Raw genomic sequence first — 52,189 nt, forward strand, 5'->3', positions numbered from 1 at the left:
CCCTCCCTCCCTCCCTTTCTTCCTGTTTTTCAACAGTGTATCTCTGCATAACCCAGGATTTTTTGAATATATGATCCTCCTGCCTTACACTCTTGAGTGACAGGATTGTAGGCTGGTGCCATCACTCGAGATTTTCCTCATTTCTGCCCCTGTTTTGATAGCAGTTGGACCTCCTATTCACAGAAGATGCCCATCTTCATCATTTGGGGATACTGACACCACTCACAACTCATCTTTCATTAAGTCCCAAATGTCCTGCTAGGTACTGAAAAGAGAACCATGGCTCATTTCTTTTGATAAAAGTCATCTGCCCAGTATGAACACCTTTCCTAATTTTATTCTCTGGGGTGAGAGGTGACTGAGGAGTGAAAATTGGCTGAAATCCCTGGTGGGTAATCTAAACAGAGGCAAATAGACCCAGGGAACTCTGGGAGCACCTGCCCTCTGACACCTCAAGGGGGTTTTAGTGGGGGTTTTGATGGAATAAGACAAAATAAGTAAATCAAGGTGGCCATGGGATTAATAGATTCCTAGTACTTGAGAGGTAGAAGCAGGAGACTCAGGAGCTGAAGTCCTTGGCTAGATAACTGGTTTAAGGTCAGTCTGGTCTACAAGAGACTGTCTCAAATCCCCATCCCTTCTAAAAAAGAGTTCTACATCTTGTAGTCACAGAACTCAAACCCTGGACTGAAAGTTCAAGGCCAGACTGGAATACAGAGCAAGCTCCGAGTTCGCCTAAGTTATGTGAAGAGCTCTTGCCTCAAATTTTATTTTTGAAAAACAAAACACATAAATGCCCATCAAGGGCTCATGAAGAGCAACTGATGAAACATCCACCCTTACTTCAACAACAGACGTTGTGTCTCTAAGGCTGCTGTCTGCTCTGTCCCCAACCCTTGGATTCCCTCTGTCTGGCCCTTGATGTCTTCCATGAATGATCTCTCAGAGTGCAGATTTGATCATGTCCTTGTTCTATTTAAAAGAGGGAAAAAAGCTTTGCCATTTCCTTGTGGATGAAGGTCTATCTCCCTGGCCTGGTATATGAGAGCCTCTGTTAGCAGCTTTGCAGATCGCCTCAGGGGCCGCTGGGCTGCAAGCATGCTAAGCTCTCTTCCATCTCTGTGCCTCTACCTGCTGCCTCACATGTGCATCAACCGATATTTGAGAGCTCACAAACTCTCTTCTGGACTGCTGGCTCCCTCCCATTTCTTCTTGAAGGTTCTGTTCTGAAACAAGGAGTTATGGTGTTCCCATGGACTAGTGGTTCCTGAATCTCCTCTCTGTGACAGTTTTTGTGGGAAGGGCACTGACTTCGTATCTCTTGCAATCTCTCTTAATCTCTGATAGACACTGGTTAGATGGATGGAAGGCAGGATGAAGGGATGGCGGTATAGCAGTGGAAGAGTGAATCAAACTGCCTCACTGTTTTCTGTCTGCCTCAGTCACTCTTCTTGAGGACGCTTTCCCATTCTACAGGTGCCATTTATGTAGGTGGTACCCGGGAGAGAATCGACATCAGCTCTTTTGCTTCTTGGGAAGGAGGACGCTGTGGTGTATTAAGTGTTGTCATGATTCAAAACTGAAGTATTCCTTATAGACTCATGTTTGGGGTGGCAGTTTCCCAGATGGCACTATTTGGGGAGGCTGTGAAGCCTTTAGTTGGTAGGACCTATATGGTGGAAGTAAGTCATTAGGTTGGAAGTTTGAAGGTGATGCCTGGCCTCTAGTTCTTGACTGTGTGAACCACCACATTCTCTTAGTAATACTGCATCTGCTGCTGTGGTGCGCTGAAACCATGGGCTGAAGTGAATGCTTCCTCCTTCTAGTTGTTTCTGCCAGGCATTGTAGTCATGGTGACACAAAAGTCATCAATGTAGATGTGGACCACTGGCGTAGTTAATGGGGAATCATGTCTCGAGAACTCTGAAGAAGGGCTAGCTCCTGCGGTGGAAAATACCAAAGGAGATAGCTATTAGGCTGCTCCTTGCACGTACAGCAGGTGGAGACATAGGGTGTCTGTGGTCTTGACTGGATGAAACAGGATGTGGGACACTGAGACATGCAGTGTGCTTGGACCAGACAGAGGGAGGAGTTGTGGAGATCTGGATGTCACCCAGATGGGGTCAGGAGCCTGAGGTGATACATTTGGCAGCTCTTAAATGGGTGTTTCCTCCTTTACATAGTTTTTCTCCTTGCCCAGACACTATCTTGCAAGCCTCGGAAGGCAAATTTTGGAAACATACAGGACTGAGAGAGTCCAGAAAAGGACATAAGGACATAGACTATAGTACCTCATGCTTTGAAACCCCTCTGCTGCTGGGGGTCAGCAGGGAAAAGCATCAGTGTAAGGCAGAGTCTGGTTCCCGCTTGCCTAAGTACACACTGAGAAGACGTTGGTATCTCCAACAGAGCAGGTAACATCACTCTCCTTCCATGTGCCCCTCCACATGGGGCTCATTTAGGAGCTAAGCATTAATGTGCATTTCCTACTAGTGAGGCTGGAAGGAAGACATGCAGGGATCCTTCATACCACCTGTCCCTTGGAAAGCAAATGAAAGGCTTCTAATATATGTCAGGAGATGAGCCTTAGGGACTGTGTCTTCCAGTCCTCAATAGATACAGAAAAGCCAGGCAGTGGTGGTGCGCACCTTTAATCCCAGCATTTGGGAGGCAGAGACAGGGAGATCTCTGTAAGCTTGAGGCCAGCCTGATCTACAGAGTGAGATCCAGAATGATCAAGGCTATACAGAGAAACCCTGACTCAAAAGAGTGACACACACACACACACACACACACACCAAACCAAAAACAACAAAACAAAGCAAAAACAAAACAGAAAAGCAGAGCCAAATGCAGTTCAGAGCCTAAGTTAGAAAACCTAAATTCAAAGAACAGATACTAGGACATAAGCATATTTAAACTGAAATTAAGAATAAGGGCTGAGGATGTTCCTGAGTTTGTCTAGCATGCATGAGGCCCTGGGTTGGATTCCCAGTACTGCACAAACCATGTACTTGGAAGGTAAAGACAGGAGGACTACAAGTTCAAGGTCATCGTTGGCTACACAGTGAGTCTGAGGTCAGCCTGAGCTACCCCAAACTCTGGTGTTTTATAACTACTTCCTCTGAATTGAAACATTTCCTCCTGCAGGGAGGGGCCATAAGGTTGAGGAACCTGACAACGCTTTCAAGGTCCAGGAAGCTGAGAAAGTGTCAAGCATCACAAAGTTATAAAAACAATGAACAACTGCTGGGAAGAGGAGACCTGTTGGTGCAAGAGCCCTCCCGTTGAGCAGGGAGTTGCAGGAATGCAGCTTTTGTGGGCCATCATCCATGCAGGGGTGTGCTTTTCAGTGATGCAGCTCCATTTAAGTCACTCCTGTTCCTGTAAAGAACCCCAACAAATCTGTTGTTCTCCTGAAGCCAGACTTAGATGAAATAATTCTTTGGTCTGTCATCAGTGCCCCATTGGGTGTATTGGCATTTTTTTCACATCTCCTTATGAAAAGCCACAGGACTTTATTAATTAATTATATTAGCAGCAGCAGCAGCAGCAGCAGCAGCAGCAGCAGCAGCAGCAGCAGCAGCAGCAGCAGCAGCAGCAGTAGCAGTAGCAGTAGCAGTTTTCTGGTTCTATGAGCCAAAAGATTTTTCTGGGAAAGTCCAGCACCACAGCCCAGCACCATGGCCCAGCACCATGGAGAGCTCCATGGAGCACACAGCCCTTGACTGACTTCTGGATGCAATGAGTTCTTGTTTTGGGGTCAGCAGCTTTGCAGCAAGTTTCAGAGGTGTTGGTGTCTCCTCACCATGCAGCTCTTTCCCCGCCTCAACACCACTCTATCAAACTCCACCAGCTTGAACCCTTCTTGCCTGTTGCTTTCAGCCTTAGCTTTCAGGGCTTTGATAGGTGCCATGGTGTGGTAGGTTTTCAATATCCAGTCAAGATAAGGAAGAGCCTCTGCTGTTGCCCAGGAAGGTTCTGAGCGGAACCACATTCTTAGGTGGGGTTGGGCAGAGGGTGAGAGCAAGGCTCCTCCTTAAATGGGAAGCATTTAGTAATTAGCCTTAATGAGGAGGGAAGGGTGGCCCATTTCATTGCAGGGAAATGGGATTTTTAAATCATTTCAAGGGCTGTGTCAGTTCTAAATGGCCTGTAGCTGGGCCTCTGAGGGGTGGTAATTAGCTCTCTTGTCTCTAATGAAAGAAGAGGGCAGAGGAGGGGGGTCACATAATGAACACAAGGATTAGTTCCCACATAGGCCCTAAGAAGACAGGTGCAGAGAAGGCAGAGGCTGGAAAAGCCCTAGGAGAGGGACAGCCAGCCTTAGAGAACCAAGGGTCTTGGTGCTCCTGAACCCCAAGGAACTAGTGGTTACTCCTACTCTCCTTTGTACAAAGACAGCCTCACTCCTTCACTCTGGGGAGGGAGGTTGCAGGGGGGCTATGCATAGAAGGAGGTCTGGTGTCCATGGACCAGAAGCTACTGTCACCTTGACTGGAGTTTGGAAACCCACAGCCCTGAATGAAACCCCAGCTGAAGCAAGATGTGAAGTCAACAGGAGCCAGCCAGCTAGGGGGCACTGTCAGCGGCAGAAAAAAAGCCTGTGGACATCCCTACTCCCCACTGCCACCTGTGAGTCACAGCTAAGGGGAACCCAGCAACCTCAAGCTATTTCTGTTCCAGTAGCTAGGAGGGTACAGAACGAGTGCCAAGGCTTAGCCTCAGCCCATAGCCTTTCCCATCACAGAAAATCAGGCAGATTAAGATGGGACAGGGAAAGAAAGAACAGTGGCGTTAGTCTGCCAGCTCCTGATGTCCTGCGGCCCTTTGGGCATTGCTAATTCCCACTTTTATAGCAAACTGTCTTTTCCCCTAGAAAACCAGTCATGCAGAGTATAGAGATGCTTTCTAGATGCATCTTTTGCTCAGGGTAGTAATTTTAAGTGTTCAGAACATTCTCTCACCAGGACCCCAAGAGAATCTCCAGAAGCCATAGATCCAGCCAATGTGTCCCTAGCTGGTAACACAATGGGACAGGAATATGGGTGATGGCAGCCCTGAACCCAAAACCTCAATTTCTTTATATTTTAGGGGAAATATTTTTAACTAGCCTGGAAAACAAAGGGAGACATGCACTGAGGAGGGGGTGCGACATGGAACTTCCTGCCCTCTACCCACTGTGTGCAGGCAGAGTCTCAGGCATGGCAGGCAGGAGGCAAAGACCTAGGGCATAAGGATACCAGGCCCTCAAGCTATATGGATCTGGTATGCACTTGCCTGTCATTTCCTTGGACCTCAGTGTCCGCAGAGTGAGCCCTTTGGGTAAGGTAGTCTCTAAGGGTGGGTGAACAGAGGTCATTCCATTCTATCTATCTATCTATCTATCTATCTATCTATCTATCTATCTATCTATCTATCTATCTATATATCTATATATCTATCTATCTATCTATCTCATTTATCTGTCTAAGTGTGTGTATGCTTCAGTCTGCTTGTGAGGGTCAGAGGACAACATGTAGGGCTAGACCTCTCCATCTCCAGCTAGGGATAAAACTGAGGTCATCAGACTTAATGGCAGATGCCTTTACTCACTGAGCCCTCCTGTCTACCCCGAGGCCTCTTGGTCTAAATAAGCTTCTCTCTGCTGCCCCATGTCTTGAAATGTTTAGCTCCTTATCTGCCCACGTTTCCCGTCTCCTCAACCTCTACACCCTTGCCTTGCACCTTCTCCGCTCTCAGCAGCAAACCTGGCATGTGGCCAGTTGCTTGAATAGGCTTGCTTCCCAACTGAAGACTGCTGCCCTGGGATCTGCCTCCCCGATAGGCACCAAGCAGAGGAGTAGATGAAGAGTCTGCCCTAGCTATCCTATCTAGCATCCAGTGCAGAACAGGCTTGGTTAAGACATGTAGTGAAGGACAAATATGTCTGGGTCCCGCCTTCACCCAAGAACAATCCCTCAGTAGGTTTAAATGTGCATGTGCTCGTTGGTGTGAAAATCAGAGGACAACATCAGGTACCTTTCCTTAGGAATCATCCACTCTTATTTTTTTTTGACACATGGTCTCTCATTGGCCTGGAACTTATCAGATGTCCCCAGGGATCCACCTGGCCTCTGTGGCCCCAGTGTTTGGATTACAAGTAGCACATGCTCACTTTTTTAAAAAATTATTTATTATTTTATGTATATGAGTACACTGTTGCTGTCTTCAGACACACCAGAAGAGGGCATTGGATCTCATTATGGATGGTTGTGAGCCACCATGTGGTTGCTAGGATTTGAACTCGGGACCTTCGGAAGAGCAGTCAGTGCTCTTACCCACTGAGCCATCTCTCCAGCCCACACATGCTCACTTTTTAATGTCGCTTCTGGAACTCATATGCTGGTCCTCTTCTTGGAAGGAAAGCAGATAAACCAACTGAGTCCCCACCCCAGGCCCACGGCTCTGTTGGAAGTAAAATTTACTTCTGGATTCCAAGACCCTTCTCCTGTCCAGGTCTTTGCTTTTGAGATTTTCATCCCTCAGTGACTTGCATGGAATGTAGAGTCTGACCAGGTTCAAGTTCAAATCCAGATTTCATAACTCACAAAGTTTTGTGGGCCTCTGAGTGTTTTTAAACTGCCAAATAGTGGACACAGTGCAAAGAGGCTGAAATGGGTCAGGTATAACTTTATCTGTGAAAGCCTGCTTGGCTAGTGTCAGCTGAGCATCCACCTGTTCTCCCCTGCTCCGGGTGTAATGTTCTCTCTAGAGAGCATGCAGGTACCAGAAATGCCCTTCAATGATGAGGCCAAGACTATGAAAGTGAGCCAGGCCTTTGCACAGCAGGGGCTCAGGAACTGTCCTGGAGATAGACCGAGGCTAGACCAGTGGACATGATACAGTCTGTGGAATGTGAAGTGTCCTACAAGGAGTGCTGGTATGGTGTTTGTCTGGGCTCATGGTCATGTCTGCATCCATGAGAGCTCTCCGTGGGACCATCTTCTAAATCTCAGGACAACTTTGAAAAATAGGCATTGTTAATGTTCTTCTTTAAAGAAAGGGATGGCTCTCTGTAAACATAGATTCAAGTAACCAACCCCAGACTGTTCAGCTGCTGGGTGGGGAGGCTATGATTCTAACCATGTCACCCACTGGGCCTCTGAGCCAGCATTTAAATGCACATCAGACTGCCCTTTCTATTAGGCTCATCCCTACAATTAGAAACCCTTTTCTGGACACTTCTCCCATGCCTGCTCTCTTCACCTTGTTTCTTCCCCTACCTCCCAGTGTTCTCCCCTCCCCCACCCTCTCTTTTGTGTTTATGAGACAGAAAAGTTCTGGCTGGCTTTGAACTCACTATGTAGCTAAGGATGACAATGAACTTTGGATCCATCCGCCTCTATTTCCTATGTGCTGGGATGACAGATGTGTGCCCCCATGCCAGACCTCTCATATTCTTTCTCATCTCTTTGTTTTGTTCTATCTGTGTCTGACCCCAGATATCACCTATGGCATGGGATGGCAGATGAACAGAGAAGTGGAGACAAAAGAGGTACCTTGAGATTCTTTGGTGCCCTCTTACTCCTCCATAGGAAGAATCTTTATGGTTCCCAAATGCAGCGAGGAGACCCACTACATCAGAAGATAGAACCCAGTGTCTGCCTTAGCAGTCACCCCCCACCCCACCCCATCAAACATCTTTCAGCTTGGAGAGACAAAATTGAGTTTGTCCAAACCCTGGATATTTCCGTCCCCCAACAGAGCCCTATCAAAGAGCAGACTCAACCCAAAATATGTAACTAACATTCAGGCAAGACCTCCTCTCTGGAATCTGTCTGTATGCCAATGATGGAAGGGGTAGGAGAAAAACTATCCCCAGCACAAAGGGATCCAAGGGGTCTTGGATTCTCTGTCAAGCCAAGGCTCAGGAAGGATAACTGGGTACTTGCTTTTGCTGGGCTCGAAATGCATGAACTCAGAAAATCAGAGTCTTGACAGCATCCGCTGGGAGCCTTAAGTAGGTGTGCAGCCTGATGAGAAGGGGAAATGGGTGTTTTGAGGAGGCTCAGCAGCACAGAGGGCTTCCACCAGCTCTCATGGATGAGTGGTGCCCAGAACAAAATCCACCTGGGAGAGTCCACACTGAATGCAGGCTTGTTTGGCACAGCCCCATTGGGAACAGGGTTTAAAGACTACTTCTTTCCCAAGTGCCTGGCCCCCGCCTCCCTAAGCCATCCTAGAATAGGAACCAGACCTTCTTCTACAGCTGTGAACAGCAACTGCCTTCTTTCTGGTCTGCCCCAAACCCAGGAGTGTCAAGCAGGTCGAACCCCAGGTACAAGGAGCTCCATTAAGGGATGTCTCAAGCTCTAATAAGAGGATGCAAGTGGCTAAAGCGCTAGAAAGAAGTTTCACATGAAGCTTACTCTTTGAACTCTGGGCACAGTTAGGAGTCCATGTTGGACATACAAGAGCTTAAAAGAATCTAAATAGGGTAGCACGGCCAAGAGTTCTATGAAGCTGAAGACAAGGCCATGGGAAGGATGGGCCGGCTCTTGGTGGGTGACAAGAAGGATGTCAAGAGCTCAAAAGTAATTTACTTTGGTGGCACCAATAGTCTGAGAAGATCTGGGACATCCTTTTGTCTCCTTGACCCAGGGACAAGAAACTGAGACCTTAAATGGGCAAATGCAATACAAGTGCCTGCACCCAGGATCTCATGCAGAGATAAAAGTGGCTGTGGCTTCTGATTAAAGTAATTCTTTGTGTGTGTGCGTGTGCGTGTGTGATCTGGTTGTGTATCTGTCTGTCATCTGGTTGTGTCTGTCTGTCATCTGTTTTGTGTGTGTGTGTGTGTGTCTGTCATCTGGTTATGTGTGTCTGTCTGCCATCTGTTTTGTGTGTGTGTGTGTGTGTATACATATATGTGTATGTGATTTTTTTCCTATTATTATTCCCTCATGATAAACCAGGCTTGACCAAAAATTTTCCTGAGCCTACCTATCTTCATATCAGCTCATCTATATTCATTCATTTTCAGGAAATTCAAGCTTTCAAGGTAAAAGATAGCTAAATATTGACTCACCACCACCACCCTCTCTGAGGCATTTTCTCCAAGGGCAATGAACAGTTGCAGCTAGGAAGGATCTTTTCTGGGCCTGCCCTCACTTGGTATGCCAGGTAGGTGGTTCTGGGGATCACTCAGTGCCAGATTCAGTTAGCCTGGTCATGAATGATCTCCGATGGCAGAACTGAGAAAAGCCATTCATGATCCCTTCATAGTGATGAGCTCTCCAAGACAGGACTGTCATGTGGGTTTTGTCAGTACTTCCTGCATACAAGGTCACTGTGATCAGATCCAGGAGATAAGACCCAAGTGAGACATCAAGATAGGCAGCATCAACATTGGAATCAGGCTTCTTTCTCAGCCCTTCCCTGTCACTCAGCTTCAGATCAAGGACTGGAGATAGGAATAGGTTCTACCATGCATGGGGCCCAGGAGCTCTGTGATGGTATTTCTGACATCAAGTAAGACAAGGATTGAAGATGGATCCCCCCCCCTTACACACCTGGGGCTGTCTATGGAAGGGTTTTGTGTGTAGTTCAAATTCAGTCCATAGTTCAAGGACTACATGCCCCAGGCTAGACCTGATACAGCCTCCAATGCTTCTGCTCAGCTCTCTCTGTCCCTGACCCTCAATCATCAGTGAGCTGCAGTCTCCAAGGAGAACCAGCCTAGGACAAATTATACCCTGCACTTAGTAGCTAGAGTGGGGGAGGCTAGACTTTTCCTAAATCACCCCTAGAGACCATAAATGCCCTACAAATACTTAATCCCTAGACTTCAGTAGCCACTGAAGCCCTTCTCCAGTTGTCCCATGAACAATGCCCCTCCCCTCCTACTGGCCTCACGTGGCCAAAGACAGGCCAGTATAGTTTGTCTTCAGAGCATTTGTGGACTGACAGGGAGCTTCCTGGTGAGGTGCATCCTCCTCAGGCCCTCACAACAGCCAGCATGGCGATGCCAGCTCATGTCAGTCAGCACAGCACTTCACAGTGTGGATCTGGGTCTCTTGGCTCACCTAGAAATTGGATCATTCTTACTTCCTGGGCAGGGTGGTAAGAGAGCAGTAAGTTGGGTCTGTGACTCTGGACTTGGCAAGTTCTGGGACATATGGAGCTGGGAAACCCCCTGATAAGGTCTGAGATGGATAGAGTAGGTTTGGGGTCTTCTTAGAAGGCCAGCTCCTCTACTGGGGGCTTTCAAATGCAGCCTGTTTGATTTTGAGTCTATCTTATTGTGAGTGAATTAATTGTTGTGCAACCTAGAGTAGTGAGACAAGTTAATTACATAATTACCGCAGAATGACATGCTATTTCATGGCTGCAATATGGTAACTCTGTTGGAAACAATTGTAATTGCCCAGAAACTGCATTTCAGTGCCTCCGTTATCTCTCCATAACCATGTAATTAACTTGTGTTACAACTTTATCTGCAGCAAACTCTGAAGTTAGGAGGCAGGCCTTTGGGGCAGGCATCCTAGGCCTTAAGAGCCCACAGAGCGTCTGGCATTGACAACAGTGCTACCATCCAGGAAAGACATCTGCTTTCTCATGTTGAGAGAAAAAAACTGTTCACTGTAGACTGCCATTCTCCCATCTCTGCATACACTCAATCTCATTCCCAGTCTACTGTCAATCACACTGCCGGTACCCCAACCTAGCGCATCACACACACACAAACACCCCTGCAGGTCCACTGGCCCTTTCTCCATATATTCTCACACATACATGGGTATAGCTCCTTCAGAGAATTTCTACACCATGATCCTTGGTCCTACCTATTCCTTCCTCTGGCCACAAAACCAGGACTTATAGAAGCAGTCTCTTCCAGGCACCTGAGAGACTTGTCTCCACACTTGAGAATGGAGAAGTGAGCCTGGTGCATAGATATGGGAGGGGCAGCCATAGCTGGAGGCCATAGTCAGGCTCCTCCTTTAGCACTGGGCTCCTGGCTGTGGCCAGGTGGAAAATAGGCCCCGAGGAAGAGAGGCAAAGGGTCTGGGTGGAGCGTCTGTCCACACGGCCTTCCCTGGCCAGGCTTCTCACTGATGCTCATTACCTACACTGCTCCCTTCCAGGCTCCGTGCCCAGTACTGTGGCATTATCCTTGCTACCCCGGGTGAGCCTAGCTCAGCCAGGCAGACAGAAATGCCTGTCTGTCTGCCTGCCACAGGTCTGGCTGTCTCCTGGCTTGGGCTGACTGCCTGCTGGCTTGCCTGCCTGTCTCTGCTGCCTGTCCACACATGTGTCTGTTTGAGAGTATGTCCACTGGCTCCTCTGTCCCTGACTCTTGAGAGTCAGTCATCATGGCCCATGTCTGCTGCGGGGAATGGGCTCAGCTCTCCCCAGAAGCAGTCTGCCTCCCCTGATGTGCCCTGTTAGTGTTTCTGGTTTTCTTCTCTCTCCCCCTACCTAGGCTTCAGACCTCCAGGTCCCCAGCAGACTTCTCAAGAGCAGAGACTGTGTCTCACCAATGACTCAACCCCATGCCTGATTCCCTTGGTGTTAGCTCCAATAGAGGCATAAGGCTAAGACTTGGAGTAGATCGAGGTTTGCTGAGTGACTGACTGACTGTCTCGAGCCTGCATAGACAAGCTCAAGGGAAACAGAATGTTTTGATTGATAAACAAGATGCTAGGATCCAGGTCAGTCCCAACAAACACTATCTGTCACTGTGAAAGGGAAGGGGGTTAGGAGGGTACTGTCATGATATGAGGCTTGGGATTTGAGGTTCTACTGTGGAGCAGGGCAGAACTGGGTCCCCATCTTGCTACTTTGCTAGGGGTTCCAGTGACTTTTAGGGTTGGTCTAAAAGTACACAAAGTGTCACAGCGCCGCTCTTCTCAGGGCTTTGCATAGGGCTAGGATGTATGCTTTGCAGGAAGGGAGGCATACCCCACTTCTCATGTGTGGCTGGGGCACTTTGAATGATGCCCTTCTTCTGGTCCCTAAAGCCATGCTTGTTTGCGTCTGCATGGCAAGAGCATAGGCTGGAGGTTGCTTCTCCATGCCCTGCCCACCAGAGGCAGAAGGTAGGGAGGTGCAGTTCTGTGTCAGTAATGTGAACAATGCAGTCATGTCCCCGGAAACATTCATAAGTTTAATCCACGCCAGTAATAAAATCGCATTACATTTCTCATAAAATAAATGTTCCCATTTATATACAGAAGACAGACTGTACAGGCTGAGCCTGGCCCCAGGAGGGGTCCCACAGAGATGGGCGGTGGTGGAGAACAGCCACCTTCCCATCGAGGATGAAGTTCTAACTTGTAGGACAGCGGCTGGCCAGCCCGCGCAGGCAGAGTGGCTGGCCGGCCTGCCAGGCAGGTGGACAGGTGGGCAGACGGACAGATGGACCTGGAGGTCAGATGGTGGGCGTTACTGAACCTGGGATTCAAAGGTGCCATTGAGATGCCCCTCCTCATAGTCCACCTGGCACAAGATCATGTTGTTCTTCAGGAAGAATTTGTCTCCCACGCAAAATCTAGAAAAAAAAAAATCAAGAGAAAAGAGGGCTATAGGTGAGGTTCCAGTGAGAGGAGGTCCCAGCCTGGCCCAGGAGGTAGGGCATGCATGGGTGACGGTGGTGCTGATGATCCGGCTGGAACCTCCCAGGGAGTGTAGAGGAAATGCCACTGCACTTCGAGCCTGGTCAATTACTCTCAGCAGACCCCTGGCGTGGTGAGAGAGATAGACGGTCAAGCCACAGGCCTCCCCCACCAGCAGATCATGTGAGAAGGTGCAGGGCGAGTGCAGGTGCCTTACCCCAGTCCCAGAGATGGTGCAGCTCCGGAGAGCATAGGGGACCAGAACGAGAGAGTGGAGGGATGGAGACCAAGAGATGAGGGGAGGTAGGGAGAAGGAGAACATGGCTGCTTCCATCCCTCTGCCCTCTCAGCTTAGGGCTCACAGCCTCTTACGAGTGAGACCACAGTCCACAATTTATTCTTTAGCCCAGGAAGATCACTTTTGGGTCTCTTAGTCTGCTGGAAGTATTGAAGAATTTTCAAGCTTCCCCTTAAAGACATTGTCCCCTGGTGGCCAAGACTTTAAGCCCCTGGGTCACTGACACAGTCCCAGTAGTGGATCTCAGTTCAACCACCAGGTGGCGATGGAACTTCACAGAGCCCTGCTGGTAGGCCATCTAGCCAGAGCTCTCTGCCAGTCTAGTGTTCCCTGCAGGTCCCTCTAGACCTCAACCTGAAAATATCTGTATGGATTCCTACCTGACCTGAGGACTTCCAAGAAGAGTTCCTGCTTTTTGATGGTAAATTCCTAGCCTTAAACCCCTCAAGTCTTCCCCCAGGACTGGGATAATGAATAGGGCCCAGAAATCCACAAAAGAGAGAGGGGGCCAGAACCAGATTCATGAGTAGAGTTGGGGGAGGGGGGAAGTGATATTCCCTAAAGATATCTCTTACCCTATGGGCCTGGGAACCCCTTCTCACAAGATAGGACACAAAACCCCATGCACACAGATACAGTATACTCACTACACACATTTAAAAACGTGCATACAATTCTCACCTCACCAGGTACATACAGTATTCACAAACTCTTATGCATGAATAATTATAGTTGCATGCACATCTAAACACCTATCTCATGTACTAGTATTCGTGTGCACACAAACATTTACAATACAAACACAAGCACATATATACTGGACCTGTGGCACACTCTATAATCCCAGCAACCATGGCTTCATAGCAAGTTTAAGGGTGGCCTTGGATACTTGAGACTCTGGAACAAACAACTCCTCCCTCAAAGGTGCAAATACTTTACGCTATGTACAATCTATATACATAGTGAGAACACACACACACATACCCCATCATTCAATTCATGTAGAAACTTACCACCCATATAGTGCACTAATACTGTAGTGTACACATCTGACCATAAGATGTAGATACACAGACATGCACATGTATGATAAGGAAAGCATGCATATTCAGCTATATACATAAACAAAGTCACACTTGTCTGCATGCCTCCTCAGTGCTCCTGGCTCAGCCAGCAGGCCTCAGGCTCAGGTCTGGGTAGTGTGTGGGGCTGGCTGAGGCTCTGGCACTCACCTCTGATTGCAGAGCTGGCAGGCGAAGCAGTCAAGGTGATACACATTGTCTCGGGCCCGCATCACCATCTCAAAAGCTGGGATCAGCTTGCTGCAGGCAGCACAGTTTCCTGTGGTGCCAAAAAGCCTGCCAGGGGAAGAGCACAGAGGATGTAAGGGCCTGCCAGGGAGCTGCCTCCACCCAGAGGCTAGCCCATTCCCTAGCTCTTGGGACAGCAAGCGGGCCTAGTCAAGAACCCTGACATCTTACTCCCCATGGGGGGCTATGTAACCTACAGTCAGGTATAGACATCATCACCCTACACCCATTTCAAGTTCCCACCAGAGTCCCTAGAGCACCAGGATGGGCCCTTAACAAAGTCTACAGACCCACACAAGCCTAAATTTCAGAAGCCCTGATGAGGCTTCTTGAATTCTGCTTGTCATGGGCTGTGTATCCTCACACAGTCACTTGGAACCGCCCAGAGTCCCTGTTATCTCAATGTCAAAGGCCAAACTGCATCCCTTACTGGACAATGCACTTGGCAATGCCTAACCTTAACCCTAACTGAACCTGTGGCTCAGGGACAGGCTAAGAGCTTACAAAAATCACCTCATCTGATCCCAAGGCAGCCCTGTGAGGTCAACACTTATATCATCCCCATTCAAGAAGAGAATGAGTCACAGAGAGATAAACAACTCACCAGGGCACATGCCTGGCTCATTTGGGAGAGTGATATATGCTCCTGATGAGGCTTCTTGCTTTTAAAATTACAGTGCTTTACTGGGCTGCAGCTCAGTTGGTAGTGTGCTTGCCTAGCACGCAAGGAGCTCTGGGTACATGAGTACCCATGCGGTTGTCCATGTCAATAACCCTAGCACCCGGGAGGCAGTCAGGAGGAATAGGAATTGAAGGTATCCATGTCTACATGGGGAGTTCCAGGCCAGCCTAGCTGACATGTCTCAAAAATAGATAAAAAAGACAGTGTTTTATGAAATTGTATTCTGCCATAATCTCACTGTACCACTCGCCTATGCCTCCATGGCCGTCTTGGAATCTCAGCTTATCTTTTTGTAGAAATGAAGCTGCCAGGACAACCCAGCCTGCCTAAAGCTGCTTCTCACCCAGAACTGATCCCCCAAAACAAGTTCCAAGGGGACCTGACACAATGGTCTCTTTGAGAGGGCATCCCTCCTCTCAGCTGCTGGCTACAAAGCTCTAGGGACAGGAGGACAGGAAGTTCACTCCCTCCCCATTCATGGCAATTCTTGGCTGGGTGCTCTAATGGTCTGAGCTGACCAAGCTCCTCCTTGCTTCCTTTCTGCTGAGCAAGCTCCAAAAGATGCAAGTGGGCTGAGAGGCGGGTGGTGGGGCGCTCTAATCCCCGATTTGTCCGATTTGTCTGATGCAGGCTCAGACACCTGCAGACCAGCTTGGCTCCATTATTCATTGGCCTGAGCTGCCTGGTGACTCAGATAAAGGCAGACAAAGGCTGGGCCACAGCATCTGCCTGCCAATGGGGGCCTTTTCTGCCACCAGCAGTTGTAAAGGCCCAGGCTCTGGGCTGCCACTCCTCCCTAACCTACTAGCCTACCTGGCTCCAGAAGCCATTCATTACCTCTACCAGAGCATAGGGGGAAAGCTTCCAGCCCCCATGGCTTGGCAGGGCCCTGAAGTGAGTGCCTGGAAGTTCCCGACAAGCCCACACTGAACCACAGTGCTCCTTCCCATCATGATGGCGGGCCATCATTTAGATAGTCACCTCTTCCTAGCCTGCTAATTCAATTACCCAGGTAGATGTCCCAAACCTCCAGGCACAAAAGCCCCTTTCTATGTCCTTGAGGGTTGACTTCCCAAGAGTATCCTTAACCCTTCCTCCCAGCCTCAGTTTCTCATTCCACCCTAGAAGCACTAAATACCATCACTTTAAAAAAATATATCTGTTGCTAAAGCTAAAGGCAACAGTTGAAGGGAACGGTCCAGACAGGTAAATCTCAGGGTCTCTGGAGAAGGGAGCAGTTTCCAGATAACCCTGCCCCCCTCCAACTTGTCCTGACTTGAGCAGAAGTCCCACCAGCTCTCACCCCCATCCTGCTAATTAATGCAATAGGCCTTTCTTCCCCACAAGGCTGCCCAGCCACCATCCAGCAGCTAGTGACAGAGCCAAATGCAGGTGCTGGGTCTCAGCCAAGGCCCCTGCTTCATGGCTCCCTTCCAGCCTTGCTGATGTCATAAATGGCCTAAGGGAGGGTTAATTGGGGAAGGCAGCCCCAGGGAATGAGATCCAGGTTATGGGGGAGAGGCAGAGCTCTGAAGAATGCAAGGTGGGCTATAGGGGGTTTAAATGGAGAAAGGTTCAAAACCAAAGGCTCGGGGCTGGTTCAAACCCAGATCTTTAAAAAGCATTGGCAGTCCTCGTCCTAGGGTATGGCTCCCTGCCAACCAAGGCAAATGAGAGCCTAATCCCAGTGCACCTGGAGAGGAGGACTCCAGGGAGAGGTGGGCAGGAGACTCCACTGGGAGGAAGGCCCAGGCAAGTCTAGGCTACCTCATCTGCTCCTCCAGGCCCCTCTGAGATGCCCATAGGAGATGGGTGAGGCTGAAGCCAGGCTGGTACCCATGGGAAGATTATCTTTGAGTCCAATACTTTACTAGTGCCTAAGTAGATACTGTGGGGCCAAGTTCGAGGAGGTGAAGACATAACCCTGCTCTCAGGTAGCTCACAGGGCCGACACGAGGCAGTGAAGAAGGAGCAGTCGCACAGCTGTGCACCCAAGTTGCCTGGTTTAGAGCTCGGGCCGAGTTGCACCAGGCTAGAAGGATGGGGGCTGTTCAAGTAGGGCAGGGCAGCAGGACCCACCTCAGGTAGTCACGCCGGCACAAGATGAGGTTGGCCTTGGTGTAGAGAGTGGAGCCCACCTCGCCCAGGCGACAGTCACAGCAGGCACACTTGAGGCAGTCCTCATGCCAGTACTTGTCCAGTGCCTTCAGCAGGTACCGGTCCTTGATCTTGCGGTTGCAGCCTGCACAGCCCTTCTGCTTCCCCTTAGGTTGGACGGAGAGCATCGGCACACCTGTGACGGGAAAATCAGACAGATGGGCCTGGGACTGCCCTGGAGCTCTGGGGCACCACCCCCTTCCAGGGAAGGGGTCAAGTATGTCTTTCTCTTGACTGTTTCCTCTAAGAAAAGGCTCCCAGAGCCCTCATTTTCTATTTCTTCCTCAGGCCTCAAGCCTGGCCTATTGGGCAGCATGCCATAGCCTATACCTTGGTCCTGTCAAGACCCATCCAGAAGCTGCTGGCCTTGCTGGGCTCTTCTCCTTCCTATTCACTGTCCCCTGTGTGATCTGATCCTCGCAGGCCCATGTCCTCCTAACACAGCTACAGCTGGCCACCACAGGTCTAAGAACAAGGTTCACTGAGATTCCTAGATCGTTCTCATTCTCTTCACTCTTTCTTGAAGGGAACAGGCACTGTGCATTAAACCACCCACTATGTACAGAACGGTGGCACTGGGAAGAGAGTGGGAGGCTCAGGGTGGCGGCTGGGAAGGCATGGGAGAACTCCCCTCAGGAATGATTTGGTCAAAGGCAAACTTCCATGTGGCCTGGCCTGAGAGAAAGAGGGAGGTTCCAGAGCCTCGGAAGTCTGAGCCAATCCCCCAGTTTAGGAATCCCCCTGCACCAGCTCCCTTCCAGCGTGTATAAGCTTCTCAGCATATAGGAAGCAACAAGTACCAGGCAAGACTCGGTGGGTAGTTATTGAAGGCAGAGCCTGCTTGCTGGTAGGTAATCTCTCCTCAAAAACACCCTTGTAGACAGCATGATGTGCAAGTGTGGGCATGGGCGACCACTCAGTCACACATGCCTGGTCCCTTCCCCTGGAACCACTGGGAAGAGCAGCTGGGGAGGAATTGGTGGCACACTGTATCTAGGAGGAGGAAGATAAAAATGCTGGGCGGAAGGCACAGAAACCAAGCCTGTGGTTGTACAAGGAGGGCTGCAAGAGAAAAAGCCTCATAAGAAAAGACGGGGTGGGTTAGAGGCAATCTTTACCCAAACCCAGACACAGCCAGCAAAGCCCACCCTTCCTAAATTGCCAGCTCAGCTTCCAACATGCCTCGAGTCTCTGTTTCCACTGGCCCTATCCTGACCCAAAGACTTATCCATGTTCTTTCCAGGCACAGCATTCAGTTCCAGCCCGAGGTATCTTTCCCATCCGCAGCTCCAACTCTGTGTCTATCTGCAGACCCAGCTTCTTATCCAGATCCCTCCCTTTCCTTTCCCTCCTCAGGACGGAATATGTCCTCTGGCTTCAGGGGAGATCCTGCCACCTAGTGACCTTAGATTCACAGATATCGGGTCAGAATATCCCTCCGTTTTCCAGGCAAATGCTCTGCTCCTATAGATGCAGAAACTAAAGTTCAGGTAGAGGGATGGCTAAACCACTAAACTGCCGATGGGGATCTGTTCCTGTTCTTTCTCAACCCAGTCACCCCCTCTGACCTCTGCTGGAGAGGAGGACAGACCCGAGGACAGGGAAGTCCCCTCTAGAGAAGAGAGCTCAGACCTACTGCAGCACAAGACCAAGGGACAGGTGAGGGCACAGAGGAGGAGGCCACATAGATGCCCCTGTCAGGCAGAGGTCGGCTTCCTTTTCCCTCCCTCCTTCTATCACCATAGGACCATCTGTTAGCTGGGAAGTTCACTGCCTAATTTCCTTAATGCAGCTCTAAAGGTTAATTGGTCTGAGTAAGAGAGAGTGTTCAGGATGACGGCTGTCCCAGGGTCAGCCCGTGTCTCTTCTGACAAAGCCCAGATCTGCCCATGAAGCCAACCTCAGGAGAAGTTCCGTCTAAGGCCTGGCCTATAGAGAGGGATAGAGTGTAGGAAAATAAAGGGAGACCCGGATGGGAAGACTGCCCCCTGGGGCCTGTGGAAGGGCACCCATCCAGGACTGCTGTTCATATAAACACTAACTCAGACCTCAAGCCTTATAGTCTCAGACTATAGAGACTATAGAGACAGACTGCCTCCTTCTCATTCACCTGGTATGCAGGAGTGGGGGTGGGGGGTGAGGGGGGGGTGAGGGGGTTGGGGGGTTGGTCCCTCTAGGGCTCTGTACTTGGGCTCTCAACTCCTGTCTCCCCAGGCCCCTCTAGCCTACCAGCCAGCCAGCCCCCTGCAGACCTCCCTGCCCCTCCTCTTCTGGCTCTGGGAGCTGAGCCTGAGGCCATGCACTTTCCATTAGGGAGATAGCAGCCCTCTGCTGAAGTCCATTTGGGATCCATTTTAGCGTTATCTAAAAATCAAATCTACATGGTAATCCTTTTAACGTACTCCCGACTTCAGGGGGGAAAAAAAACAGCTTTGCACTCCTTCAGGAAAGGTTTTAAGCATTACCCAATAATTACTACTCACGAATGAAAACGCCCATCTTTAACAATGGAGACCACTTGTGGCCACACACATGCCCAGGCACATGCTCAGGGACACAGACTAGGCCTGGCAAATAGTCAGTTCACTTAGCCCATGTGCCACCCTCAATCCCAGGGAATATAGGAATGAGATTTGAAGTGAAACAGGCTGAATTCCTGTCTCTCTGTTGCACGAAGGCAGGTAGCAGGCCTGATGAGGAAGTGGCCAGGCGGTAAAGTCTCCAGGTCCAATTCATCAGCATCCAGTTACGTAAGGGGTCTGTGAGAGGCTCCAGGACGGTGCAAACTCTGATTCCTGGGCTCTGTAGAACTCAGACATTTACACTCAGCTCTGTAGTGTGGGGCAAAGCCAGACACCTCAGTAAGGTCTGAGTGAGTCTTCACAGAGATCATTGGTCCTTCCCCTTACATCTCCCTAGAGAGACCCTCTGCACAAGAAGCTGCCTGCCAACCAGACCCACAACCTCAGCCAACTCCTACCTATGCAGCCCAACCTAGGCTGCTACTTCCAATGGGATGCAGGTTTCTCCAAACAGCAAAGCATGTGGGCTCCATCTGGACAGGCCTGAGTCACAGGAGAACACCCTGCCCACCCCAGCTACCCTCAGCAAGGTCAGTTTTCCATCCTAGTGCATCTCCTATACCCTGCGGCAGGTCGCTGGAGGCCATACCTCAGGAATGCCCCCCTACTGGTCTGCACTATTGCCAGTGATAGAGACTGCGCCTGGGAATAGACAGACTGCACCAGCTCCTGGCAGAATCCTGGTGTCTTTCTCCTTAGAGCCTACAAGAGAACCTTCCTTAATTCTACCCTAAGGGAGGTACTCACCACTGCTCTGGGAGAAATACCATTGTCCAGGCTATGCTTTAGGGGACAGAGTCAACAGTGGGCTGAGAGCTAGGAGTGCAGACCTTGGGGAAGCAGGCCCCTCCTTTCTGACCTGCATCTGTGGCACAGGGCCATGAGGTCTTGTTCAAAGACTGTGGTGGGTCAAGATGAAGCTATGAATCTAAGGCCTTGGCATAGAAGCTGGGATAGAGCAAAGGACAGCATCCACCCCATCAGGTGCTATTCCTTTGGGTACTCATTTCATTTAAACTTTTTGTCATTTTGAGCTTTACATTAAAAAAAAAAAAGTCAACCTCAATCTTGTACTGTGTGTCGGTATGTGGTTATATGCATATGAGGACTGACTGGTGCCTATGGAGGCCAGAAGCATTGGATCCTCTGGAGCTGGAGTTAGAAGCAGTTGTGAGCCATCAGACATGGGTGCTAGGATGTGATCTGAGGTCCTCTGTAAGAGCATGTGTGTTCATAACTGCTGAGCCATTTATGTATGTGTCTGTGTATGGGTATATACATGGAAGTGCAGTACCTGTGGAAGTCAGAAGGGGGCATTGGGGCCCCTGGAGCTAGAGTTACAGGCTGTTATGAGCTACCCAACACAGGCACAGGGAACTGAGTTCAGGTCATCTGCAAAAACAGTACCCATTCATAACCACTGAGCCATCCATCACTCTAGACCCTTGTTGGCTTTCTATGTAGCCCACACTGACCTCAATCTCATTATGTCATTGAGGACAGCCTTGTTCCTCCTGCCTTTGCCTCCCAAGTGCTTGGCTGGCAGACAGGCTTGTGCTACCATGCCCAGCTTTCTTTCCAACTTAAAATAATCTTTTTGGCTCCCAGAAAAAAAAATGCAATAATAGGAATAATTCCCAAGTGTCTATTTCCTGTATCCTCCTCCTTTATTTATACTTAATACTTTTTCCCCATAAATCATCTAAGAGTTGATTTCAGACATTAAGTCCCTAAACCCTAGATGCTTTTGGTGTACAAAATACCAATTGCTAAAATCAAGGGTAAAACCAGCCACAGTGCTAGGAAATGATCACTGGAATCCTGTTTCCCAAACTACACATCTTATTGAGATTTCACCAGCACTCCCAACAACATCGTTTATAACAATGTTACTAGGCAGTAGCAGTGTACACCTTTAATCCCAGCACTCAGGAGGCAGAGGCAAGTCAAACTGCATTTCAGGACAACTTGGTCTACAGAGCAAGTTTGAAAGACTACACAGAGAAACCCTGTCTCAAAAACAAACGAACAAACAAAACAAAACAAATGGACAATGTCCTGGGTCACTTGTTACATTCCCCCCTGTGCTGACTAGTTTTATGTCAACTTGCCACAAGCTAGCATCATGGGAGAGGAGGGAACCTGAGAAAAGCCCCCCAAAAGATTTGGTGTTGGGCAAGCCTATAGATCATTTTCTTAATTAGTGATCAATGTGGGAGGGCCCAGCCCACTGTGGGTGGGACCATCCCTGGGCTGGTGGTCCTGGGTTCTATAAGAAAACAGGCTGAACAAGTCATGGGGAGCAAGCCAGTAAGCAGCATCCCTCCATGGCCTCTGCATCAGCTCCTACCTCCAGGTTCTTGCCTTGACTTCCTGTCCTGACTTTTTTAGAAGGAAGTATAAGCAAAATAAACCCTTTCCTTGGTCATGATGCTTCACCACAGTGATAGCAACCCTAGCTAAGATACTCATTCACTTGAACCTAGAGGAATTCCTACAGGTCTCGAGGCACCAGCAGTTCTGAGGCAGAAAGGACATTTATTTTTAGATTATCCCTGATCTGAGTTTATCTGATACCAGTTCCTATAGACTTCATTAACCCTGGGCTTTATAGTTTTCTTTCCTCTTTGTAAAATGGGTACAAAAGCACATCTTTCCAGGTGTAGTGGTGCATGCCTTTAATCTCAGCACTTGAGGGGCAGAGGCAGGTAGATCTCTGTGAGTTTGAGACCAGCCTGATCTACATAGTGAGTCCCAGGACAGCCAGATACTGTTTTGAAAGAAAAGGGGGAGGAGAGGAGAGGAGAGGAGAGGAGAGGAGAGGACTTCTCAGAGAGCATCCATGAGTAATAAAGGAGTCTTTAGAACTAGTTGAGCCTGGCAGTCAAGTTAGATGCATGTCGCTGACTCAGCGCACAGCAAAGTTCACCTGTCATAGCCCCACCTCAGGATCCTACAGTAGGGATAGACGCTTCCTTTGCAGAGAAGCTAATGGATAGCCACTGTGGTCAGAGTCACACGGCTTCTGGTCAGAGTTCAGTGCCATCCAGCAGCCAGTCCAGTGGCCAGAGCAAATATGTTCAGGAGGAAGTCAGCCCCGTTTGCTTGCCCAAAAGGCAGCTCCAGCAGCCAGCCGAGTGAGAGAGGATAGCCATGGGGCTCAGAGATTCTGAGCAGTGTTCTGGGGGACCAGCAATGAATAGCCTCAGTATCTCTCATAATCCCTTAAAGGACCTCCATGTTGGTTCCAGAGTCAGCCAGAGAAGTAGGAGACTTACTTGTAAGCCCTGTTCAGAGCCTCATAGCACAAGGATGCCTCTTGCCTTCCGGGCTCTCCTTTCTCACCATGGGCACCCCTGCCCCTGTGACAGGCAGGAACTCTGGGCTGGGCAGTACAACCTAGCACCCTAAGGCTTTTACCCACTGCTGTGTTAACTGCTACCATCACTCCCATTCTAAAAAGTGAGGTGTGGAAAAGGTTCCCAACTTGTCTGTAAGCAGGAAACAGAGCTGGGATTTGAACCTTGGCAGTCTGTCTCTAGAGCCCAAGCATGTGACTTTCTCTGCTCCAAGGCAGCGCTGTATCGATGAATGCTAAGGTGACTCACACAGGAGACTTCATGAAGGTTGGAAGACACTGCAAAGTATGAAGATGCACTCAGCCGTGAGACACATGGGTAGAGCACACAAGTACTCCTCCACAGGCGTGGAATCACAGGGCCACACAAGAAGGGACTGTGTCCATTTTATTCTCCCCACCATCAATTCTATCAGTGTCCAGCTTGGAACGGACACACACCAGGTGTTCAGCAACACATCTGGAGGCACATTCATGCTTGCAAGTGTGCATATGTATGACTGGGTCCACACACAGGTTCATGAGCTGATGTAAATCTCCACCAAGGAGGCACAGGTGCACAGAGACATGGGCTGTCACACCCATCACTCTAAAACAAACTCTGATTGAACAAAACCTGGCACCTTGGATACAGGAGGAAGCAGAAGTCACGTGAATCCTCCAGCGCTCAGCCCTGTCATCATCCCCTCCCACCTCAGCAGCTGAGAGTAGGACTCAGAGGGTGTCATAGATCAGGGCTCTTGCCATCCACCTGGGCCTATCCCAGATGTGAAGCTGCAGAGAAGAACCCCAGCAGAGCCCATCTGTGCCCCTCCTAGGCATCAAACCCCTTGAATAAGGCAATTGAAAGTGTAATCTAACTCTGCCTCATCTCTCTCTCGCAATCTCGTTTTCTCAGAAGTAACTATTCCGCACAGGCCCGCCCGCACAGCCTGCGAGGCGGCTTCCATTTCACACTGGTTTTATCTCCACAATTTCTCGTCTCAGTGCACTTCTATCCCAGGCCCTGCCACGTGGCAGGTGAGGCCAGAGCTAATAGCATTTCCTACTCATTTGGAATCATAAGCCAAGAGGAACAACTGTTGGAACGCATGGCCATGGTCACCCAGTCCATCCGCTCGTAATGACCTCTCTGTGAGTCCGTTTGCAGTGTGGTGTTTACTAGGTCAAGGGAGGGAGGGAAATAGAGGCTCCCCTAGCCTCCAGCTCCCTACTGACACAGGGTAAGTAAGGCTGGGAGACAGGGCTGGACTAATGAAATGGGGGTCAGCTCAGGGGAGGGACTGACACCTCTGAAGTCAGAGAGAGGGTGGGTAGGGAGTAAGCTTTTGAAGACTCATGGTAGCCTCGGCATGAATTCTGGTTCTGTCATTTTTCCAGTTTTGCCTCAGCTTACTCAGTGACTGAATGAGGAGAGACTACATTAAATAATCATTTCAAAGATTCGTTTAGATCGTAGACATGAAATCCTTATAACAAAGTTTGACCCAGTAGCTGAAGACAATCAGCTATGAGAATGTACGGCCATCTATGGTATGATCCAGCAAGTCTATCCCTAGATCTGGGGAAGAGGCAGAGCTGCGGGAGGGGGTGGGGATGGGGGCGGGGTGGGAGCGAGATGAGCTCCAAATCTGGGTGACAGAAGTGGAAGGGAAGGCTCAACTCACAGCTGAGGGTTTGCGTGTGGAAGATGGCGGGGTAGGGGGTTGCTGAAAGGTTCTGAAGGGGGCCTGGCACAGGACAAGACACTGAAAAGCAGTCCTGCAACATGTCCATTCTCCTAATTGCCAAGCCCTGCCTGCCCCCAGTTAGCTTCAACAGAGAGAACTGCCTGGCAGTTTCCCTAGCACCTGCTGCCAGTGTTATCCCACTCAGCTGGAGGGTGGCACTCCACATCATCCCTCCCCGAGTGCTCCAGGGTCACTGTGAGCCAGCCAGTGGCCAGAAATCCCATGCAATCTGTCCCCTGACAAACCCAAGAGTGGCACAGGCACAGGCTGCTGTCTGGAAGCCTCCATACCCAGCCTGTCCCAGAACCACGATGGCATCACCCTGTCTTTTTCCTATACAACGTGTGTGTGTGTGTGTGTGTGTGTGTGTGTGTGTGTGTGTGTGTGAACTTTCCTTAAGCTCCATGCGGACCCTGCTGAGGAGGAAAGCTTGGAGCATGTTGCAGGGACAACTAAGGACAGGGTGGGCTACTTGGAAGCCGAGTGCTGACCCAGGCTCTGCAGAGTGGAGGCCCCCGGGGAGCAAATTCCAGTAGAGTAAGAGTAGGAGGCACTTATGCAATGGGCTTTGGAGGAGGCCAACTGTCCTTAGCATCTTGCATTGGAACCCCCCCCCCCCAAACCACTGTGACCTTGGTGTATCTAGAGGCAGAAAGCGCCGAGGCCCTGGCTGGGGAAGAAAGCTAGGCCCTGCACAGCCTGGAGTGTGGGATAAGAGTGGTGCAGTCTTCATCTACCTGGGCACTTTTGACAGAACATCAGATCAGTGGCTTGTAAGCAGCAGATTAACTTTCCCACACTAGGGCCTGGGAAGGTCAGAACCAAGGCACTGGCCTGTCCGTTGTCTAATAAGAGCCTGTTTCCTGGCTCATGGACAGCTGTCTTCCCACTGTAACTTCACACACCAGGAGGGAGGTGGGAACTCTCTGGGCTCCCATGCATAAGAATACCAACCCCACTCATGAGGTTCTACCCTCAGGGGCTGTATCTCCTATCTTCACTATGGGGATCCTGGGATTAAGCTCGGAATTGGGAGGAGACACATACATTCCAGGAGCCAGCTGAGAACGTTTAGACAGGCTGGGAGGAGGAAACACCACGACGGAGGGCAGCTTCGTGGGCTGACCCACAGACTCCCTTGGTCTTCTTTGGTCCTTCATCAGGACCTGGGCGCATAGGAAGCTGTGCATGCTCACTGAGGTTCATTGACTGGTATGGTGCAAGTACCTAGTGCGGCCTCTCCCTCTCTATGACAGGAATGGGTATCTTTTCTGTTTGTTTCCCTGCAATCTCAAGCATAGTTTAAAAGCTATAGATCTAGGCAAGGCGGTGGTGGTGGTGGCACACGCCTTTAATCCCAGCATTTTCAGGGCAGAGACAGGTGGATCTCTGAGTTCAGGGCCAGCCTGGTCTACAAGGTAAGTTACTGCACAGCCAGTGCTACATAGAGAAACCCTGTCTTGGAAAAACAAGCAGGCAAACAAACAAACAGCAGCTAGAGCCCTGATTACCAGCTGGTCTTTGTGCCCTTCCCCACCTCCCTTTAATAGTACCCACACCATCACCCCAACCCTAACCACATGTTCCTAGAGGAACTCAGCATCAAACAACACACACACACACACACACACACACACACACACACACACACACACCTCCTGCTCCCCATCCTAGCTAGCTCTTCTAGCTCTTTCCATTTCCAGAGCTACTTTTTAAATTTTTTTTTTGGGGGGGGGCAGGGTCTCCTGTAGCCCAGGGTGGCCTGGAACTCACTATATAAGGATGATGTTGAACGTCTTATCCTTCTGTGTCTACCTCCAGAGTGATGGGATTACAGGCATGTATCACCATTACCCAGTTTAGTAGTGCTGGGGCATCGAACTCAGGACTTTATGCATGCTCATCAAACAATCTACCAGCTGAAGTACACCCCCAGACCACCAGATCCACCTTTCACCCTACTTTGGGCACAGGTCCCACAAGCCTACTGCTCTACAACTCATTCTTCACTCAGCAGCAAGAGAAGCTTTTCCAAATAAACCAGGCTGCTGGTCACTACCCAGGTTAGAACAAAGCTTCTCACAGCTTTCAGTACAGTGAGCGTGGCACACCTGCTTTGCATACAGCCTGTAAGAGCTTCATGCAGTATGGCCCCCACCTCCCCATCCCACAGTGAGCTCCACCACACTCCAGATCCACCTCCTACCTCGGGGTCTTTGCACATACAGGCTCTTCAGTGCCTGTTGCCTTCCCATCCTGGAACTTAAATATCAACAGAGAGGACTTTTTCACCCACCACACCCTTTCCTTCTCTCTCTCTCTCTCTCTCTCTCTCTCTCTCTCTCTCTCTCTCTCTCTCCCTCCCTCCCTCCCTCCCTCCCTCCCTGTCATTTCCTTTTGAGTTTTCAATAGCAACTGACCATTGCTTTTGTTTTCCTTTCGAAGGTGTAATTCTTGAGGCCTGTCTTCTCTACCGCTGTTCTCCTCATACTGAACCTGACAGCCGCCCTAAGCATAACTTCAATAAATGAATGAAGAGACTTAATGGCAGCTATCCAGATATTACTGGCAAGCATCTCTGGCTGGAGTGGGCAGATTTACGTAGGCAGGTGCCCAGAGCAGGGAGAGCCCTGATGGCATACTGCTGCCCCTCTGCCACATAGCCCAAGACAACTGTGGCTCGGTGGTCCTAAGAAGAAGAAAGAGACAGCTATGGTAGCACTCAGTCCTGTCTGCCACGAACGACTTTTTTCCCTTGTACGTATGCACGCATGCACGTTTGTGTTTGTAATGGGTGCCAGGAGTCAAATGTGGGTCCTCGACCTCATGCTTGTACAGAGAGTACTTCATGGACTGAGCTCTTTTGATAAGAGTGTTTGAGAGGTGAATCCCAGGGCTCTACCCCATGATTCCTTTACACATAAACACTCTGACCTGCTCAGGGTGTGACAGGCAGAGCTGCAGGGTTCATGGGTCTATGGGAGGCCAACAGCGCAGTCCTTTCCTCTTCAGCTTGTCCTGAACCTCTTGGCTCCTCATACAGACCCTATCTACCTTGCTATTCTTTGAAGGTCCTCTGGGTATCTAAATATGACCACTTTCCCCTTGTAACCTAGGCTGAGCCTTTAGGAGCTGATGGGAAGAAAAGACCCCTGAAATTTCCTATAGAGAACTCCAGACCCAAGCCTTTTTCTGTCCGGAATCTCCCAATCCTATCCCAGGCTGCAGAAGCCAGTCCCCATGTTCCTTAGAGATGTGTTACCTGGAGCCACACATCTGTGAGAGGTGAGAGGGATGTGTCTGGAAGCTGTGTTCCCCAGACAGTGACTCAGCTACAACGTGGGCACCTATAAAGCCAGCGTCACCCATCTAATGAAATGGGGCTCCCAAGAGGCCTACACTCTCCACAGAGGAGGGGGAGGAGGACCCACACTCTCAGACAAGTCTCAATTTCACAGCATCAGGGACATGAGCACCAACTCGCTGAACCAGAAAACGAGAGTCTGGCAGGAGCTGCAGACACGCCGTGAGCGTCGGGGATCAGAGATTAGGGCCCTTCAAAATCAATTTTGAATTCAAAGTTTTAAATGTGTTCTCCAGGAGGCACAAAGAGGGGACCCTACAGTCTGGCTCAGCCTTCCCAGCTGCTGGGCTCTGCTTCCTTCTTGAAGCAGCAGAGCCCAGCACCTGCTAGCTACAATGAGTTGGACACTGGAGGAAGACAAAAACAAACAAAAAGAGACTGGGAACTTCTAGGTACAAGCTGCAACAGCATAGGGCTGGGGCTTCCTGTTGACATCCCAAAGGCTGCGATAGCCCTTCTCTGTGGAGTGGGAGGGACCCAAGCAGCTTAGATGGTGGACTCGGAGGTGGGGTAGCTATGGATTCTAGACCAGCCATGGGCTCCCAGGGGAAGATCTTTGTTCAGAATAAACTTCCCTTCTAACAAAATGGAGAGAGAAGACCTGGAACATACCCCCAGGGGAGCAGGTGTGTGTGTGTGTGTGTGTGTGTGTGTGTGTGTGTGTGTAGCACAGCCCCAGGGAAGCGGGGTGGGGGTAGGGGTGGAGGTGCTGGATCACAGGCTCCAGGAAGCAGGAGGCCACTATGTGGCAGTCAGTAGAATAGACTCCTGCTAATGCAGCTACCAGCTGTACCACATGCTCTCTGTAGCTGGGAGCTGCCTGTTGGACAAGCTGTCTGTCATCTGTCAGGCCATGTCTGGGGGACTGTGAAGTCACCACAATACACAGGGCGAAAGGTCTCACCAGGAACCTGGGCAGATAAGATTATTCCAGCCAAACCCTGGAAAGGGCTTCAGAGCTTGTAAGAGGACACTCACCAGAGTGGGCTCCAGGTATCCCATCTTGGTCATGTGCTCCAACCTGGGGCCAACGCCAGTGACTTTTCACCTATAGTCAACCCATAACTGATGTCTTCTCAGATGGTGTAGGGAAGCAACCCTCTAACAAGCTTTTGATCCCAGTGTTTCTGCAAGCCCAGCCTCCCCCACTTCTCCTAAACCTCAGGCCCTCTTTATGCCATCGTGGTCCTAAGAGATAAACCTCAATAACCATGAAGCATTCAGCAGCGGACAAACAGCCACGGGAGCATCAGTGTCTTGGATCCACTTCATGGGGAGCTCCTTATTTTTAAAAGGAACAGTGAACAGCAGCTGGGGTTCCCAGACCACTTAGGGGCAAGGAGGCAAGGACCCCCTAGCTTGGGAGTGGGTTGCTGGCTTTTCAGGGAAATTGCAGCGAAAGCCTGGGTAATGCTCCTTTTAGTTACAGCATAAACTGTGGCGATAAAGCGTACCTGGGGAATGTTTAGAGAAAGCACTAATGATTTCTTCCCCAGTGGTTAATAAATTCACTTCTAGATCAATTTGTTCGCGATAGAGCCCGGCGAGCGGAACCCGCGCGGCGGGCACAGCCGAGTGTGTCTTTTTCAGTATAAATGATTTATTACAATGATTAGCGGCACATAAACAATTTAAAATACAACGCTAATTAGTTTGGGGAAGAAAGGAGGGGAAAAGCCGCCCTGCCTCTCTACCCATTATGTTCTACTTCTCTAAGTATGTACTTTTTAATTAAATCCAAATGTCACAATAAATTTAAAGTGTTTTATTACAGCTCAGGCTAACTGAGGCAGTCAGGCAAGGTCCCCCCCCTCCCACTCCACCCCCAAGGCATCAGTAGGCAGGAGTGGGGGTGAGGATCAGGGGCACCAGAGGGGCCTGCTCACATCTTTCCTCCTGGGTGAGATCTCCACGGGCTCCTGCAAACCCCTCCGGGTTTCTGGCAGCTCTGGACTGGCAAACACTAGAAACTCCTAGGTGCCTCCAACCTTCTGCTCACCTTCGCAGTTACCTGAGTAGAATCTCTTCCTCCATGCTTGATCTGAGCAGTCTAGAAGACAGCCATGTCTCCATGATGGTCCCAGCTGTCCTCTACCTACTTTAACCACTTGCCCAGAGAACTTTACCTAAAGGCCCTTCCTGTGTGCCCCTCTTAGGGTGATGACCTGCTATGGGCACTTCAGTTTCTGGGGTGGGGGAATGCAGCACAGGGGATCAGTCAGAGTCTAAGGATTCTGACATGCCTGGGTTCAAGTTGAGGCTCTACCACTGGCTAACAAGGCAGACTGGTTCTTTAGTCTCTCCAAGAACTTCAACTTTTGCCTAAGCAAAACCGGAGCAGCCATACCCAACTTACAGTATAGAAAGAATGCAAACAATTAAAGCAATAACACCCGTAATTCTTCGCATGCTCCACAAGTGGTAATTACTTTTCAAAGCCCTTGAGGTGAGCTGAAAGAGTGCTAGCCCTATGACCAGAAAACTGAGGCGAGCCAGGTTACAGTGAATTCCAGAACCCAGCAAGGACCAGACGGTGGGTAATCTCTCTTCCAGAAGCTTGGACGACTAGGGAATTTTTCCCCATAAACAGCCCTGAACCCTGTTCATTTAACAACAAATGTCTTAGGCTAAGGAGATGGATTAGTGGTTAAAATACTTATCACTAGAACCCACATAAGAGCTGGAAACTGTGTTGCATGAGTCTATAATCCCTGTCCTACTACAAGAACACAAGAGGCAGAGACAGGAGAATCTCCAGAAGTGTGCAGCCCATCCAGCCTGGTGTGCACACAAGAGACCCTGTCTCAAATAAGATAAAAGGCAAAGACCAAAACCTCAGGTAGTCCTCTGACCGCCACACATATGCCATAGTATGTATACATCCCATCATAAGCACAGGTGAATCCCAGAACCCAGCAAGGACCAGACGGCAGGTAACCTCACTTCCAGAAGCAGGGATGGGCTCTCTGCTGAAGCATCTATGTCCTTCAAGCACTAGGCCCTATCTGCAAAGAGGGCATGGCTCTGGGGAAGGGTCTGTTTTTCAGAACCTTGAATCTGTTCTATATAGAGCAGTGTGACTATGCACATGAAGTGTGGCCAGTGCCTTATGGGTCATCAGAACTACATAATGGCATGCACAATGACCTAATCACAGTGGGGGTTGGGGAGAGATTGTGCCCTTTCCTGGGGCCTCACTTTGGGCCAGGTTCAAATTTGGGTGAAAGTTCAAATCCCAGGCACATGGGCAAGAGGGAAGGAGGCACGGATGCCCTCGAAGGGGCTGATCTGAAAGGGTCAAAATGACAAAGCATCTGGTTAGCAGGAGGTACCAAGCATACACGGTGGCAGAAAAAGGCCCCCTGAGTCTTGGCTAAGGGCTATCTCCACAAAGGCAGGCTAGCTTCCATGTCTCTCATCTGTGGAAATGGCCTCATGAAGGGGACATTACAGCTTTGGTTTATGAGAGGGATGTCTGGGCCTTCATATCAACAGAATGTTGATGAAAAGGTGTCCATTTTCTATGTATAAGCCTGGCTCCTAGGGTCTCATGGGGAGAAGCTGTCTCAGAAAACTGTACCTTAGGAAAACTACACGATAATTCTCCAGAATTCTTCTTAGGTCCTGAGGAGCTGAGGACCAAGATGTCAGAGGAAAGGTGGCCGGAGTTAGGGTAGGTACTCCTGGGCTTCCAAAACCACCAACAGTTCCTTAGTCTTGACATTTGTGTAGGGAACACGAAGCATTGCTCTAGGCCTTAATTTATTTTTAAGGAAGCCAAGGATCAGAGAGGTTAAGTGGTATGCCCAGGGTCACCATGCAGTGGGCAAAAGAACAATTCCCTGAGATCTCACAGACAGAGGCTGGCAGAGCAGGCATGGGACAAAGGTTGTGCTTGCCACCCCCTAAGCCAGCAAACCACCTCCGCAGCAACTCGTCAGACCTGCCTGGAACTGTTATTTCTTTTAAAGAATTTTACAGATTCCAAATCTGCAGTGTCTGGACCCATGACCTTGAAGGTTCTCTCTCCTTGAGGCTAGACATTAGCACACCTTCTTCAGAATCAAACCAGGCCCCTTTCCACTGCCTCCTCCATAGGCCCAGGATGCAAGCTAGGAAGGAAACCAAAGGAAGGAACAAAGGACACATGGGCAGAGGAGTGGAGCGTGATCGTTACAGAGCTGGAAGAGGGTCCCTTCCTCCCACTGCAAGCTCCACGGTCTGCTTCTAGCCTCATTCCTTCCAGTCTGTTCTCACAGAGTGGCCCAAGTGATCTGATAAAGCATCCTGACTCTGCCCACAGCCCTCCATGTTCCCCCACTGACCTCCACATGAATCTTCAACCCTTACCAAGGCATAGCCATAGCTCACAATAGTGTGGTTCCATCAATGATTAACGTTGCGGTCATACCCATGATGCTTTGAGCTCTAGTTCTGAGCCACCTCTTTAGCCACCACCTCATCCTGGGACAAATGAATCTATGACTTGCATTGACCTTCCACTCTGGACCCCCTTCACCTGTTGGCTCACTTGACCAAATGGACTCACCAAACCCCTTCTATTGGGATCTTGCTCTTGACCCCTGCATTTTCATAATAACTATACCAGTGGTGGTGGGTTTAATTAAGAAAGTAATTCTTAATAAGCTTCACTGAGCCAATTGGATTTCTTGATCAATTTTTCTGTTCAACACTATGAAGCCAGCCACACCCCCAATTTATTTGTATATTTTTACCAAGATCAATTATTTTAATTTTTTTTAGTGACTGCTTGGTCCATGATTTTTTTTAAGCTCATATCAAATCTTATAAATTAGAATGTTTGTCACTGCTGAGACTTCTTTTGTGACAATTATTTCTCCCAGAAAATATTTCCGGAGCCAACTTCTGCAGATCTAAATTTTGTCAGGAAGATTTGATTCTTCTGTCAATTTTTAGTCAATAACATATTTTACCAGGTGCAGGCCTGACTGTTGCCAGCTTAACTCTGTGTTAATTATTTCAACTGATTTTAATTTTTTTCCTGGATTCTTTTTTTTAACTTTGCATTTTCAATAATACTAATGAGATATTATTCTTGTGGGTAAGACAGACTTGCCATGAATTTGATAAACCCCGCCTGAGATCAAAGAGCAAGATGAAGGCATCCTTGGGGCAAACAGGCAGGTGAAAACACCACACTCTATACTTGAGTCGATGCCAGGTTGCAACCAGGTGCCCCAGGGAGCCCTGCCCCCTGCCCAATACTCCCCAGGGTCCTGGCCCCTGCCAAGAAGAGGCCTCACAGATGGGAAATGGCTTCTGGGTAGGGGAGGCGGATGTGCAGCTGCCTCAAAGAGGCAGACTCCCATCAAAAAGCAAACAGCCCAACTGTCCAGTTACCCTGCCAATGTAAATGGGGATAGGACCTGCCCAAAAACATTCTACAAGGCAATGGGCCAGGATGGGGATGCTGGAGTTCTGGCTCTCAGCACCGTGCTCCTTAGGCACCTGTGGGAGTGCTCCAGTCTATAGGAGTTCTGTTCCCTCACAGGGAACTATAAAGCCATCTCTGCCTAGGCTGCCTTACAGGTCTGTCTTCCTCTCACCTAGCAAAGCCATTAGAGATAGGAGTTCTCAGCTAACAGCTACAGGTAGGCTGGCTCAGAAGGGACCACCCTTACCTCTTCCAAGGTGCTGAGAGAGAAGGCAGGCTCTGAGCAACTAAGTCCCACCAGATAGCTGCTCTGTAAGCATATTTACCACTTAATAAAAAACAAAATTAAAAAGAAAAAAAATAACCCTGAAGTCTGGAAACCTCCATTTCCAGAAATAATGTCTATGTATGTGGTAGGGGTGTGTGTGTGTGTGTGTGTGTGTGTGTGTGTGTGTGTGTGTGTGTGTTCAGTTCATAACACTAGAGCCAGTCATTTTCCACATGCTCCTGACAGGCAGGGACCTCATTCCAGCCCTGCCATTTACCCACTTCCTGGGATATGCATTTCCTACTCTGGGAGGAAATGGAGCAGTGGAAGGAGGATGATCAGGAATTCAAGGCTAGCCTGGGCTATATGAGCCCCTGGCTGTGGTTGGTTGGTTGGTTTTTAGACATTGTGACTTACAGATAGAAGGTTAGCTTCCTACGATTGGGGAAAGTGCAGGTAGCCATTGGACACCTGAGCCCTAAGGCACAGTGGCAGAAGCTGACTGGGACTTTCTTCCTTAGTCTTCACTGGTGGCCTTCAGAAAGCAAGCTGCCACATTGCAGAGGCTGCTGTGCGGTGCTGAGGCCCACAGAAGTGCACCTGTAGTCAGTCACCCGTAGTAGGCAGCCAGAGAGGCCCCTAGCCCAAACCGCCCATGAACTGAATCTTTATAGGCAAATCAGAGAGCAGAAAGGGGATCATTTCCCCAGGTGGATCTGAGAAGAGTCTGCACCTCTGGCTGGCAGATGCCATCATTACCATCTCTGAGAGGCTCTGAGGATCCAGTCAAACTGCCCCAGCCCCCTGTTCCACAGAACTGAGATGACAGTTGTAGTCTGTGTCAAGGTGCTAAGTTCCAAGCTAGCTGCTACACAGTGGTAACTCATCTACCACCATTCAGGTCACTGAGGCAGTCTACAGACACATCTTACCCCGCAGGCTGACAGCTACAAGCTTTCTTCAGGAGGATAGGCCTGGGAAGCAAGTGTGGAGAGGTCGGACTTGAACCTAATCTATCTGACTCAAAACCTGTGTGAGATCCACTTGTTTTTTCAAGATAAAACAGTGGATCAAAGAGTTCAAGCATTCTCTGGCATTCGCAGGCAACGCTTCTCATCTGACACTAAGGATGGCCGTTCACGTATATATACAAGAAAAGATGGAGTTCGGGTTGGATCAGGGTGCTAGCTATGGGTCCTGGGAGTCCGGGCTAACACTGTCCTGAATTCTCTGGAAAACATAGGTTTCCCCACCAACACACACACACATTTCAATGGAGTCACAGAAAGCCAACCAGCAAGGTTGAATTATTAAAACTCCTTCTGGAGTGCCATGTGGATTTTTCTCCACGGAGACTGAGAGCAGAGGGGCGGCTGCTCCCGCCACACAATATTAAAATGTCACGAGTTTAAGGCCTGCGTTGGTTGAGTCATAAGTTATCAGCACCCAGTGAGGGCCGACAGAAAGCCTCCCTTAAATTATTAAGCAGAGAGCGTCAGACTGTAATATTTTGCTAAACCAAAGTACAGACACAGACAAAGATGTCATTTCAATATTTGAAACCAGCAAGTTTAATTTAAAATAAGAGCAAACCAATAAGCTCAGAACATCGTGGTGCATGAGAGGAAAATTATACTGGGGGTGGGGGGGGGGAGAGAAAGTGGAAGGACTTAAGAAATTTATAAAAGTAATCTCCAAGCAGAAATTAGAAATCAAGGCCTAGAAACAGAATAACACAAAAGAAATATTACTGTCCACTTTCTAAATCAATATAACACCGCTCCACGCCGGAATTACCATGGTAACTCAAGTAAAAAGAATCAAGCAATTCTTATTATTTCAAAATAAAATCACAGCCTGAAGCCTGGGTTTTATTACAACCACTGATAGATCGCTGGCTTGTATTTATCTGAAATATTGCTTTTCAATCAGCTGGTTTATGAATGTACACAGGCCTCTCACCAGCCCACTTACTGCCCTATTGTGAGGCCAGGGGCCAACCGATGACTTTGATGTGTCCTGCATCTGCATATGTGTGCTAGTTAAGGCCGGAGTCTCACCCCCTTCCAGCCTGTCCTGTGACTTCGCAGGACAGAGGAAGGTGGGGAGAAGCAGTGGAAATGGACTCATAATGCTTCTACCCCAAATCTTGTCTTTGGAGGAACGGGCCCAGGGCTCCAAAGTGTGCACACATGCACATACACACATACATGCACACATACATACATACATACATACACATACATACATACACACACACACACACACACATAGGCACATACACAAATACACACAGGTACACACACAGGCACACATACACACAAACACACAAACACACACACAGACACACATACACACAAACACACACAGGTACACACACACACACACACCTAGAGAGCTCCTTCCCACCCCAGGTCTTCCTCAAACAGGCTCTCCCAGGAGTTCTCCTCAGCTCCAAGGATGGCAGATGGGAAATGAAGCCAGAGAATGAGCTCCACCGTCAGACCTCCTGGTCTCACAGCCCAGCTCTGATGCTAGGAAGCTGTGGGGTCTGGGACCAATCCGCCAGGCTCTTGTATCATGACTTCTCATCTGTGGAATGAGGGTAAGAAGAGTGGCTTCTTCCTAAGGTCGTGATGGGCACTGGATGACATCAGACAGGGAGGATGCTGGGGAAGAATGGAAGGTTGGATCCAAAACTGTCTGATCTCCATACCTCTTTGTAGCCATTGTCCTTCATGATATAAGCTGCCACCTCCTATCTTCAAGAGTAGAACCTGTTTCCCAACCGCTTGAACCATGGGATGACTGTGATTTATTTTTGCCAGTGGAATGTGTCATAAGTGACAATATCCCCATACCAAACAGTGGCCCCAAGAAGCCTGGTATGTATCCAGTCTCTCTAGATCCATCTCTGTCATGATAACTAGCCAGGTGACATGGCTAAATGACAAGGGCCTTGAGTCTTGTTACCCCAGCATCTAACTGAGCAGCCATCCTCCAACCTCCAGGTTTGAGTAAGCCCAGCTGAGGTCAGAAAAAAACTTCCCAGCCTAGCCCAGTCTAAATCTCCAACCCAATGATCTGTAGGCTAAATAAATGCTTATTGTTTCAAGCCGCTGAATTTTGGTTGGTGATGTAGAAATCACCGATACATATGCATTGGGCAATGACTAGTGTTTAGGGTTTAGTAGACAAAAGCTGCTGTATGTTTATGATACCTAAGGACCAAAAAAATCACATTGCAGAGAGGAAATGTTCCCACGGGCATGAGACTTCCTGGTGTATTGCATCTGTGGACAATAGATACTGGGTACAGTTCATGTTGTAGAGAGAAGAAAACTGATACCCAGTAAGTTGTCTGAAGTCAACCAGCTCTCAACTAGGACCACAGCTCAGGTCTTCTGAATCATGCTAGACTGTACTGAAATTATCAGGTCCCTCAGGAAAAGCCAGCCAATGCCTAGAAGAAGGGGTGGGAAGATGGAGCTGGTGATACAGCCCAGTAGGCCTTCACACTAGGTATCTGTCCCTGAAACCTGGCTCACCCTGCTCACCACCTGCTTTAATTTGTCTCTGGCTGTATCAGTCCCTGTGGGTTCCTCCCTTAGAACATAAACACAAGCCAACCAATGAGAGACAAGCTTGTTGCTGGGTGGATGCTGTCTCTGAGCATGGCCAAATAAGAGGGAATGGTGTGTGGGGCAAGGAGAGCAACAGGAGCAAAGCGATGGAGGCAAACACTGGGGTTACTCGGAACACAAGCCAGTGTGGACACATTTTAGCTACATTTTTGGTGTGATGGTTGGGGTGGCAGCCAGCCTTAGGCAGAATGAATGCCAGGGTGGCAGAGGTCAGCTCTCTCTGGCTGTAATAAACACCAGGAGACAGATGGTAGATGGGATGGAAGATGGTAGCAGCAGAAGAGAGGGGTAGGTCCAAAATCCCACTGAAACGCAACCTAGACATGTGCTGAGAAGCTCAGCCATTGGCACTCCAGGAAAAGGACCTGTTTCCCGGTATACAACTATTCACCCTGTGGCCGATTCTAAGCTGTTGATGCCATGTTACTGAGCTCAGAGTTGGGGAGCAATGCACAAAATCAGCTTCTGCAACTGCTCCAAGGTGCCTTCACAGTATGGTTGTATCTTGAGTAGGGACCTGCCAGGAGGCTAGAAAGCGCTAGTAAGCCTGGTACTAGGATGATTCCTGTGTGCCTCAGTGTATCTGATCTCCATGCAACTCAGATAGGCAGGATAGGCTATGTCATCCATGTGTGTGGGACTTCTTAGCTCAAAAGGCCTAGGACAGATGTGTGCCCATTGGCACCTTCTAGGAGGTCTTACATCTGAGAACTGGGAGGTCAGTAATTTGCCTGGGACCATGACTGGGATACCCAGGCAGACATGTTGTTCCAGTACATTTGATGGTCTGCCCCCAAATTCATCATGACCTGGGACCAGAACAGTAGGGACATCAGCTGGACATGGAAACCAGAAAAATGCTGAAGCTCTGGGTGCTATCTCTCCACATAATCCTGGACAACTCTCTTGCTTTCTCTGACCCTTAATCTAGGCCCCGCCCCCACATAAATGGAAGGATGTGGAAGAGTATTCTTGAAGGCTTTTCCCATGGGACACTTGCCTTGAGGAGCAAGACACCAGTAAAAAGTAAAGGCAGTTTGTCCCCCAGGGATGACCAAAAGCCAGGAGGGACAGTGAGCATGGCCCGGTTCTCGTTAGTGAACATGCCACTGGACTGGGCCCCGGTCTTGTTTCAGACAGCACTGAAACTGAGCATGGAACAGAGATGCCTCCCATCATGATGGAGTTTCCTGTTGGGCCAGTGTATGCACAGACAGCACCTCATTTAATTCTGGTGACAATGTAGGCAGACGGGATTGTTCTCATTGCAGAGCTGAGAGGGTATGGGGGCAAAGCAGCCTCAACATCGGATGGAGCATGGTGGACAGAGCAGACATTGCACTGGCAGAGCTCAACAGAATGGTAGAGGTTGTAGTAATGCCCCCTTCTCTACCATCTGTCCTAACCATCCCTCGGTCTGTCTAATGCCTTGATCAGAATGTACTGGGAGGCCCTGTGATCCTGGAGTATTAATCCAAGCAAAAAGTTTGTCCTCTTTGTTACATAGAAGGAGAGATAGGTTTGCCATGTGTGGGGCACCGCTCAGGTGCGGGGAGCACCGTTCAGGTACAGGGAACACCAAGTCTTTGAACTTGCATTTGCACAGAACTCCGCATGACCCAGGTCACTCATGGGCACCACTCTCCCCATTTCCACCACCACAGCTCTGTCTTCTGAAAGATGGCCTAGCCCATGCAGCCACAGCCATTTCCCACCCTGCCTCCAGCTGGCAGCCCAGACGAGGCTGAATCTCAGGAGCCTTTCTCCCAGGACCACAGAGGGTCTGCCGCCAATGTTCATCAGCAATCATCCTTCTGAGAGACCAAAGGAAACCATGCCCAAGTCCTGTTCATAACTGCTGAGAGGCCCTTTAAATTAAAGAAGGTGGCGCTGGCCTGCCACTGGGTCTGATTCCTTTGGGAGAGGGTGTAAGGGAGGAAATGAATTCTCAGAAGAGGTGAGAGGCAGACCCCAGCATATTTCCATGTGCTAAAAGTATCTTTGCGGAGCAAGGTTAGAGCGAGAGAGCCAGGGAGACGGGCAGCTCCCGCAGCCACAGAGGCCAAGCGGGTGGCCGTGCCAGTGCTGAGCCCCGGCACGCAAAGGGTGAAGCTTTTAGGCGAGCAGCGGCTAGTGATCTCAGCTTCCCTTGGTCTTAATGCTCCTGAAAGGCTCCCTGTAATTGGGCATCAGTAGTTAATGCAGTATTGACTGCATTACACGCTCCCGTGCCTCCCCTCGCTAATGCCAATTGCATCACCTTGTACAGTCACCGGCTTGCTTAGCCAATAGCCGTTAAAAGCAATCCAAATCATGAATCATATGGGAAACTTTTAGCAAGACACCGCCATCCAAGGAGACAATTTACAGTTGAGTTAATCTGGGTACATTAGTGAGACATGGATTCTGGACGACAGACCAATTTATGTTGTTTCCCTGTCCCCCATCCCCCTTAGTCCTCTGTGTGGGCGAATGAATGGAAGAGCAGGGGAGCTGAGCAGAACACCTGCCTCTCTGCTCTGCGTTCCAGGAGGGGTGGGGGAGCCTCATCTTTACAGACTCCAGGGCTGGCTGAGTTTGTGCAGGAAGGGGCAGTAACTGTCCTGCTGCTCAGGATGTGTGACGCCTCCCTCCCAGCACAGAGTGGCTGCTGCTGAAGCTGGTTACAGCAGGTGTGGATGAAGACAAACCCTCCTGCCAGGCACTAGGTGAGTGCCAGGTGGAATCCCCACTCTGCCATCCATGCCAGGCCTTTACTAGCCCTTAGCTGGCTGTAGTACCCACTGGGCTAGGGTCTCGGCCGTGGAACAATACTGTGGCCTGCTCCCAGTCTCCATCTCCACAGGCCACACTACTCTCTGTGGTCTAAGGCATGATGGGACAGACCAGGAGGTCCTGCTGGCAGCAACCTCACAGACAAACTGAGTCAGCTGTGAGGCTGTGTTCCTAGCAGTCATTAACAATTGAAGACTCCACTGTCTGGTCCTCCCCAACCCAGCTTCCCTTCTCCTTAAGCATTTTTTACTTATTAAAAAATGTTCTGGGAATCATGTCTGCTGTTTAGTTCCACAATGTGCCTGCTGCTTCCTGTGGTCACTCAAGCCATCCTGCTGGGCTTTTACAGAGGCCTTTAGACCCAGACCAGCCCTGCTCCAGCATGCATTTGGGAACATGCTGGCATTCCCAGTTGGGTGCCCACAGCATCCTCTCTTGCCCAGGCCTTCACAGCTCAAGGTCTTACTCTTCAGTCTGGTCCCCACTGAGGGGGTGGAGTGGGGTGGGCATCACTTTTCCATCAGTGAAGGTCAAATTTGATTTGCAGGGTTCAGGGTAGGAGTTTCTTTGCTCCCCTGGGACTTCAGTCTCCTCTGCCCACACTCCAAGTCCATAGTCTGGTGCCAGCCCAAGCTGCAGGTGCCAGGGGATGGGCTATCTTTCCAAGAGAGTCGGAAGAGCTCGCCACCCCTTTTGCTGACAGGGAGACCCACAACATTTAGAAAGCCCGAACCCTGAGTTCCAGTAAAGTGGAGATAGCTAGGCCAAGAGCAAGCGTCCAAATGAAAGCAATTAATCTTAAAACCTGAAGTTTAACCATTTGCAAAACAGATCTTTCTGTCTCTGTGGTGACCCTTCACTGCTCGACCTAATGGATCACTTTATTAATAATGCACTGTGCTTAAAAGCAAAAAAAAAAAAAAAAAAAAAAAAGAATTTTTTTCTAACCATTCAATACTTCAGAAAGTCTCTTAAACCCGTTGCTAGGGCAAAACGATTGATATTTTATTATCTTTCAGAAGTGCAACATGAAAGCCCCGCAGCCCAGCAGAGCGAGGGCTTTGGTCCTCTGCAGCTGGCAGAGCCGACTTCAACCAGAGGAGCCCAGCCTCTCTCACAAGATGCTGTTGGGTACAAAAAAGGTGTTGGGGGAGACTAATGGGAGGCCTGAGGTCCTGCTGCTGCCAGACAATGGGTGCTCTGTGCAGCAGAGGAACACACCTTAGGGCCTAGGGCACCACATCTGCCATGCAGTTCAGAAGGCTGCATTCTGGTAGGGCAGAAGTGTGTATGAAGTTAAGCAGTAGGTGTGGAGAGGCGGGTTAGTGTAAACACAGCTTTTCTTCATTCCCCAATGCAGATGCCACCTTCAGGAACCCAGCCACCTGCTTTCCTTATGTTGTCATGGACCCCAGAGACCAGTAGTACCATTGGTGAAAGGCGCCATATTATTTGGCTGTACAGGTAGGAGATGAAGTGATGTCTTGAGCTCCCCTCTGTAGTTCTGGTGAAGACCACAGGAATCATATGCCCAAGATATCCAGTTACCCAGCAAGTATAAAGGCCTCCAGACATGCAGTCCCTTTAGCATTATCCCCAGAGCCCACACCATTCTAGGGCAGACCCTGGGAAGAGGTGGAAATGCCATCTTGCCAACAAATAGTTAATCTTCCTAGACTGATGGCTCCCTCGTACAAAACTCAGGTCTTCTGGGTTCTTGGCTTAGACCTGGGGAGCTGTGCATGTGGGATAACTTTGGTTAAAGATGCACCCTGCTTTCCACATGCTTCTTGTAGTGACAGTCCCTGTAGATAACCAAGAGAGAGCTCTGGAGCTGGGCAAGAGTGATCTGAAGTAACACAGGATAAGGAATTACTGATGAAAACAGTCAAATCAATGGCTCTTCTCTCCCTGTCTGGCTTGACCCCAGACCTCATCTTCTACCTAAAACAGAACCAGCCCAGTACTCTGATGGCCTCCTGGAGCTCCAGGGTCTGTGAATAGAGGAGAATGTGCTGAAGATGCTGTTATCCTTCAGCCAGCCCAGAATCATCTAGATCCCCTTTTATCTCTTCCTTCACTCACTCATGCCAAGAGCCTATCTTTGGGGACTGACCGGCTCTATGCCTTCCCTGCATACATCCACCCAGGTTGAAGCTTTTTAAGGCCTTTTCCTTCTGATACCTCAGAAGATATAGTTAGTCCGGAACAGTTGCATGAGACAGCAACCAACTGAACACTGGTGTGACCTTGAACAAGTCCCTTAAGTTTCAGTTTCCAGCGGTCGTCACGGCAACCACACCTCAGTGGACAGAAGGCACAAACCCAATGGAGGATTCCTGGGGATGCCCCATTCATCACTCCTAGCCTTTCCAGTCCCCACCCAAATGGCATTAACAGCGGGCTTGCCAACAATCTTGCCCACCTTTCCCTACAGCACCTACAGAACACACAGAGGACCGGAGGCATTCTGGGGCAGTCACTCCCTGGACCTGCTGCCTGTCTTAGGTCACAGGACACAGGCTGTATTTTACCTTCAAGACAGTTGGGATTCCCCGACCTTTTAGGCCACTTAGTGCAAGGCACTCCCAGTAAAAATGACTTCAGGGTCTATGAAACCAACTGCTAGTGGTCTACAGCCATGTGACCTCTCAGCTCCGAAGCTGTCTTGAATGCACCCAGGCTCTTGACCATACTTCCAGGCCACCCTCAAACCACTCCCTCTGAAGTGCTACTGGCCCATGGCGGGACAATTGCCCTGGCTCAAACTCCCGCCTTCACATTCAAGGAGACATGAGATAGAGGCCATCACAGGAGACGTCCCTCTCACCAAGTCATGCTGGTGGGCAGCTTTTCCCCGGAGGACCCAGTTGGCCTTCTCCTCTTGGGCTTGCATCCCGGCTTTTGCGCGGTCCTCCCGCGCTCTCGCTCGCCCCCAAGCTCTCTATCCAGTTCCTTTCTCCCTGAAGCTGCTGATTTGCTGGGCACTCAGTGCCTCTCGGGTTACGCGGCGGGCGCGGGGGTGATGGCTGCGGTGAGCGAGGAGCAGCCGCAGAGACCAAACGCTCAGCGCCAAGCGCCAGGGCGCGGAGACCAGAGGGCACTCTGAACCTCCACACCGCCCCGCGGCGAATCTCCTCGCCCCGCCTGTCCGGAGACCTAGAGACCAAGGGGGGCGCGAGGCCAGGAGCTCGCCCACCCCACCCGGGTCCGTCCTCCCTCCCCGGGCCGCCGGCTGGCTCCACAACCTGGCGTGGCCCCGCGTCTGGGTCCCTGGGTCCCGGTGCGTGGCATCCCGCGCGCCGCGGTGAAGGGGTTGGGGGCGTCGGGACCCCTGCCTGCCACCTACCGTCCTCCTTGTCCAGCACCATCATCTCGGGCGCTCCGTGTCCAGCCGCTGCTCGGCTCGGCCGGGAAAAGGGCGCCGACTCCGGGCGCGCTTAGGCTGGGCGGCCGGTCCTCCGGCAGCAAGCGGGCTCTAATTACCCGCTTGTCCGGCTCTTAACCTAGATTGCACTCAGCTAGAATTACATTCAGGAGTGAAGCACTTCGCAGATACAAAAGCAGTCTCACCTACTTTTGTGCCTCAGAATTGCAAGGAACTACGAACTGCAATTTAGAGAGAAAGAGGGAGAGGGAGAGGGAGAGAGAAGGGGGAAGAGAGGATCAGAGCCGTTTCTTTGATTCTCACCTTCTAAATGGCTCAATTTGCCCAGTATAATCTGTCTTAATGTAATTGCATTTGATAGCTCATAACCCTGGCTCTGGCAACGACACAGCTTTCAGCCTCATAAAGTGTTTTCCCCTCGGATTTAATCTGAATCTCAATCTGAAATTATATTCAAAGAGATGGGGGAATCTCGGCGGCCGTCTCCCGCTGCCTTTCTCCCTCAATGTATGAGGTTTGCACTCCTGCTACTGAATAAATGCACACATTTCCCGAGGCCCCCCTCCCTGCCGGGTTAATGGGGAGTGGAGACGCGCGGTTGCCCGGCTCTGCAGCGCCACCTGGAGGCCTCTCCGCTCATGTTCGGCGAATGACTCCGATGGGTACCAAGGTTTCTTCCTGGTCTCCCATGTCACTCTGGTGGACGCTGCCTGCCCCACGCCCTTCAACCTTGGTTTCTGTTTCCTCATAGGAAAGCTATTTCTCTAATCATGTTTTCTCTTTACCAGCTCTGCCTAGGGTTTCTAGTCGATTCTATAGTTGTCTGGCAAAGTGAATTCCTCTGCAGGGCACAAAACTCCTCCTGTGAGTCCTACAGTGACTGTTCCTGATCACAGCGGTGTCATGCTGCCCCCCATTCCCACCATCCATCAACATCCTGATTCTGTGTGCAGAGGGAGAATCCTGTTTCAGCTTCTCTCTGAGCAAGCATAGCTGTTTGAAAGTGTTTTTTCGTCTGCAAATATTTATTGAGCATTTACTATGTACCACACACTATTCTAAGGCACTGGATATAACAGAAAAAATCCTGTTGTGGAGCTGACAATTCTTGCTCACACAGCAGGAAGGAAAACAGGTCCAGTGCCTCTCCTCCTAGACTCTACTTCCCTGAAAAAACCCTGTCCAGGCTGCCTACTTTTAAACCCCCAAGGGTGCCCTGCCCCCATCCCAGATATTCTAGAGGTCCAAAATGGGAGTGGAAATAATGACTTTCAGCTCAAGAAGGCTCAAGATAGAGATGTTAGGAGCTTGGTCCTGGCAGTTGCTGAGGACTTGGCATTGGCGAGGTGTAGGAAGCTGGGTCTCCTACCGAGCTATCAGATGGAAATCTATCCATTTGTTGCCAATTAACAAAAGCCAGGCAGTGGTGGCCCACGCCTTTAATCCCAGCACTTGGCAGGCAGAGGCAGGCAGACTTCTGAGTTCAAGGCCAGCCTGGTCTACAGAGTGAGTTCTAAGATAGCCAGGGCTACACAGAGAAACCCTGTCTTTAAAAAAAAAAAAATAGATAGAAGCTCTGAAAAATCACTTCTTTTTTGCCTCAGTTTCCCCACTTTGTTTTGTTTTTTTTTTTTTAAACAAGGTTTCTCTGTGCAGCCCTGGCTGTCCTAGAACTCACTCCATAGATCAGGCTGGCCTTGAACTCACAAAGATCTGCCTGAGTCTGCTTCCCAAGTGCTGGGATTAAAGGCATGCTACTAGTTCAGTTTCCCTGTTTATGAACTAGTCACATTTGTTCTGGCTCTCAAGGTGCCACAGAAAAGCATGTGAAAGGTAACTGTGGTGCTCCAGAGACAATGTGGGGTGGGGCACTATCTCATACACAGGAGACCAAAAGGCAAGCATTGCCCTTTAGATCCTAGGAGCCGCGCCATCCCCCACCCCTACTTTAAAGGAGGGTGAGGTGGGGAGTGTAGCCCTTCCTCACTCCTAGGCAGGGAAGTCAGGCTTTGAGGAGCCTGAAGAGCAGCTGTTTCTAATGAGATGCCTCATTCCCAGCTCAGAGGGTTTCGCTTTCCCCTTCATCTTGAATACTTAATCCTAATAGTCCTTGAGTATATTTGATGTTAAATATATCATTTTGCTCAGACTCACTGTCCCTCAGGACTGCAAGCTTGATCCCCTACCACTGCAGCCAGAGCTGTGCCCTCAAGGTGTGAGGGGAAGCTTCATTGTTGCTGACCCCCTCAGCCCAACTGGTGCAGCCTCCCCCCTACCCCCACCCCCTAGGTGAGGGGGCCAATCAATGTAGCAAGTACAGGGCCTGGGAAGGGCAGTGTGTTGAAGAATTATCTCTGGGTTATCTGAAGACATAAGGTCTGTAGTCTTGCTCCTGATCCCCAGGGGCCTACAGTCTGCTTTGGGGTCCTGACCCTGACCCACGACGACTCAGTCAGCTTGGATCACATTCCCACTCTTGCGTCTGAACCTCCACTCATGCCAGCATCCAAGATACCCAACAGGCAGCCACTTGGCCAGCATCCCTTTGAGGAGCCAGGACTCCTTGTGCCCAAGCCTGAGGCACAAGGTAGTGAGCTGCAGAAGCAGGCAGGGCATATCAGCAGGGAAGTGGTGCTGTCTGTGAAGGTTGCTTGTCCCCACAGGTGGGCTTCCTCTACACCCTAGCTATGAGCATGGTCCCCTAACTTGTTCTGAAGGGAGAACCCCAGAACTAAGTGGCAGTGCTGCCCAGCAAGTCTCCGGGGGGTTAGGAAGGAGCCAAATGTGAGCTTCACATGTAGGGTGGTCTCTCTTAAACTCATAGGTGGGCTGCACCCTCCTGTCCTCCTCCTCTCAGGCATGCCCAGATCCTGGGTGGAATCCTAAGATGCCCTGGGGCTGGAAGAGACAGTTTTCACTCCACACATTCCACAGGTGGTGAACAAGCCATCTCACTTCAACACACCAAAACTGCTCCAAAATGCCCTCCAAATGCCTCTGGGGACATCCAGGGGATACCAGTTGATCAGTCCCCAAAGTTTCTAGGAAGAGAATGGGGGTGGGTGCTAGCTGCCTTACATATTTCTGAACAGGTCCCAGCAGTTCATCCTTGTACCTGGCAGAAACATCCAAAGAAAAGGGTTCCTGCATTGGGGGTGGGGGACAGTTTCACTGGATGCCTAAGGACCCAGGCAGACTAGATTAATCCAGAGATCTTCAGAGGCTGGCCAACATGCCAGAGCCCCGAGGGCGTTTCTCGAAGCACAGTGATGTTATCTCCAAGATGGGGTTACACACTGACCAAGTGGTTACTAGAGAGGTATTCAGGGGTGACAAGGGTCCTTTCCCTGTGCACGTGACAGTCACAGGACAGAGTAAAGCAGCATTTGCCGTGCCATCAGGATGCCTGCTGGCCAGGTTCTGATGCCCTGTCTTTCCACTACAACACACAAAAGCAGCCAATGCACAGGAATTTGCAGCCAGCTTACAGTGGAGAAGTGCACCGTCGGCAAACTCCCTCTTTGGGAGTCTAGAGAGGCCTTCTCAGAAACTGCAGTCATAAACTGTTAGGCCTTAGAAAGGCCTAAGCCAAATCTGCATAAATCTGCCCTGCCCCTCCATGAGAGCCACCCCACCCCTGTACACGAGCCCCTAAACAGCTAGGGGTTTAGGAGGGCCCTAAGACTCGGGGATTTCCTCTGCTACCAGACTTTCTATGCTAAAACAGACTGTCCTGGACAAGCCAGGACAATTGATCACCATAGGGGAAGATGGTAGGGCAAGACAAGTAATTAATGGGACCAAAGAAGAGACCAGACAGACAGACCCTCTTCCTAGTGATTAGCAGCTCCAAACTCTAAATTGTGGAGTCTCCTGTCCTACTATGTCATACTCTAGGCACGAATGTCCTCAGCCCTGAGGATGGTACAGAGATGACTTCTCCAGACAACGACAGTGCAGTTGGGGGAGGGGGCGGGGAAGGGAATAGTTAGACCCAAGGGTAGACTTAGATTTTGTGAGACCCAAAGTTTACAGCAGTCTTAGGGAGCGGGGCTCCTTAAGAAAAGCAATATGATCCCAGCCTGGGCTGCAGAGCAAGACTTTCAACTATCCTGAGTTCCCCCAACCCCAACCCACCTGGCCAAAAATGAGAGAAAATGAGATTCTTAATACAAACGGACCTGGTAGTCTGGTAGATCTGGTAACAGTAGAAGACCCCAAAGGCCCCAAACTTCTTGTCTAGTCCACCCATCTATCCTAACCAGCAGGATACTCACTAATGTAGTCTGGGTGAACTGACGGCATGCAGCCTCCTAGCCCTGCAGAGGGCCAAGACAACACCACCCACCAAGTAGGCCCTGAAGTCTCAGACCCCAGGTGCAAGGCTGGGAGGACCCAAGGACCAAACTATTTAGAATACACCTTCATCCGCCAAGTTCTCTGAGCACCCCCTCGGGCTCCCTTTCACACCGTGGTATGGGAAAACATGAAAATACTCAAGGAGGCCCAGAGAGTGGCTGGCGGTGGGTACAACCACAACCGGGAAGCCCGCACCCCACTGGTTCTCTGTATGCTCCGGATGCCTGCAATGGGGCAAGAGCAAGAGAGAAAGTTCCCGGCTGCAGTGTGCCCAGCTAACAGGCTCCAGGATGCGCGCGGGGCGGGGGGGAGACTTCCTCATCCCGGCGAGGAACACGGGGCGGCGCAGAGCCTCCTGGCACCTTCAACACACACTCACACACACAGGGCACACGTCCAGCTTCCGAGCTTCCGGGAAGCCGCCAACAGGCTCCAAGCAGCGGTCGAGACCGGTGCCTGGGCCTCTGTCACCGGGATGGAGGTGGCCTTGGCAGAGCCCGCGCTGTTCCCAAGTGTCCCTGAGCACCTACCGTCCTCTTGGTCCAAAACCATAGTCCCCAGGCGGCTCCAGCCGGGTGCGGGCGGAGGATGCAAAGGGACTCGCGGCTCGGACTGTCGCCTACGGGGCGCCTGCGCTGCTTCCCGCGGTCGCGCGTGGGCCCCGCGCCCCGTGGCCGCCGAGGAGGGCGGACGGAGCGGCGCCCGGAGCGCAGCGCCGCGGGCGGGCAGGGCGCTCGGAAGGAGCGAGCGAGCGAGGGCGCGGCGCGCTCAGGGGCGGGCGCCGGGCGGGGCTGCGGCCGCGTGGGCTGAGCAACTGGGACCCGGCCCGAGCCAAGCGGGAGCCTGAACCCGAGCTAGGGCCGGAGCCCGGGCCGGAGCAGCCGCCGCAGCCGCGCGCTTGGGTTCCCGCTTGCAGTCTGCTGCGCTCGCTCTCACCAGAGTGCAGCTTGCATTTCCCAGGGCCCCTCAGACTCCCCTGTTAATTAAATCAATTCATTATGCTCAGATCTGATTAGCGGCCCTTCCCCCCCTTTGAATCAATTATTCAATACACAAACATAATTGCTTGGGCCAGAGGTGTCCGCCATTAGCTTATTTAACTCCAAGGACACTAATTACCCGCAGGGCACGGGAACTTTTCTCATTAATTCTGACAAAACACAAAAGCACAGCCAGAGTGTGTGCATGTGAGGGAGTCTGTGCATGTGTGTGTGCCTGTGTGACCGCATGCCTGAGTGAGGGATGTGTGGGGTGGTGGGCCTCTGAGACACCTTATGACCAGTGGGGAGGGTGGCATTTGTGCCATCGTGTGTGGGAGTGTGCAATTTCAACGGAAGAACATTCTAGTGTAAGTGTGGGACTCCAACTCCGTGTGTGAGTTGAGCTGGGTGTGGTCTGGGACTGTGGACTAAGGTTAGAGACCCAGCACAGGAATGCAGAGTACTTCTCAGAGTATGACTTTGAGAATGTGACTCTCTGCCACACTACCCCCTCCTTTTTCATTATAGCCCAGCGATTGCAGCTACAAACCTGGAAAGCACAGACTACAAAAGAGAAGCCAGGCAGGAGCAGATTGGGGGGGGGTGCAGGGGGCATCGAGGATGGTGTGGGTGAAGCTGGAGCCAGCCTACTCCACAATATCTTACCCCCTCCCCAGTCACCTGCTCCTGCACTGACTGGGCTTTGCCAAATGCACCCTCAAGTTCCCACCCCACCTCGCCCCTTACTCCTTTCTCCCTCACTGCCTCTTCCCATTCAATGCTACCCTCACGCTTCAATGTACCATAAAAGCCCCCACTCTCACATAGGCTTGACACCGGGGCAGCTCTACCCACCCCATCCTAGTTCTCCTCCAGTCTCAAAGCTGGAGAGAGGGTGTGCTTATGGTGGACCAACTCTACATTTTACCTCCCAGGAAATCTCTATTGAGGGAGCCAGGGAGAGAGCCCACAGAGGCAGGGACACAGAGGGTAATTGATTCCCCCAAATTAGGTTTCTGCTTTCCAAAGACTGGTATTGTTCGAGTTCTCAATGTGCACAGAGGTATTGAAGATTTCCTTTTTGTTTCCTCGGGCAATGAATGAGCTTAATCCATTTGGCTTTTATAAATCAGGAAACTAATATTCACTCCTTCCATGGAGGCTTAAAAATTTTAATTGGTGAGTGGGGGGGGGCTTAGTAGTCCTTATGCTGTACTCAAGCCCCCACTTATCAAAACACATTCTGATGGAGGGGTGGGGAGAATAGGGAGAGTCACACTGATCCCCCCGCCCCCCTCCATCTTTATACATGGTCTCAAAGTATCTGGGAAAGTTTCTGAAATTATTGCACAAATTATGTTCAATTTAGTGATGAAAAGAAGGCTGTTCAGAGGGTGCCTCCAAATTGGCTGCTTAGATACCCAGCAGTGCTGAGACTCTGGGTGTACCCATGCCGTGGCTGGTTTGCCAATTCCCTTTTCTCTCCATCCTAAGCAGTTCCAGATTATCATCTTCCTGATGCCAAATGTTTGTTACCTTGTGCCTTTCCTGCTCTGACAATCTTGGGGGGGGGGATGCGGGGGGGGCAGTTCACAGAGAGTTGGCTCAGCAAGCAAAGGCAGTTGCAGCCAAGTCTGGCAACTGGGGTTGGATCCTGGGGACCCAGATGGCTGAAGAAGAAAATGAACTCTTGCTGGTGGTCCTTTGACCTCCATGGCATGTGTTCTCTGCCCTAATAACTAAATAAGTAAATGTGATCTTAAAATTTAAACAATCTTCTCATGCATGTGTGTATGTGTTCCTGTATGTTTGTGTGTGCATCTGCAGGTGTGTGTGGGTGTGGGCATACATGCATGTGTGTGCTCGTGCACACTTAGGTGCAGTGTGTATGTCAGTGGGCTCACACATCTAGAGACCAAAGGACAATCTCAAATGCTGTGGTGGTTTGAGTAGGAGGACTCATGTGTTTGAATGCTTGCCCCATAGGGAGTGGTGCTATTAGGAGGTGTGGCCTTATTGGAGGAAGTATGTCACTGTGGGGGTGGACTTTGAGGTCTCATATTCTCAAGCTACATTCAGTGGTGCTCTCAGTCATTTCTGCTACCCGAGGATGAAGATGTAGAGCCCTCAGCTCCTTCTCTAGCACTATGCCTGCTTGCATGCTGCCGTGACTATAAGAGACTGAACCTCTGAAACTGTAAGCCAGCCCCAATTAAATGTTTTCCTTTATAAGAGTTATTGTGATCATGGTGTCTCTTCACAGAAATAAAACCCTAAGGGAGACAGATGTCATTTCCCCAAGAACACTGTCCTGTCTATCTCCATTGACATAAGGTCTTAACAATTAGACTAGACTGGCTGACCACTGAGCCCCAGGGACTCTTCTGTCTCTGATTCCTGGGCTCTTAGAACTCAGGTCCTCAGGCTTGTGAGGCAAGGACTTACCAACTGAGTTATGTCACCAGGCCCTGCTCAGGTTCCCCATGTTTATCAGCAATATACTTGAATATGCTTAGCTTATGTTTAGGCTGGGAACACCCGGCCACTACATGCCCCTTGCTACAGTTTAGATGATAACTACTCAGTGCCATCTGCTTGTGCTCCTGCCTTGGTGACTCTTCATATAGATCCCTCTCCACAGAGGCTCCCCCCTGCTGCTCACAGTCCTGCAAAGGCACTGTTCTCTATATTCCCACAAGTGGCTGTGTACGTGAAGGCTGAGGTTGTTGAATGATTTGTGTCTGAGTCTGGAGACATGGGGGATGAGGTCAGCTCTGAGGTCAGAGATCAGCTCTCAGTTCTGGTTTTTTGAGTTGCATATTTCAAAATGGAGTTTCAGAGGCAGAACACCAAGTTTTCCCAGGATGTCAAGGGGATAGACTGGGACCAGAGCCCACAAGTTTATTTCTTTTACAGGCCCAATATGTAAGACTATGTTTAGTTCTCTCTGTGGCCAGTCAGGGTCACTGCCTAAAACTGACACTAGTTGCTCTTTATACTTGGACATCTGGTGAATGGGAGCAATTAGGACCTCAAACTCTGCCTTTCACTCCCTAAGCCATGTGTATGCCATAGGCTGCACCTACTCCAAGAAGAAAACATATCTTTTGATAATTTATACTTCTGGGCTAGCATGGAGGATTCCACATGAGGCCCCAGTCACTTTACAGCCATCCATCCTGACTTTGGAAAGAGCCTGTATGAACTTTAAGGGAATATCCAAGAGGGAAGAGAGAGACAGAGAGACAGAGAAAGGCACACACACACACACACACACACACA

The 52,189-nt window shown here is 50.1% G+C and overlaps 1 protein-coding gene across 4 annotated transcripts; it reads right to left on the bottom strand.

Moving 5' to 3' along the window:
• Positions 1-12,103: 12,103 nt before the first annotated feature.
• Lmo1 (LIM domain only 1) lies at positions 12,104-48,727 on the bottom strand. Of its 4 annotated transcripts, none has more exons than XM_021167789.2 (4): positions 48,458-48,727; positions 16,966-17,179; positions 14,127-14,252; positions 12,104-12,532 (listed from the first exon to the last, which is right to left on the bottom strand). In XM_021167789.2, exons 1-4 carry the CDS (start codon positions 48,477-48,479, stop codon positions 12,427-12,429), a joined length of 468 nt encoding a protein of 155 aa, XP_021023448.1. In that variant the 5' UTR covers positions 48,480-48,727; the 3' UTR covers positions 12,104-12,426. The 4 variants fall into 4 exon arrangements, with proteins under 4 accessions (XP_021023448.1, XP_021023449.1, XP_029335630.1 ...); XM_021167790.2 differs by lacking the exon at positions 48,458-48,727 and adding an exon at positions 43,872-44,063; XM_029479770.1 differs by lacking the exon at positions 48,458-48,727 and adding an exon at positions 43,011-43,091.
• Between the last annotated feature and the right edge of the window lie 3,462 nt (positions 48,728-52,189).

Source organism: Mus caroli, chromosome 7 (assembly GCF_900094665.2).
Source record: "Mus caroli chromosome 7, CAROLI_EIJ_v1.1, whole genome shotgun sequence".
Classification (NCBI taxonomy): domain Eukaryota; kingdom Metazoa; phylum Chordata; class Mammalia; order Rodentia; family Muridae; genus Mus; species Mus caroli.

Excerpts from the sequence above, each read along its gene's own strand:
- Lmo1 (XM_021167788.2), bottom strand. The coding sequence starts at position 43,554 with ATGATGGTGCTGGACAAGGAGGACG. Across the intron at positions 17,180-43,529 it reads GGTGCTGGACAAGGAGGACG|GTGTGCCGATGCTCTCCGTC; the intron begins GTAGGTGGCAGG and ends TTCCCGTCACAG. Across the intron at positions 14,253-16,965 it reads TGCCGGCGTGACTACCTGAG|GCTTTTTGGCACCACAGGAA; the intron begins GTGGGTCCTGCT and ends TTCCCCTGGCAG.